Here is a 72,089-nt window from a genome sequence, read left to right on the forward strand (position 1 = left end):
GTCCCAGAATCCTTTTCAAAGCTATTTTCATAATCCCTAGGCACTCCTCTGCACTGCCTGTTCCATGTCAGGAATCTATCATCTGTTGGCAAAGGGACATATTTGGACCAGGGACAGTGGATATGAACTCTGTCTGACCAGAGGAGGTCTATATGTCCTTCCCGCTTATCAGATATTTTATTGATTAAGCAATATATAAATCTTGCAGAATACAATAAATAATTAAAGCTTCCTTTTAGTCCTGGTTGTGAACCTGTTCTTTTTCCATCAACAGTCACACACAGAGAGACACACCAGCTTCAACCCCACCCCCTCCAAAAATAACCCTTCTCACACGGTTGGTGCTCTTGGGGTGGGAAGTGGGCAACCAGCTTCCTCCACTAGAGGGCATCTTCCCCAAGGGTCCCCAAAACCTCAAGCTGGTAAGAACAAAAGGACATCAGAAGAGCTCTGATGAAGTTTTCACCCCATTATTCAGCCCCCTTCAAGGCTCCCAGAGCAGCTGCAAGTGGTTAATAATAAGACAGTACCTGCTCTCAAGCTAACAGTCTGAAATACACAACACAAAAGGAAACAGGATTGAGAGGGAAGAGGAAGAGGCCTATCTTATCCAGCATCTCGTTCTCACAGTGGCCAACCAGATGTCCATTATGGGAAGCCCGCAAGCAGGACCCGAGGCAAGAGCACTCTTCCCTCCTGCGGTTTCCGGCAACTGATATTCAGAAGCATACCGCCTTCAACTATGGAGACAGAGCATGGCTATCACAGCTAGTAGCCATTGATAGCCCAAAGAGGCCTTATGCTGGACACAGAGGAAGAGAGAAGCCAAAAGAGTTGTGTGGGACATCCTCAGATTGGGGCTCTCAGCATGCATTTCTGGCATTTGAGAAGTTCATCGATTCCTTCTCCCTGACACACGTTTTGACCTCCCCAGTCAATTGTTTTTAGGGCTTGAAGGTTGATGTCCCAGGACAGTCTCCAGCTTACATCAACAGCAGGTTTAGTGCTTATTTTTAGCTTCTTCAAAGAACAACTCTGCCTTGGAGAATCCCAGCACTCAGCAGCCTCCTCTGAAGAGTCCTTTGTTCTGTAGAGAGAGGCATGACTTGATTGCCCAGGACAGTTGTGGTTTCCTGAACTTTAGTACCAGCAGGGCACAGGCTCCTGTTCCTATCAGTCAACAGTTCAAAGCACCTGCACAACTTGGCAACTGGGGGGGGCAGCTTACATTATGGGTTTTGTTCCTGCCCAAGAGCTTTGAGTATCATTGCAGCTCTCTTTTGGGCAGCTGGACAGGTGCTGCGTCATAAAACACACCAAGATTGACAGACACAAAAGGCAGAATGGGGTGGTGGTAGGGATATGCCTCACTCAAAAAACAAAGGAACTCTAAATAGCTCAAAATGTCAGGTGAAGAAGCTGATAGGGCCCTGTCCTGATCTCCAGAGACAGCTTACGGGCATAAATTTATGTCTTCTCAGGTTACTAGGCCATAAAGAGCTGGAAATGCAAACAAGACTTAATTCTGGATGCAAATTTTTTTTTTAATTCAGATAGCTCTGAACTGGGAAAACATAAGAGCTTACTACAGTTGCGAAGAATGGGCAATTATTTGAATGCCTCCTACCCACCAATTTGAATCTGCATGCAAACATTCCAAAGGTTAACGTGTGGTTGGATGAAAAGTAGTTTGGATGGAAAAGTGTAAAAGAAAAATTGGTCCCAATCCAATAGTTGAGCTCCGTAGATTAGATTTTTGATGGAGAAGAAGTGGGGGGAGCAGCTGAGTGGTGGGATCCAAGCTTTTTTTAAAAAAAGGTCTACAGACGGACAACCCCGGCTTCTGGATCACACCATGGAATTGCCCTAGTGCCTCCCATTTGTGTCCATGATTTCTCATCTGGCTACAGGGACACACGTCTCATACCCAGAAAGAACAATGGAAAGAGAAACACTCCTTGACCGAAATGTAGCTTTTGGTTAGGGCCAGCCCTACTGTTAGGCAGAATGAAGGAGCCACCTCAATTTCTCTACCTGGAATGCAGTAGAGGCTGTTCTGTTAGAGCACATGGGGCACTGCCCCACCAACCTCAGCCAGCCAGCCCCCACCTGCCTGCCTTCTTCCAACCAGTCTGTCGGGAGTGCTTTGATTTGGATTCCTGCATTGAGCGGGGGGGGGGACTTGATGGCCTTATAGGCCCCTTCCAACTCTACTATTCTATACAGTCCTGGGGGTGGCCCCGACTATCAGCTTCTCCTCCATAGTCTCAGTGTCGGCCTTGTAGAAATCAGTAGGGAGGAGGATGGGATCAAACTCTGCCTGTTGTTGGCTCTGGCTTCACCTACAGTTTGGGCCCCCTGCTTTCCACCCCACCAGTCCTAATTGGCACCAGCCTCCTCTGATGGAGTGTGTGCTCTTGCTACTATCATATTTGCTTCGGGCACCAAAATGTCATTTTCAGGTCAGAACCATATCTAAGAGACTTGTTCATGTTGAACACACACACCCATTCAAAAGAAGGCCAAAGGCTTCTGCAGATAAGAAGGGGGGAAAGTCTGGTTTAATTATTCATTTTATTTGTTTATTATTTGATTTATATCCCACCCTTCCTCCCAGCAGGAGCCCAGGGTGGCAAACAAAAGCACTAATGAGAAATTCTACAATAAATATGGAGTTCTCCTATGGGGAAACATTTCGTCTGGGCAGAAATTACAATGCCCGTTCAGCCTGATTCACTGGTTCATTTAGGATAACTTTCTAGTTCACTCTAAACCAAGAGGTGGCCAACTCCCAGCCCAGGGCAACTGATCTGACTCCTTTTTCTGTCCTTTCAAGGGCCCCACCAATTTTGACAGGGGGATCCAAAAAAAAGAAAGAAAGAGACACAGATATGCAAAGCACACCGTTCCTGATAATCAGTTTGATCATTTGATGAGTGGGGAGGGGAGATGATCCCTCTTGAACTGATCTGCAGGAATCAGGTGGAGGGGCTGTATGCCTGTTTGTGTGTGTGTGTGTGTGTGTGTGTGTACAAGTGTGTGGAGTGGCCACACTAGTAGTGTAGTGGCAAACTCAGAAGTGCAGGGTCCCTTCATGACAGTCATACCACACCCCCTCACAACCCGTTCCACTTCCCCTCGTGTCCCTTGCTCGCCCTGTTGTCTCACGAGCCCACACTGCAAAAGACGGCCCTAGGGGTCAATCAACATGAAAAGGGAGGCTGAGAAGAGTCTTGTCAATGGCTGACCCACCTCCTTTCACTCTGATGGGCTCTAATCAGCATGAAAGGACACAGGACTCTTCTCAACGTCTAACACGCTCTCTTTTCATGCTGATTGGCTCATACATAAGGATCTGGCTGGGAGGCTGCTCCCAAAAATGTAACGGGTCTATGAACCCCCTCAACCCTGGAAGACTACACCCCTGGGCCATGCCCACCCCTGGAGGGTTGGCTAATGGTGGTCCAAAAAAGCTCAACCAATCTTGCTCTAAATATTTTCTCAGACACCAAAGAATACATGGGAAAAGTCGTATGAAGCATTGCGGTGGAACAACAGAGCAAAATATGCGGGTGCAGGCAGAAACTAGCTAAAACTAAGCAGCCGCCCTCCATCTCCTCCTCTTTCCACCAGCATCGAAGCTTAGCCATGAAGAATGTGGCACTGCAAGCCCTTCCCCCTCATCCCCCACTAGTGGATGACCAATGAAATGGAGCAGGGGTAGGAAACGTAATGATGGCATAGCATGTGTTTTGCAATAGTAAATGCAATTGGTGGAAAATGAGGAGGCGGGGAAAGCAGGGCTCCGCTTTAGGCGCTGTTCCAGTCACAGAAACGCTGCAATCCAATGCAATGGTGCAAATATTTATTATCCGGGTGCCGGCCAGAAAAAAGTGGAAAACGTTAGTTATCAGCGACCAGGTAGCTAGACAGATGCAACTTCTCTCCTTCGGTCCCCGGGTTCCTAGGCCGACAAGGAAGTACTGTGGAGGTGTTCCTTTTCCCTCTCTTCTTCTGGGGAAGGGCTGTGGTTCAGTGGTACAGCATCTGCTTGGCATGCAGAAGGTCCTACGTTCAATCCCTGATGGCCTCTCCAGGGATGGACCCCTCTCTGAAACCCGGGAGAGCCCCTGCCAGTTAGTGTCAACCATACAAAGGAAGCTGCCTTATCCAGAGTCAGACCATTGGTCCATCTAGCTCAGTACTGTCTGCACTGACCGGCAGCAACTATCCAGGGTTGCAGGCAGGATTCTCTCCCAGCCCTACCGTTGGGGATTGGACCTGGGGCCTTCTGCATGCAAATCAGAGGCTCTACTGCTGAGCTATTGCCCTTCCCCCATACTGATCTAGATGGACCAATGGTCTGACTTGTACGGTATGTGTGGCTGACACTTGCATTGGCTCTTTCCATGCACTTAGGATCATGCTTTGCATTTTTGTTCACAACCATGGGAGTGTGTAGTCCAGGACTCTGACCCAAAATCTCTGATTTCCCTCCTTAACATTTGAGGGCGTGGCTGGCTCAAGAGGGTGGTACCCCCACAGGCCCACTGACCCAACAAGTCTGAGAGCATCTTTGGATGACTGTGCACCCCACCGCAAGGAGGGCATTGAGGGATGCCTTGCCCGTGAGCCATTCCTCCAAAAAACGGACACTGTTTAAGAAATGAGATTGTGCACCCCAGTTGAGCCTTTGTGAAACAGCTAGGTTCCCTGTGACAAGAGGTAGCTTCGCTTCATATAGCCATTTAGCGTAGCTACATATGAGCGCCAAATGTTTATATGCGAGGCCAAGATTGTTATTACTACTATTAATGATTACCTATCATCAGTTTTACTAACAGTAGTAAACGACTGTTGTGCTTCTACTAGTGGTAGAAGATGACTAATCTTCCAGTAACAGAAGAATACTGCTTGTAGGACAAAATACGATTAGTAGTTAGCTACTATTACTACTAGTAGTAAATGACTACTGTGTTGCTACCAATAGTAGTAGAAGATTACTATTATATTCTACTAATAGAATGCTACTTATAGAACAATACTACTATTAGTGGTTAGCTACTATAGCTATTACTAATAGCAGTAAACTACTACTGTGTTGCTACTATTATTACTAATAGATTACTATTTTTATTTATTTGATTTATTATTTGATTTATATCCTGCCCTTCCTCCCAGGAGGAGCTCAGGGTGGCAGTATATTCCAGTAGTAAAAGAATGCTAGTTATAGAACAATACTACTATTGCTGGTTAGCTACAATAACTATTACTAATAGTAGTAACCTACTATTCTGCTGTTACTAGTAGTAGAAGATAATGATTAAAATTTCAAGCTAATGTAGGGCAAGCAATGTTCTGCAAATAATGCTGAAGTCACAGCATCCCAACATCAGAGGTTTGATGTCATTACAGGATAAAAGCAGGGAGAAGGCAAAGATTCTCAAAGGAATGAGATGGGATAGAGAGCAGTCAGTGGAAAATGGACGTACAGTGGAGGCTAGGATGATTCAGGAGAACCAACCTAGGAGGGCAGTTCCAAGCAGAGGACGCAACATGGTGGCAGGCACAAGGATTAGGGTGGCTGGGAGACAAAAAAAGTTAAAAATACTCATCCCAAAAAGACAGAAACAAAGGGTGGTATTCAATTAAGTCCTACTCAGAGTAGGCCAATTAAAATTCATAAACTTAAGTCAGGCTGCAATTTGGTATATGTCTACTCAGAAATAAGCTCCATTGTGTTCAATGGGATTTACTCCCAGGTAAGTGTGCATTGGATTGCAGCCTCAGTCGTGTCTATTAACTTCAACAGACCTACTCTGAGTAGGGCTAACTTTGAATACCACCCGAACATAATGCAGTTGATGAAATCTAAGCATCAATTCTGACTGGAAATAGTTGGATATGTTCCACTGATTCTGTTGAAATCCAATGTTAGCAACCAGCTCCTGTCGACATAACCTAAAAAGATGGAAGTTTTTTAAAGTTAGAAACAAGTTAGAAACAAACATTTATTCTTCAAAAAAACCCTCTGAGGGTGGTTTACAATAAGAATGAATGAAAATAAGATAGACAGAGTTCAATATTAATGCAGACTTGACTAATTTGCATTTCCTGAACCAATAAACAAACAAAACACAGCTCTCATTTTTTTAAAAAATGCACCATTTTGTGATTCAGTTCTCCATCCAAAAAGTGTGCATAAAATGCATATTTTCATGAAAACAAATTCAAAACAGCATTATATCAGAGAGAAATGCTTGCAAAAAATATGTGTACATTGGACAAATTGTGTACAAAAAATCCTGTTTAAGGGGTACGTCCATGAAAATTCACATGCATTTTCCTGCAATCTTTTTTTCCTTAAGAAAATTACTTGGAAATGCAGCCCACCGAAGGCTGGAAAAGAACCAGAGAAAAATGTCAGTTTCATCCATCCCTCCATATAGATAAGCAAACAAGTGGTTAGAGCATCTGCTTTGCATGCAGAAGGTCCCAGGTTCAATCCCGGCATCAGGAAGGGCTAGGAGAGATTCCCTGTCTGATAACCTGGAGAGCTGCTGCCAGTCCGTGTAGACAATACTGAGCTAAAAAGGAGACCCAGTCTGGGAAACCTGCCTATATGGAAGCTGTAAGTTATCTGATGAGGACAGGGCCATGAGCCAGGCAAGTACTTGATCCCTGGGGAGTCAAAACAATAAGCTGCGGACGGATGTAACCAGTTGCTCCATATTTTCAAGACTTTGCAGCCTCTGCAAGAAAGAGAGCCAGCAAACGAGCCTAGTCTGTGTGTGGGCTGAGAATAAAACATCAGCAACCCCCTCTTGGGAAAGGTATCGGAAGAGATGGAAAGGGACTGCTGTGGTCCTGAGATTCAGGATGCGGAAGGAGCAAAGTTCTGCACATGATGGAATTTGCTGCTGCCTGTTGTGAGGAGGGCTTAGATGGCTTTAAGGGGGGGGTACTTAGAGATATCCATAGAAGATAGGTCTATCAGCACCTCTTAACAGGGGTGTAGTCATCTGGGATCTCAGTGGGTCTCAGACCCCTTACTGTTTTGGGAGCAAAGTCCCTATGTCTCCAGCATCCTTCAAGCCAATCAGCATGAAAGGGGAGTGTGTTAGCCACTGAGAAGAGTCTTCTAACATGCCTCCTTGTCGTTTCCTGCTGATTGGAGCCAATCAGAGTGAAAGGAGGTGAGCTAGCCAGTGAGAAGACTCTTTTAAGTACTTACACTCCCCCCTTCATACTGAATGGCTCCTAGGGATGTCTGTTGTTGTGCGAGAAAGAATTAACAGGATCCCATTCATAATTCAGCAGCAAAAAAGAGGGGGAGGGGAAGGGGTGTGGCTATGACTATCACAAAGGGGCCCTGCACTTCTGAATTTGCCACTACACTACTGCCTGTTAATCTACAGAGCCTCCCTATTCAGGGGCAGTGCACCTCTCAGTTCCAGCTGCTGGGACTGGGAGGGCTATTTCCTTTTATGCCCTGCTTGTGAACTTCCCATAGGCATTTGGTTGGCCACTGTGGGATACAGGATGGTGGGATACTAGATAGTCTTTGGGCCTGATTCAGCAAGGCTTTTCTTGGGCTGTGCATGCAGAAGATCCCAGGTTCCAACCTTATGATAAGGGCCGGCTCTACCATTAGACAAAGTGATGCAACCACCTCGGGAAGCAAATGCTTGGGGCAGGGGAACTGGCGGCAGGCTCCAACTGTTCCTCCTGAGCTCCTCTCTCCAGCTACCCCTCCTCTTCTGTAGGCCAGAACTGTGTGTCTCCTGTCAACCACTGCTGCCCTATGGTGCTAGCAAGGGAGGATGCTGTTCCATCACCAGTGTTGAAAAGTCCAAGTACCAATCCAGTTGGCTTCCGTGCACGGTAAAAACCTGGCTAAGCTGAAATGATAAACACTCCTGAGCACCTGACTGGCAATGCCTGCATAGCCCTATGCCAGGGGTTCCCAAACTGTGGCCTGTAGGCCTCCGGTGGCCCATGATCTCCATTCAGTTGCTCCGTGGCATGTCTGTGGATTTACAGTTGAAGGTGGGAGATGGCGCACCCGTCGCATTCAACGTCCATGTTGTGGTTTTATTGCTTCTTTGCTTTCTTATAAGAAATTTTCTTGTTTTGCGATCGGAACACCATGCAATTCAGCCACCCAGTTATTTTATGATATGGTAGTAGAGAAACCCTTTTCTAAATAATATAAGAAAGGAGAGAAGCAATAAATATACAATTAAAAAACGTGCAGAATCTAGCAGAGTACATTACAATTGCTACAACAGGCAGAAAACTCATTAAGTGGTCTGCCAAGGCACTCAACCATTTTCAAGTAGTCCGTGGGTTAAAAAAAAAGTTGGGGCAATTATTCAAACCCTAGACAAAGCACTGGGCGAGACCGCACTTTGAAAGGGGTTTCTGAAGAACCCTGCAAGCAAAAAAAAAAGGTCATCTGATGTCATTGTCACTAGCCAGGCCTAGTTCCGCACCATGATCTAAGGGCCAAGAAACGGCTCTCAGTCTAAGACCCTGGAGAATCACTGCTAGTCATTGTAGTCAATACGAGGCTAGAGAGCTCAATGATTGGACTCAGTACAAGGCAGCCTCTAAGACGGGGAGAAGAAATTGTGGGCCCTCCAGATGTTACTGGACTACAACTCCCATGATCCTTCACAGGCATCCTCGCTTTAGACATTGCAAGTGTCTCTTGAAGACAACATACTTCCAGAAAAAAGGTCAGGAAAACCTAGACATTTGCCATGACAGAGGGGAAAGGGGAAAGGGTGGACAACTCTGTCCATTTTTGGTTTCTCTCTGTTGCTCATTTTTCCGGTCTTAAGTTCAGTTCTCCATCTTTCCACATCAGCTTGCAATTTATTTATTTATTTTTAAAAAGACATGAAAATTAACCAGCATTTTACTGGCAATTTCTCCTAATATGTACTTTTTTGTATGCAATTTTGCTTAATGTGTATGTTTTTGCCAGGAATTTTGCCTAACATAATGCATTTTCGTACACTATTTTCATGAATATGTGCATTTTCATGCACACCTTACAATATGCATTTTTTGTACATATTACTTGGCTGGAGAATTGCATTGCAAAATTCAGAGAAGTGCGAATTTTGAAGGATGGCGGCATTTTGGTTTGTCAGTTGTTTCACAACGCGTGAATTTGACAGGGATGGAAAGAACTGTCAATTTCTGTTTGTTCAGTTTCTCACTTTTCTAAAGTTGAATTCAGTTCTCTACATTTCTGCAGCAATCTACAATCTTTTTTTTAAAAAAAGAAATCCTCATGAAAATTCTCCATTTAAGTGCGAATTTCTCCAAATAAACACATTTTTGTAGGCAGTTTTGACAAAGGTACACATTTTTGCCTTTTTGCATGTTATTTTCACTCATGTATTCATGCATTCATTTTTATGCACTTTCCCCTAATATATGCATTTTTATAAATATTGTTTAGTTGGCAAACTGCATCCCAAAATTCTAGGATGGCTGTGTTTCCGTTCTCATATTGCTTTGGAAAGTGCGAATTTGATACATTCTGCTTGAAATGTGAACTGAATCAAAATTCTCACCCATCCCTAGAATTTGACCTTTAAAATGCAAACTGAACCAAATTTCTCCCTCATCCCTCAGAAAGAGAGGCAGACATGGAAGCTCTGTGTGTGTGTGTGAGAGAGAGAGAGAGAGAGGCAGAGAGAGAGAGAGACAGAGAGAGAGAGAGACTACATTTTGGCAATGGATTAGATATCGTGGGGCAAAAGTTTCAGCAGCCTGACTTTGTCTTTTACTCTTGTTTACTCACTCCCTGGGGTTTTGGTGAAACAGACAAAAAGTGGATGGAAGCCAGTGTCCTAGATGGCTGTAGCCACACAAGCTGTGATAATCTTGGATCTCCCTAAACAAACAAGACCAGGAGGTAGGGGCAGATAAATAAACCAGAGCAATGAAAAACAGGAACTCATACAGCCGGGTTTGGATTGTTATACTAATTTATCTAAGGCACACACACATACTTTTTCTCTCACACAAAATTGATTGAGTGGTTGCTTCCTAGGTCAAACATTTTCCAAGAACCTAAAAGATAGCAACACAGATTCCGAGTAGTTGTGTGTTGTTGTTGTTGGGGTTGGGGGTTGTGTGTGTTTTCTTTTTCCAGGAAAGAATATGAAAACTGTCCTCAGTGTCTGTGGAAAACCCTGTCAAAGCTGGTTTGCAATGGCACCAAGCTCTGTAAGTCAATCTGGAGGGTGTATAGATGGCAGTGGAAGGGGAACAGGTACTGTTCACTGCACTGGAAGTAATGTCATCACCAAAATTCATGTTTACCCGGCTGAGAGTTTGAACCTCCCTAGCTTTAATGCTTGGATGGATGAAGAATCGAAGTCAAGAAGCTGTCAAAAAACCGGACTTCTGAGCATGCACAGTTCAGCAAGGAGCACTGGGATGCATGGTGTGTGCCTGATGAACTTACCAAGTACCCAAGTGTCAGTGCCATGGGAAAACTACATTTCCCATGTGCCTGGAAATCTGCTCTTTCACAAAATAGGGGTGGCGAGAGAATACTTTGTATTAGCTGGACTGAATTCCTCACAGAGAGTGGTGGGAAGTGTAGTTTGCCCATCACTAGGAGGAAGTCATTATAAGACATATTCCAGGACCTACTGATGTGTTGCAAAGAATGATGAAGAAATATACCCAGAGCAAGAGATTTTAGCCTTTTATGGTGGTAAGATCAGCTGAGCCTGGAACTGGGAGTTTCCTGGCATGAAACTAGGATGGCCACTTGTTCATCACCATAAAAGGAGGAAATGCATCATCCAAATAAAGGACCCCTTTGTGAGAGAGCCCTTCGTTTTAGATAATCAGCAATAGACCTTTGCTGAACTTCTCAAAATTATTTAAATAGGCTGGCATCCAACTAATTTTTATTCAGAGCAGACCCACTGAAAGGAATGGACCTGTTAAGTCACATCTATTGATTTCATTGGGTTTACTCTGAGTAGGAATAGAACTAGATACAACCCCTTTAGGATTATAGGAAGCTGCCTTATACCCAGTAGGATCATTGGTCCATCTAGCTCAATATTGTCCACACTGACTGGCAGCAGCTCTCCAGGGTTTTCAGGCAGGAGGTCTCCCTGCGCCAACTGGGGATCCCAGGGACTGAACCTGGGACTTCTTTTGCATGCAAAGCAGATGCACAGCCCCAGAGCTACGGCCCTTCTCCAGGTAGCCAATCAGTGAGTGAACAGCTGTGACTCTCCAGGTGCAGCTGTGGGACTCTCACTAGCCCCAGCCAGTGTTAACCAATGTGAATTTCTGAGCCCAAGCCAAGTATAGGAGGGGATGCTTTTCACCTCTGCAGTTAGAATCTCTGGATACCCAAGGGACCTCATCTCTTCCTCTTTTTGTCTTCTGTTGCCGGCTTTCCTTTGCTGCTGTGCTAAAGAGATTTCTAGATCCCCACCATCAGCTCCAATGGGCTGCACCCTTGCAGAGTAAGGAAAGGCACTGAACTCTCTCTCTCTCTCTCACCCATTACCTGGCCAAATTCACTCCCTCTTTTCTCCTTCCCTTATTTTCCATTTCCAAGCCCCCTCAAGTGTAATCTGGTCTCTTTATTCCTCTTGCCATACCCTTCCCATTCTTCTTCTAGTTCTTGCCTTAAAAACCTTTTCTGAAACTCCACTTCCCAAACTTCCCTTATCCCTCTGACGACGCCTCCTTCTCTTTTGGACACAAACAGCTCCAGTCGGCAGCTAGGGATGAACAGGCCTGTCAGTTTCGGTTCTCTCCATTTCTATTTTTTTTACCCCAACCTTAAATTTCTTTTTATATATAAAAAATATCCTCATGGAAATTATCCAGCGTTTTAGCAAAAATGTCTCTTAATAAACACACTTTTGCAGGCAGTTGTGACATTTTTGCAAGCAATTTCTCACCATACAATGCATTTTTGTATGTTATTTTCACTCATATATTCACCTATATGCACATTTCCCCCTAACATATGCATTTTTGTAAACACTGGTTGGTTGGCGAACTGCATCATGCAATTTGGATAAGTGCAAAGTTTGAAGGATGCCTGTTCTCATATTGTTTCAGAAAGTACAAATTTGATAAACTGAGCTTGAAATGCAAATGCAAATGGAATTGAATTTCTTGCCCATTGCTAATCAGCTCCTCTTTCAGGCAACCTTTCTTTCCCTGACTGCATCCTAATTTTCCTATGTGTACCCAGCAACACTTTTAAGAAAAATGCTTGTATTGGTTTTAAACTCTCCTAAACTTAGCTTAGTTTCAGTGTAATGTTTATTGCTTTGGTTTAATACATTTACAGCACAGTCCAAGTCGCATTTAGCTGGATACGGTGGATCTCCAGCTCAGCCAGCTGGGTCTCAGCTCAGCTAGGCTCAGCAGAGCCAACCTGGCTCAGCTGGGTCCCAGCCAGCTCAGCCAAGATTGGTGCAAGGGAGCTAGTGTAAGCCGGTGTAAGACCAGAAAAAGGGGTGTGTCAGGGGCATGTCAGGGGAGGACAGAAGTGAGGGGATTTAGGCCACATCCAACTTGTGTTTGGAGCACTCCTTCGGGTCCCAGTCCAGGCAAAAGTTACACCGGGAAAAAGGTCAGTCTAAGAAAATAATTGCAATAGAAGTCAATGGACAGGGCTTATTCCCTGATAGGGGTATTTGGGAGAGCAGGCTTTTACTTGCTGGTCACTCCATGCAGCTCCCAGCTGAGCCAGTGTATAGCCAGCCCAGAGACTCCTGAATGGCAATTGGATGGACAGAACTTTACGCCGGCTTCTCTTGCTCCAGCACAACTTACGCCGTCTTCCCCTAAGTTGGATTGCTCTGCCTGTAAATGTGCTAATTTCCTTTTAAGACAATAAGCTAATTCCCTCTTGATATAATAAATTTACTTCTGCCCTATCTTTCTGTCTGTGTTAATTCTTAGGGTGCCAAACTCTAGAGTGCGTCCAGGTCTAAACATCAAAAGTTCCCTAGGACTGAGTGGCAGACCGCATGTGAGAATTGCAGGCTTGCATGCCCACTGCAGACTTCGCAACAAATTGGGACTTAATATGGGTCACTGGTAAGACAGGGGTCCAGCAAAATTTAGAGAGCCATAGTTTCCCTATTTCTTCTGTAAATGGACCAATCTATTGAAGATCTGGGCATGGGTGGGTAACTGGATGCCCTTTGGTTAGCTTACCTGGCATTCAGCTTGCCATGATATGTTTCACAAATGCTGAAATAAATTAAGATAAAAGAGTCATTGGTCTCTCATATCCAGGCTCCCAAAGTGAAGGTGCAACTGCTTGGAATGAGCCAAATTATCTCTATACGTAAAGGGTGGGGAACCTCAGGCCCGGAGACCAAATGTGGGCCCCAGGCTTCTTTATCTGGCCCTTGGGAATTTTCCTGCACCACCACCCCTTCCCATCCATGCCCTCTCTCCCCAGACCACACCCCTCACTGCTATATGTAAACCCCAGGATTTCTGGAGGTTTTTAAGTGGAAGGCCATCTACTGGAGAGGCTGTAATAATGAGTTTCCTGCATTGGCAGGAGGCAGGATTAGATGAAGGATGGGCGGACATTTTTCAGCCCACTGGCCACATCACCTTCTGGACAGTTGTCTGGGGGCCGCATGGCAGTGGTTGGAGGGGCCAGAGGCAAAAGGAAGCAATGTAAAGATTGCCCTTGTACAGTATGGCCACATCCATGCCAAACATTTATTCCACTTTAAACAGTCATAGCTTCCCCCAAAGAATTCTGGGAAGTATAGTTTGTGAAAGGTGTTGAGAGTTGTTAGGAGACCATTACTCCCCCCACAGATCTCCAGTTCCCAGAATTCTCTGGGAAGAGGGCCTGACTGTTAAACCACCCTGACCATTGGAGGTAGCGAATGAGAGAAAAATAAACTCATTTGGAATGTGGTGTTGGAGGAGAGCTTGGCGCATACCACGGACCGTGAAAAAGACAAATAATAGGGTGTTAGAACAAATTAAACCAGAACTATCACTAGAAGCTAAAATGATGACACTGAGGTTATCATACTTGGGACACATAATGAGAAGACATGATTCACTAGAAAACACAATCATGCTGGGGAAAACAGCATGGAGTAGAAAAAGAGGAATGCCAAACAAGAAATGGGTTGATTCCATAAAGGAAGCCACAGACCTGACCTGATCTGATCTGAACAGGGTAGTTCACAACAGATGCTATTGGAGGTTGCTGATTCATAGGGTCACCATAAGTCGTGATCGCCTTGAAGGCACATAACAACAACAACAACAAGAAATGACTGTTTAAAGTGGAATAAATGTCTGGTGTCATCGCAGCCTCAGCTCCAGAAAGGACCCCACAACTTGCAATCTTGAACCTTTTCGAGGGAGCCAATAGAGATCTTAAAAATAAACCTCTTACAGGTTACTTACTGATGGCAGCTAGGATCACAACTGCAACTTATTGGTAAGATTTAATTGGAGCTACGATGGAGTATTGCTATCAAAAGGGTTTGGTACTTAGTCTTTATGGAAAAATTAACATCTAAGCTCTTGCTGGCTCAAGGGTTTAACAAAACAGATATTTTTTTTAATACATGGGTATCCATTTGTAGTATACATTAATCAGAATGAACATGGAAGTAAACCACCCACGTATTACGCTCACATTTGGAACGCCTGAGAGTCATAATGGCCTGAGCCTTTTGGGACGTTATTGCACCATCATTACCATGTGGCTTCTGTTTTCCTTTTTTCTTGTTTTGTGAAGGACCCTCCCGGTCAGACATACTTTAATAACTGTAAATAATTGTTATTGATATAGGATGTCTGTAAAACTCATTTTTTAGATATTGCCATGATGGGCTGGGGCGGGTTGGGGTAGATGACAGTAGTTTTATTTTTTGACTTGATTGTATTCTGTTTCAGTTGTGGTAGTTTTCCTTAGTTAAAAGATAATGAGTTGGAGCTATTTCATCTATCACTTCACATCTATCAGCTCCATTTAATTTATTTACCTCAATATAGGAAATATGTTGTGTTATACTATGACGCTTAAATATGAAGGGGTAAGAAGTTAACCTTAATAATGACCTATTATTACTTTTGTCAATTTCATATTTTGTTTTTGCTCTTGTTGTTGCTTTATTTTGTAATGCTTCTGTGTAATCAAATTGGAACATTTTGTACTTTTACTTTATCTTGAATAAAAAATTTAAAAAAAGATAATGAGTTGGATTTCTTTCTTATTTTGAGATATATGCTATTTATGCTTTTCCAAATCTCGACAGATGTATTAATATTGGAATATGTTCAGTTTGTAAAATCAATAATATTAAATTGCAAAAAAAAAATGTCCGGATGTGGATGTGGCCTGTGTTACTTTCTCCACACACCCATCTCTATGCCTCACCCAGGAAAGCAAGAGGCGTGGTCAGAGTCCAAAGCAACATCCAAGCCAGGCAAAAACATTCTAGGTGGGTGTAAAGCAGAGTCAGTAAGGAGTGTGTCCTGGGGAGGGGGTCTAGCTTGGGGAGAGACCTGAGGGCCAGGTATAGAGGCTTGGAGGGCCACTTTCAGTCCTTAGGGCTGAGGATCTCCCAGTCCTAGACTAGATGAAATTGGAGGCCCCTCCAGTGCTATGGTTCTCTAGTTATATGGTCCCAGTTTATCAGAACCAAAACCCAAAGGCAGTCAAGGGTCCTCTGCTCCTGGATCCTTCGTACCTTCATAGTTGATGCAACCGTTGGAGTCTTCTTGGCCAGCCATTAACTTGTCAACCTCTTCCTCAGTCAGCCTTTCACCTGGAGCGGAAGAAAAAGAACGTAAGATGACTCAAACTCTTATGATTAAGAGCACAGAAGCAAATTAGGGCTGTCCAAAGCCTGAATCCCAAACCAAAGTGGGCCAACTCAGGAAAACCAGGGGGATCCAGGGGGATCCGGGCTGATTTGGGGGGATCGGGCCAATTCAAGGGGATTTTGGCTTCAGCCAAGTCAGCTAGCCACAGACCTGGATCATCCCGAGTTGGGTTGGGCCACCCAGGGAGATCTGGTGCTGTCAGGGGTGGGACGTCAGGCAGGAAGGTTGCAAACCCCAGCAGGATGGAATCCTCCACTCACCTGGATGCACAGCCCAAATTGCTACTGCCAAAGTGACAAAATGTGGCATCTTAGAGTCCTGTTTACGCCGTCACAACTCAGAGACTTTTTATCTGAGTGTCTGCCATGGCATGACCGTGTCTATCGACACAAGGCATTTCAGGGTGTTTAGAGCAACATTTCCTTGTTCACAGTCTTTGGTCTCTCAGGGTAACTGTGAACTCCACCTGGCAGCAACCCTGAAAAATTCAGGGAAGCTACACTCATATCTATGTGTGTTCCATCTTTCCATGATCGTATCATACAGCTGGAGAATTCCTTATCCCAAGAACTTCAGTTTTCATTTTAAAAAGGAAAGGGATATGACAAACAACCTTGTAGCCCTCAAGATTTCATAGAAACATATGCATTAATTTTATTCTACAATATGCAAACCCGAAAAAATAGACATCCTTCAAACTCTGCACATCTCCGAATCTTGCAGTGCAGTTCTCCAGCCAAGTCACGTACACGAAAATGCTGAAAATGACATGCAGAAATGCATCACATGAGGGGAAATGGCTTTGCAAAAATGTATATATTAGGCGAAATTGCATACAAACCCGTGTATTTCACCTGTGAAACCTGTGAAATTCACACTAAAACGGTGAAGAATTTTCATGAGGACTTTAAAAACATCGCAAACTGAGGGGGAAATGTGAAGGAGTGAACTGAAGACTGAGAGAACATGAGATTGAGAGGAACTGAAATCGATAGATTCGCCAATCCCTTCTTGTGATCCTACCCACATTCCTTCAATGTGTATTGGGGGTGATCCAAGCCTCCCTTTTATTGGAACTGAGAGGGGGAAGTGTTGGACCAACCCCCCCACCCCCTGCAGCAAAATTAGTTTCAATGGTACTATCACTGCAGTGTAGGTCTCCTCACCGAGAGTGGCCAAAACATGGCGAAGTTCAGCGCCCATGACGGTGCCATTTCCTTCCTTGTCAAAAACCCGCAGGCCTTCCACAAAATCCTCGTAGGTCCCAGTGTCTTTGGTCTTGCAGATGTGCTGGAGCATCGGCAGGAAGGTGTCAAAGTCTAACATCTTGGAGTTCATTTCTGACAATGCACAAATGGAAAAAGAGGAGTAGAGCAGGCCATCCATTTTGCATGCATGTTAAGAAGAAAAAGCTCTGCTAGATCAGGCCCAAGGCCCATCAACATCAGCATCCTGTTCTCACAGTGGCCAGCCTGAAGCCTACAGGAATCCTACAAGCAGGAACTGAGTGCAACACCACATCCCCTAATTGTGATTCCCAGCAACTGAGATTCAGAGACACCAGGGCCGGCCCCAGACATGCTGGAGCCCTTGGGCACAAGCCTGCCCCAGGCCCCGGCGCTCCCTTTCCATGATTCGTGGCAAGATCGCTGCTGTAGATCGCACGCCTCGCCATTCCCTCGCTTAACCTACCTTGTTCTGTGGTTGCACACGCAGCGCTGCCCTTAACAAAGATGGCAGCCAAGGTTTCCCTAAGGGACTGAAGCCTCTGCTGCCATCTTGGTTCATGGCAGGGATGCACATCAGCCAAGATGGCGGCAGAGGCCTCAGCCCCATAGGGAACCTCAGCCGCCATCTTTGTTAAGGGCAGTGCTGCGTGTGCAACCACAGAACAAGGTAGGTTAAGCAAGGGAATGGCGGACGCTCCGAAGCTCTCACCGTGTGATCTGCAGCAGGGGAGCAGAGGGGCCCCTAGGAGCCCCTGTAGCCCCAGGGGCCCTTGGGCCAGTGCCCCACCTGGCCGCCCTTTAGAACCGGCCCTGAGAGACACATTGCCTCTGATAGTGGTAGCAAATGCCATAGTTTAAGTGTGCATCATATGAAGAAATATTTTCTTTGGTCAGCTAGGTTATTGTGCTGCTAGGAAGCAAGAGGCTCAGCACCTCTGTCAGAGCTGTCCTCTAACTGCCATCTTGACACTTGACTGCTGACCTCTTCAAAGCACCTGACAGAGAGCTAAAACAGGCCAAGCACTAACCCAACATGATCTGCTTCGTATTGGGCAGTAGCACTTCAGACTCAAGGTGGGAGACTGGGCATGCAGAAGTGTACATCCCTCTCTCCCTTCTCTCTGGCTGTGAGAGAACCAGAGAACAAAAGAGGGAAGGAGGACACACAAAATAGAATGTGAAGGTCTAAGATGATGGTTCTAAGGGATACATAGATGGTGTGTAATGGTGCAGTGAAATAAAATGTGAGTGGGACCCCCTGAAACCCACAACTCATTGGCTCTAAATTTCCCAAGGAAGAAGCAAAACCTGTTTTGTGAAGTTGCCACCATGAAAACAGAATGGGAAGGCTCTAACCATCAGGTTTGGGCCTGCCGAGGACCTTAAGAACTTCTGCCTGGGTAGGATTTGTCCCACAAGACCTCAAGACGTCTCCGCACTGTGCGTACGTGATTTTCCCTTCGCAGTTTGGAGTTCTGTCGAAGATCTGGAAGACTTCCTTAAATTCTGTAGAGGAGGGGAGAGGGGCAGGAGAGAAAGCATACCATCAGAGCAATTATAAGTTAGACTGCAGTGCTTTACCGAGTAATGTGAAACGATCAGGAGTGGAGAAACGAGACTGGAGAGGAGACTGGTTCCTCCCCCAAGGAGTTTACAGTCTAAAACAGCCTTTGCCATCCTGGTGCCCTCCAGTTATTTTGGACCATAACTTCCATCATCCCCAACCAGCTGGCTGGGGCTGATGGGAGTTGTGCTTCAAAACATCCGGAGGTTGGCAAAAGCTGTTCTACGATTTGGTGGGGCAGTAGGGGAAATGACTCAAGATGGGAGGGGAAAGGAGGAAAGGAAGGAAGGCAAAGGTAAAGAGGATTGAATGCAACCCCAGAATAAGTTGCACTTATTTATGGAAATAGATCCTGATCTTTATGTTTTGCTTGGGTTTTTACAAGGGAAAAGTTTGAACTGTGCTGTTGATCTTGTTATCAGAAATGTTTTCATTTTATCTCCCCTCAACTTCCTAGAAGAATTACAGAGGAGAAAGGACCAGGTCAAGTGGTTGTCGATGTCGTTTTTAACAACCTAGGAAACACTGGGAATTGCTTGGAAATTCATGTCAGAGATTGACCTCGGAGGCATTCCAGGGCAGGGCAACAGTCCTCAGTGCAAACAATGAAAACTAATGAAATACATTTCACATCCCCTCCAAGAAGAGCCCTAATTAAATTGCTTTGCGGACATTGTGAGGGTCATTGGCATTTAGGATGCATTCAGTCATGCTGAGAAGTCAGTGAAGTGATCAATCTGTGTCTGAGCTTTATCATTTCATACGGCAAATGTCATAACTGAATGTTCCTCATTATCAGCAAATAGTACGGAGCTGGAATTGAAAAAATGAGAAATGAAAATGGACAAATCCTTCCGTGTCCCCTGCTGTGTCCATTAAGGACAGCATTATACTGTTTTTAGAATATTTTTAATTGTTTTTAGAATGCTTTTTGCTGTTGTTAAAATATGTTTGCTGCCTTGAGCTCCTTCAGGAGGAAGGGCGAGATATAAATTCAATTCTATTATTATTATTATTATTATTATTATTATTATTATTATTATTATTATTATTATTTTGAGCAACCTTCAGCAAGCAGTCTTAAGCTGTCATGATGAGTGCTGATGATCTCATCTTTCACATGTTTTTTGTGTGTGGAACTCTGTTCATCAAACATCTGTCTGACATCTGTTGGATGCTTTATGCCTCTATTTTTAACACATAAAATGTGTATCAGAGCTTGGAAAAGTTACTTTTCTGAACTACAACGCCCATCAGCCCAATCCAGTGGCCATGCTGCCTGGGGCTGATGGGAGTTGTAGTTCAGAAAAGTAACTTTTCCAAGCTCTGAAATAGATATGTACTTAGAATTTGGCTAGGATGAAATATACGAAATAATTTTGCTGTTAGCAGTCAGGGCTTAAACCATGGAGGGGTGTTGTGTGTTCAACAGAGACAATATGCAACAGACTCTTCCGCAGGGCCCTGAGTTACCCTCACTCTGAATGGACTTCACCTGCCACCTGTGAGGCCATCATGGAGCAGAATCTGCTTGGTAGCACTATAGCACTGTGATACGATCCTATTTCATATGTGTTGCTTTGTTGGCTGGGATTCCCTATTGAACTGATCCAGGAAGGTGAAACAAATACCAACCAGACGGAGAAAGGAGTGATGCTCAAGCAGCAACAGCCTCAGACTCTAAAAGAAACAGTGGCACTCCACTGAACACAATCCACCGCACTGAAAAGAAGGGCTGTTCATTCACACGATCAAAGTGTGGGGAATGGGAAGAAGTCATTAGAGCGGCTGCTTAATCAGGAGCTGCCCATCCAAGCCATCAACTCAAGCAGGCTCCAGGTGGGGCAGATGAGATACTCTAAAGCTGCAATGTAATGCAAGTCTACTCAGAAGTCCAATGGGACTTACTCCCAGGTAAGTGTGAATTGGATTGCAGCCTAAGCTTCCATCTGGTTTTGAATCCAGGTCCTGGAGGGCCCTTCTTCAGTGAGTCTACCTTCTTCCTGCAGCCGGTCCGTGGAGCTCTTGTCAATGTGACCTCTCTTAGGGAGTGAGCCTTTTGTCAGGCGCCCACCCATGCCCAACCTCTGGCAACAAACGTGCTCCCAGATGCCTTCTGATGGGTTACATAGCACAGAGGGAGTCATGGATGAGGGTGGCAATGGCGGACCAAAGAAGAAGCTTGGAAAAGGCAAGGGGATGCCTCTCAGGGGAGGAGCAGGCAGGTGGAGAAGGAAACAGTGAACCTAGGGGAGACAAAATGGCGAAGGAGGGGGTAAGCTCCTCCCCCTCTCTTTTTTAGTTACTTCTGCCTGGCAGTAAGACAGCAGAATTGCCTACTGCAGCCTTTGCAAAACTGGTCCTTTCTAGATGTTACAGCATGGCTGCACTGGCTGTGGCTAAGGGGAACTGTAGTACAAAATGGCTGTGCTCCATGGGGCTGATGGGAATTGTGGCCCAAAACATCTGGAGGCTGCCAGGTTGGTGGAGGCAGACCTTCTCCTTAAGCATGAGGGGAAGGGCTGCAGCTCAGTGGTAGAATGTCTGTTTTGGATGCAGAATAGGGTTGCCATGCTCAGGGCCTGAGACTGATCCTGTATCTTTAGGAGAAGAGAAAATTCAGGCAAGTGCAGGTGTTCTTGCAACCCTGTAATGGGAAAAACCACAAGGTGGAATTGTCCCTCCCCCCTGCACAACTTTTAAAGATACAGAAGACCTCTTGGAGGCTGGGCCTGGCAACCAAGAGGTCTTCTGTATCTTTAAAAGTTGTGCAGGGGGAAGGAGAAATCCGCCTTGTGGTTTTTCCTATTACAGTGTTGCAAGAAAACCTGCACTTGGCTGACTTTCTCTTCTCTTAAAGATACAGAATCATTCTCAGGCCCTGAGCCTGGCAACCCTAATGCAGAAGGTTCCAGGTTCAATCCCCCGCGTCTACAGATAGGCCTGGGAGAGTCCCCTGCCCTGAAATCATGGAGAGCCGTTGCCAGCCACTGTAGAGAATACTGAGCTGTATGGCCCAATGGTCAGACTCAGTATAAGGCATCTCTGAAGTTCCTCCCTTGGAGTTGACGATTCCTGTTTTGAGGGGGTTGATACTCCTGAAATTGTGACACAAAATAACCTGGGGGGGGTAAATTTCTATCCTACCACAATTGCAATTTCAACCCTGAAATTGCACTTATAGACTCTTCGATGCTCATTTATTTTCAGAGTTTGCACAGCCTCAGTTTGTATTTTCACTCTGTTGTCTGCAAAGCATCCTGGATGCAAGGCCTGTTATTTTATCTTTTTTTTTTTTTTGCAAGGGAACATGATGGCGGCAGCATCTCCCACTTGGCAGCAGCTGAACAAACATGGACCCTTTTTAAAAAAAGAAAAGTTGGCCTGTTCTTCTGCTTTCCTTTGGGCCTATCATTATCAAAACTCCTTGTCAGCAGGATTGGCGTGGCCCCTGGGTCAATGCAGCAGCTGTCAAGAGAAAGCTGTGGCTTCGCTGACCGCAGACAGTGGGCTGAGGTTGTGGCAAACGGCTTGCAAGGAGAAAGAGAAAGGGCCGTCAGAAGGCAATTTGGAATCAAGTTGCACAGAAGGCCACAGCAATGATCAGATCTGGGAACTTTGTCTCAAACAGAAGTCCTTTCTTTCTCAAGATTTCGGAATGGTAGGTTGTATGCAAGGCTGGGCATCTGGAGTTTGGCTCATGTAGCTGGACTATTTCCTCTGCTCTCCTTACATGCTCCCCAAACCTCCAGAGGGTCTCCCAACAGTGGAGACCAGTGGCTCTGATTATTATTATTATTATATTATATTTATTAGTCGCCCATCTGGCTGGTTGACCAGCCACTCTGGGCGACGTACAAGATAAAATACATTGAACATTAAAAAATTAAAATTTAAGAACCCAACAGTAAAACTTAACCCATTCCAAAGGCCTGCCGGAAAAGCCAGGTCTTCAAAGACTATGCTGGCTGTGGCTGCTAGGAGTCTTAGTCCACCACCAACATCTGGTGGATACTATGTGGACTACCCCCTGATGTAACGGCACTGTCCCTTAAGCAGCCTGCAATAATTAACATGGTGAACTTCAATTGCAATTTAAAAAAGATAACCATTAAAACATGTTTAAGCCCTGGCAGGGAGAAATTGAGAAACACACGCTCCAAATGCGCCAGCCTGGTGCCTTTGAGATGTTTTAGACTACAGCTGGGAGTTGTGGTCCAAAACATTTGGAGGGCACCTGGTTGGGGAAGACTGATATAACCTAATAGTGCTTCTCTCTCTCTCTCTCGTGTGAATTGGGCTTCTGGTCTGGCTCTTGGGTCAGAATGGCCAGCATATTCTCTTAGCACTCAAAAGACCTAAATCTATGTGGACTCATGCCAGATGTAGACTCCAAAATGGATCATTACTAGAACTGAAAAGAGCAATCATTTAACACAAAATGCCAGTGGAGCAATGAATCTGCTTCAGGTTTTAGTCCAAACTTTCAAGGAGCTGTCCAAGGTGCAAAAGCCCCACCGACATCGGAGCTACCAGCCTCCACTGTCGCCCAACCACCAGGAGCAGATTTTGAGGGTGCATGGGGGGCTGCAGGAGAAGGGAGAGGAGGGGGAAGTTCTGCTGCGGAGGCAGAATGGCAGCATTAGTTACAACCCTGTCTTCCTTTCTTTTAGAAGTTTCTAAGCTGCACTTTCCTCCCTTCACAAATGGATTTCAGGACAGCCTACACAGGAGTTTAAAATCTACAATATCAAACCAACATAAAGAATTAAGCGATACTATAACATCACTGGGAAGAATGAAACTATTCAACTTTTCCCACCACTCAGAAACCAGGGTGGGGAATAACACTAAATCAAGACTGACTCATGTCTTCTCGTGCTGCTCATGCAGGGGTGCAGAACCTTTTTTTAGCTCAAGGACCGTAATTCCTCCTGAGCAATCTTTTCAGGGCCATTTGCCAGTGATGGGTGGAGTCAGAAACAAAAGTGGGTGGAGCCACATTTGGGCAGCAGGCTACTTTCTGCACACCCCTCTCTATCCTCCATCCAGATAAGCATTATCGGACTGCCTATCCCAGCCAACCAAAAATGCTCTGTATGCAAAGCCTGGGGTGAGGGGTCACGGTCTGGGGGGGCTTCCAAGGGACAGACAGAAAGGACTAGCAGCCTGCATTGGTCCCCCAGGTCTGAGATTTCTCACCCCTGGACTAATGCATAGAGGGGATGGTGCACAGTGCTTCCTGGTCCAGTCCCTGACGTTGGCCCCACTGCCTGATTCACAGGTGTCTGCAATGAGCACCTTAGTCTTTTGGCGATGCCTGTGCTCCAGATGCGGAGGTCAGGACAAAATGGGGTCTGCTCAGCATGCATCATCAGTGGGGATGGAAAGGTTGGTCAATTTCTGTTCACCAACTTTCTCACTTTTCCCAGTCTGAGATTCAGTTCAGCAACTTGCCATTTTAAAAAAAAATCCTTGTGAAAATTCGTCAGCATTTTAGTGTGGCTTTCTCCTCATAAACAGGCTTTGGCATGCAATTTTGACTAATGTACACATTTCCCCAAATGCATTTTTGTATGTTATTTTTACTGGTATATTCATTTTATGCACATCTCTCCCTAATGTACACATTTTTGTAAACATTGTTTAGTTGGAGAAGTGGATTTGCAAAATGTGGATATCTGTGAATTTTAATATAAAGAAAGAACATGTGGGAACAGATGGTTTGTTGTTAAAGGTTGGGGAGAAAAGCTGTGCAGAGCAAGGGTGGGCTGGCCATGCTGGAAGTGTGGCAAATGTGTTCAGCATATGCACAGCATGCGGCCGGAAAAAAGCATTGGGCTTCTCTGATTGGCAGATCTAATGTGCATAACTCTTTTCTTGCAGCACATCTTTTAGCAGAAGCCCAGTCAACCAAATGTGTTGTAGTGGTTAGAGGGCTGGACTAGGGCCTGGGAGACTAGAGTTCAAATACCCATACAGTTGTCATTATATTATTATTTATTTATTGCAGTAGGAGTTGCTTTCCATGAAGCATCTCAAAGAGATTTAAAACACAAAAAACCTATACAAGACCATTGCATAGATTACAGTTTTAGTTTTATATATATGTCTTGTCTTTCTTTAGAATGAAAGCCTTCCAGCAGGGGATTCTTCGCGTATAATACTCGCTGCGACATTAAGTCCATGAAATCAGTTAGCAATCATAACTGTTACCATTGCGTCAAACAGAAATTATTATTATTATTATTTATTGCATTTATACCCTGCCTTTCTTTTCATGATTGAAACCCAAGGCGGCTTACCTATGGTTCCCAGGCGGTCTCCCATCCAGGCACTGACCAGACCTGACCCTGCTTAGCTTCAGCAGGGAACTGGACTTATGTGCCTTCAGACCATAACTTGGAAAATAAAAAGAAAGTCCCAAATGTTACTCACCTTCAATCTGGTCATGGTTGAATTCAACCTGAAAGAGAATAAAAAGAGATTATTCACTGTTCTCTGGGAGAAGCAATGCAAGGTGCTTGTGACGGGAGTCTCATGAAGCTGATGCGGCTTACACATTTCAGTGTGCTAATTTTTCTTCCGTTAGTTGAAGTGGATGTTACATTAGTCACCAGTGATGGACAAGCCGCTAGGTGAAATGGGTGTTACGTTAGTCACCAGTGTAGCTGGCTGTTGGCCTTGAAAATTTAATTTTTTATTTTATTTTTTACCCTGCTTTTCACCACATCTGCTGAAAAAGAGCTGACAAAAAATAAAAGCATAAAACAGACAAAATTTAAAACATGAATTAAAACATCAGAGAATAAAACATTAGAACAACATTCATGGTGTGAAGATCTCCTGAAATATAACTAAGACTTTGCCTGCCTGATTTCTAATGAGTGAGAATTCCACAGACATGGGCCAACTACACTGAAAGCATGACACCCTGTTGACATGAGTCGTGCTTCTGGTCCATGGGGGACAACTAAAAATGTTTCCCCGGATGTTCTCAGTGATCGACTTAGGACATATGGGGTAAGGAGATCCTTAAGGCGTCCTGGGCCTGCACTAGTACCAAGAACTTTGAACCTGGCCCCGGTTGTAGATGGGAAGCCAGTGCAGGTCTTTTAATACTTGTGTCAGTGTTGGAGGTGTTCTGTGGCAGTCTAACCACAGCGTTCTGCACCTGCTGAAGCTTCCAGACAGTCCCAAGGGCAGTCCTGCATACGCAAGTTACAGTAATCCAGTCTTGATATTACCAAAGCTTGGACGACAGCCGCTGCTAGGATGGTGGTAAGGACCAGTTGCTCTGATAATTTCATACTGATTCTGTGCAACTTTCATTGGCTGCTCATTCATTTCCAGGCTCACTGTGATGTGTTTTTTTTAAAAAAAACTAAAGCTTTGTGGGCCCTGAACGGTTTGGGACCAAATTATTTGAAACACTTCCTGCACCTATAGGAATCTGTCTGGGCCCTGAGATCTACAACAGCAGCCTTGATCTCTGTCCCACGTTCAAGAGCCTTCAGATTGGGGGAACCAGAGACAAGGCCTTTTCAGTGGTGGCCTCACATGTGTAGAATTCTCTATCCCCAGGAGTAGGTGTGGTTCCTTCACTGGCATATTTGCAGCAGACTTTCACAGCTTTCAAGCTTTGCTCCGCTATTCATTGGATCATGTTGAATTAGGCTTTTGGCTGCTGCTGTTCTTACTCATTTTTTAAAAAAAGTCATTGGCTTGTGTTTAACTGTATTTTAACTTTACAGAGCACTATTATTAATATTAATTAATTGCCTTCCACATGTATGTCTCAAGGAGATATGCAAAATTTAATAAAAACAGCTTAAAAAGTAAAAAAAAGAAAGAAAATAACATAAAATGAATTTGAAAAACAAGACCAAGTAGACACCCATGGCAGAGACTTATTAATCCAGCTAGGGAGGCTTGTTGGAACAAAACTGTCTTCCATTGTTTCTGGAAAGTGCAGAGAGTAGGCACAACATATCTCAAGAGGGATGATGTTCCACAAAAGCCCTGCTCCGAGTGATTGTGGATCAGGCTTCTGATCTCTTTGGAACTCGGAGAAGATGCTCTCCTGCAGACTGCAGTGACCTATTGGGTATATAAAGGATCAGGCGGTCTCTCAAGTAACCTCGTCTTACTTATTTACTTACTTACTGATTTGATTTATATCCTGCCCTTTCTCCCAGTAGGAGCCCAGGGTGGCAAACAAAAGCACTAAAAACACTTTAAAACATCATAAATACATAAATTATATTAAAACACAACAACCATTAAAAACACATTAAAACAAAACATCTTTAAAAACTTTTTTTAAAAGCCTTAAAAACATTTATAAAAAGAAGGTTTAAAAATATATTAAAAAGCAATTCCAACACAGATGGAGACTGGGATAAGGTCTTTGCTTAAAAGGCTTGTTGAAAGAGGAAGGGCTTTGTATATTAATACCAACACCTTGAACACGGATCAGTAGCAGACTGGCAGCCAGTGCAAATCCTGCAGGTAAGCAGTGACATGCTGGCAATAGTTTGCCCCCCAAAAGCAACCTCGCCACCGCATTTTTTATAACCTGCAGCTTCCCGACCAACCTCAAGGGTAGCCCCACATACAGCACATAACAGTAATCCAGCCTGGAGGTCACCATTGCATGGACAATTGTTGTCAAGCAATTTATTATTTATTTTTCTCAGCTATTTGGGGAGGGCTTTCCCTGAAAGGTGGAGTTGTAGTTTAAATTAATTTTATTTAACAAACAAACACATAAACAGCAGCAGGTTTTATGTTTCAAAAATACACATGAAAAACAAAGTTCTCTTTGCCAGGACAATTGCCTGGACTCACACCAAGCCAAAGAAAAAGGGGCCTTGGTGTTCCCGGAAGCTCCTAGTCTTGTAACACACTTTCTGGAGTCTAATGAGGACTGGCTCCTTCAGTGTGTGGTTGTCTGCCCTGTTCTTTTGACTTTTGAACCAAGTTGATGTGAAGCCTCCGTCCTGTGATTGAGAACATGCCTCCATCCTGTTCCACAGCCTGGGAGAATTAGTCTGAAAGGAGAGTTACAGCCTTTTTGGAGAAATGTTTTTGGCAAGCTCCACAACCAGAAATGTAAAACATTTTACAGACTGGCTGTCCCCCGTGTTAAGGGACTTCGGAAACATGAACTCGGATTCTCCGGCTGTAGTCTTAACAAGCTGTTGCCCCACCCATCTTGAACTTTCCCTGGGATTACCAAAAATATGCCTGGATGGTTGTCTTTTGCTTCCAGGCCAGTTGCCAAAACACAAAAGGCAAGGCTGGTTACTCCCTTTCTCAGCCATTTTCTAAAAGCTGCACAACTTAGATCTGGGATGAAGGAAACTATTTCAGCCCAAGGACCAGATTCCTTCACAGACCACCTTACAGGGGCCACATGCCAGAGAGGAAAGTGGGTGGATCAATGGATGCGACCAGGGCCGGTTCTAAAGGGCAGCCAGGTTGGGCACTGGCCCGATGGCCCCTGGAGCTACAGGGGGCCCCTCAGCTGCCCCTCTGCTCCCCTTCCATGATCCACGCCCCCCCCACATCCCCCCACGTCTCCTCACTTACCTGTCTGCTGTCTTTTACCGTTGCCCTTAACGAAGATGGCGGCTGTGGTTTCCCTAAGGTACTGAAGCCCCTGCCACCATCTTCGTTGATGGCAGAGATGCACGCGCATAGCACGCATGTGTGCCATCAACAAAGATGGTGGCAGAGGCTTCATCCCTGTAGGGAAACCGCGGCCGCCATCTTCATTAAGGGCAACGGTAAGAGACAGCAGACAGGTAGGCAGGGGGGCTGTGTGCACGCGAATGCCAATGAAAACACACACACATGCTGGGGCCCAGGGCAAGCTGATGCCCATGGGCCCCGGCATTCCTGGAGCCAGCCCTGGATGCGACTCTCACATGGAATCATACAATAGTAGAGTTGGGAGGGGCCTATAAGGCCATCGAGTCCAACCCCCTGCTCAATGCAGACATCCAACTTAAAGCATTCCCGACAGGTGGTTGCCCAGCTGTCTCTTGAATGCCTCCAGTGTTGGAGAGCCCACCATCTCCCGAGGTCATTGGTTTCATTGGTGTACTGCTCTAACAATTAGGAAGTTTTTTCGAATGTTCCATTGAAATCTGGCTTCCTGCAACTTGAGCCCATTATTCCGTGCCCTGCATTCTGGGACAATCAAGAAGAGATCCTGGCCCTCCTCTGTGTGACAACCTTTCAAGGACTTGAACAGTGCGATCCTATCTCCCCTCAGTCTTCTCTTCTCAAGGCTAAACAGGCTTTCAATCTCTCATCACTAGGCATTCTTTCCAGTCCCCTGATCATCCCTGTTGCCCTCCTCTGACTCCACTGGGGGAGGAGAGAGAGCCAGTGTGGTGTAGTGGTTATAGTGTTGGGCTATGACTGGGAGACCAGGGTTCAAATCCTGATTCAGCCATGAAGCACACTGGGTGACCTAAGGCCATTCTCTCTCTCTCAACAAACCTACCTCACAGAATTGGTGTGAGGATAAAATAAGAAGAACTGTGTATGCCACCTTGAGCTCCTTGGAGGAAAAATGAGCTCTAACTGTAATAAATAAATAAGAAGTATGATTCATATGAGTTCTTGACCAATTAAAAAAAAACACATATAATTTAATTTCAAATGTCAAACCTGTGCGTATGTGTGTGAGAGTTACAGTGAATGTCCAAAATCTAATGACTGTCCACCTTCATACGTGAAAATCCCTGCTCAGCCATGAAGCTCACTGGGTGACCTTGGGCCAGTTACTGTCTCTCAGCATAACCTACCTCACAGGATTGTTTTGAGGATAAAATTGGGAGGGAAAGAACCATGTTTGTATGCCACCTTGTGCTCCTTGGAGGAAAAGTGGGATATAAATGTAATTAACAACAGCAACAGCAACAACAACAAATGGGACCTGAAGTAACATTTTGCCCTATGGCAAAATGCCACGGCCTCTGAGCACACTCAACTCACATCATGGCTTCCCCCAAAGAATCCTGGGAAGTGTAGTTTGAGATGGGTGCTGAGAGTTGTTGGAAGACACCTATTTGCTCTCACATAGCTACAATTCTCATAGTTGTTTAAAAATGAATCCCTTTTCCCAGAGAACTCTAGGAATTGTAGCTCTGCTATGTGTGTCAAAGTGGCATATCATGGCTTTAAATGTACGGTGCACATGGGGCCCTGGTGAAGGCACCACCTCTCATCCCACTGACGCTTTGTGCTGATTGGAGGAGGCAGGAACCAAGAGTGTGGGATCCCAGGTAAGGAAGGACAAACTCTTCATAATCTAACCCCCAAATGATTCATAATGCTGGATTCATTTCCTGGATGTCCTCCAGACTCCAGCATCGCTCAGGGGGCCAATCCAGATTCATTCCAAAATGGACACATATTCTGGAGATCTGGAATCTGATCCAGAAAGGATTTGGGGGTAGCAGGTTCTGCAAACCCAGATCCCCCACCTCTCACTGCAAGCAAAAAAAAGAGAAGAAAGTAAGTAAGAAAAGAGTTATTCTGGAGTTATTCACAGATTAACAAGAAGATGGCCAGGTACCTGCCCCATAGAGTTTGCAATGAAAAAAAAAGACAAAAGGGGAGGTAATAGAGAGAGGAGGAGATGAAATAGGTGAATGTAAGAAAGAAGAATGTTCAGATATAGAAAATAAGTCTGCTGATAAGTTGGCCCGACTTTCCGTCAGTTGGTTGGCCCGATGCTCTGCCATAACTTGCAACCAGCTTTGTCTCCTGCCATATGTATGGCTCGGCTATATCAACACTCACACGACAGTGTAAAGATGCAGGGACAACATCTTGCTGGTAGAGCACATGTGTTGGGTGCCTAAGGTCCCAGGTTCAAACTCTACCATCGCTGGCTTTTTGTTTTTTTTTAAATCATCAGCATCAGGTAGCAGGCGATGAGAAAGGCTTCTGCTGGATAGCCACTGTCAGAGCAGTCAATATTAGGCACAATGGGAAATAGTTTGATCTGGGGCCAAGCAACCAGCAGGAGTCATTGCCTCCGTGCCCTGCTTCTGGGCTTCCCAGAGGCATCCGGCTGGCAGCTTTGGGACTAGATCCAGTAGGCCTCTTCTTATGAGAAGCACATCTGCTTGAAGGATGAACACAGGTAGGGATGGAAAGATCTGCCAATTGTGGTTCTCTCCGTTTCTCATTTTCCCAGTTTTCAATTCAGTTCCCCACATTTCTGCAGCAATTTGAAAATTCGACATTTTAGTGCCATTTCTCTTAATAAACACTTTTCTGTATGCAGCTTACAGCACTGGACACATTTTTGCAAGTCGTCTCTTGCCATATAATGAATTTCTGCATATTATTTTCACTTGTATCTCCATTTTCACGCACACACGTTCCCCTCGCATTATGCATTTTTGTAAACCTGCTTTGGGCCGAGAACTGCATTGCAAAATTTGAATAAGTGCAAATGTCAAAGGATGGCTGGGTTTCGGTTCTCAGATTGTTTCAGAAAGAGCAGATTTGATAGATTTGGCTTGAAATGTGAACCGAATCGAAATTCTCGCCCATCCCTACCACACACAGAGACACACTTTTTCTCTGCTCACAAATAGGCTGGCGGATTTCAAGAGGGCTTTCGGGCACAGCTCTGTGATATATATGTGGAGCTATCCTTGAGATTAGTTTGGAGGTAGCAGAATGCAGCAGCTGAGTGGGGGGTGATGGGGGGGGGGAAACTTACCAGCAGCAAATCACACCTTGTCTGGGAGATCTGCACTGGCTGCCAATCTGCTACCCAGCCAAGTTGAAGGTTTTGATACTAACATATAAGGCATTAAACAGCTTGGGACCAGGTGACTCGAGAGTAGGGATGCAAAGATCCGTCCGTTTCGGTTCTCTCAGTTTCTCATTTTTCCAATGTTAAATTCAGTTCTCTGCATTTCTACAGCGATCTGCGATTTTTTTTAAAAAAAAAATCCTCATGAATATTCTCCACCATTTAAGTGCGAATTTCTCCAAATAAACACATTTTTGTAGGCAGTTTTGACAAAGGGACACATTTTTGCAAGCCATTTCTCATCACATCTTGCCTTTTTGCATGTTATTTTCACTCATGTGTTCATTTTTATGGATGGATGGATGGATGGATGGATGGATGGATGGATGGATGGATTATACTTGTATACCACCCCATAGCCGAAGCTCTCTGGGTGGTTTACAGTAACTAAAAACAAATACAATTTAAGATACAACTTTAAAAAAAAAATTAAAACACAATTTAAAAATTTAAAATAATATAATATTTTTATGCACACTTTCCCCTAATATATGCATTTTTAAAAATGTTTTTTAATGAACTGATCCGGTTTGACCATGGATATACCAATTAATGTTTATGCAAATTTGTACAAATTTGTATATTTGCATAATTTTCTTAATAATGTTATTTGTTATTTAGTTTAATTTTTGTAAAGTGTATTCCTTCCATTGATGTATTTTTATATTTGTGTCTATTTGTTGTTGTTGTAAGCCCCCTTGAGGGCCTTTGGCCGAAAGGCGGGGTATAAATACATTTAATAAATAAATAAATAGCTGACGAACCGCATCCCAAAATTCTAATCAGTGTGATATCGAAGGATGGCTGGGTTTCGGTTCTCATGTTGAACATGTGAACTTGATAAATCCTGCTTGAAATGAAAACTGAATCAACATTCTCACCCATCCCTACTTGAGAGACCACCTTACCCCTTCAGTACCCAATAGGTCACTGAGTTCTGCAGGAGGCTTTCTCCATGAGGTCCCTAAAATATCACACACACACACACACAAATCCCAGCAACTTGGAAGGGGCTTTCCATGTGGCTGCCCCTGTTCTGTAGGACAGCATCCCTCCTGGGATGTGACAGGTGTCCTCTTTCTGTACTTTGCAAAAACAATTGAAGGCATTTTTATTTCCAAAAGCTTTTCCAGCTTGGGGGGGGGGGAGGTCTCTGCCTTAGGTATTTATTCTGCATTGTTTAGCTGTGTGTTTTTTCTTGTAAAGCTATTTTAGTGGTTTTTTATGTAGATCAACTTGATGCTAATGTGGAAGGCTAATCATAAAATAATAATAACAAAAATGGGAAATGGGCTGCCTTCAAGTCGATCCCAATTTATGGTGACCCTACGAATAAGGTTTTCATGGTAAGCGGTATTCAGAGGGGGTTGACCATTGCCTTCCTCTGAGGCTGAGAGGTAGTGACTGGCCCAAGGTCACCCAGTGAGCTCCATGGCTGTGTGGGGATTCGAACCCTGGTCTCCCAGGTCATAGTCCAGCACTCTAACCACTATGCCACACTGCCTCTCAATAACAATAGTAACAGCAATAACAATAGTAAAACATTTCACCTTGGGGGAAGCCCTCTCTCCAGCCCTGTTAATGCTCAGCGCAATCCCTTCTTCAAGGATGGCAAAAGAGACTTACTTTGATGCTAGCCGGATTAAACTCAACTTCCTTGGGGGCTTCTGGCTGGGGTGGGGGGGCCGGCTTGGGCTCTTCTTTCTTGGGCTCGGCTTTCTTGGGCTCAGGTTTCTTGGGTTCTGGCTTCTTGGGTGCCATCACGGTGGTTTCGTGCAGAGGCGAAGGAGAGAGGCTGACCGCTCGAGGGGGGAGAGCAAACAGAGCAGAGGATGTCCCTTCTTGCAGATGCCTTTATTCCCCTCCTGGTCCTTGAATGTCACACATTGTGTCATTTGGCTCCAAACCGACTCCCACCCCAGCCCTCCCCAGCCACACATACCATGTCTCACAATAGGGCCATTGCTATAAAAGGACAAGACATTTGGCCTGGCTATTTTGGAGTGGTCGCTTAGGGCATTGTTCTGAATTAGCCCTGAAATAGAATGAGGGTCGGGGGAGTGTATCAGGTACAGAGCCTGGAGAGAGCTCAGAATGGCCTGTCTTGGGTCGAGGGGGGAGCAGGCAGCCAGCGGGAAGCTGACACTTGCCTATTTCATCCTCCGAGAGGTTGAGCGGCTGGCGTTGTCTTGGTGGTGCTTCAGGTTGAGCCTCTGCGTCCGACAGAAAGGGAGGGAGGCTGAAGGTGTTTCATTGCAAGGCTGTTTGAAACAAATCATAGAATAGTAGAGTTGGTAGGGGCCTAAAAGGCCATCTAGTCCAACCCCCTGCGCAAAGCAGGAATCCAAATCAAAGCATTCTTGACAGAGATCGGTTTGGACAAAGGGTGAAGAGCGATCAAAGAAAGAGCAAGAGGGTTGCATTTTGGGATACTGGCTGCGTGGGGCACACTATAAATTTAAAGCATGTTTACAGCACGTTTTCTCCCCAAAGAATATTGGGTAATGTAATTTGTTAAGGGTGCTGGGATCTGTAGTTCTGTGAAGGGTAAATTATGGTTCCCAGGAGTCTCTGTGTGTGTACGTGTGCTTTATACATATGGTGTGTACACAGCCGAAATCATTGAAATCTTTGCTTGAAGCCCCCCTAAAACATGCGACTCACATTAGCAATACTGGACAAGTCTCTCAGGCCAACACACATTGCAGGGCTGTTGTATGAGACACATTGGGGAGGGAGAGCCAGGTGATCTGCTCTTTGCTCTTCGAGAAAGGAGGGGATAACTCAGTAAGAAATAATCACTAATCAAGTAGAATCATAGAGGAAAGGAGAAGAAAATATCCAAATGAATGAACAATTGGATCTCCCCCCACCCTGAGGGAAATTCCTCCATCATGCAGTTCATCTGCACTTTAGCCAGGACACAGAATCATAGAATAGTAGAGTTGGAAGGGGCTTATAAGGCCATTGAGTCCAATCCCCTGTTCAATCCAACTTAAAGCACCTCTGGCGGATGGCTGTCCAGCTGCCTCTTCAAGGTCTCCAGCATTGGGGAGCCCACCACCTCCCTAGGTCATTGGTTCCATTGTTGTACCACTCTAACAGTTAGGAGGTTTGTCCTGCTGTTCAGCCGAAATCTAGCTCTCTAATTTGAGCCTGTTATTCCATATCCTGCACTTTGGGATGATCGAGAAGAGATCCCGGCCCTCCTCTGTGTGGCAACCTTTCAGGTACTTGAAGAGTGTTGTCCAATCTCCCCTCGATCTTCACTTCTCAGGGCCGAACATGCCCAGGTCTTTCAGTAAAGAATAAGGAAAGGACTACGTAAAGAACTACTAGTAAAGGTCTACGGGGGAAAGGGTCGTAGCTCAGTGGTAGAGCATCTGTTTTCCATGCAGAAGGTCCTGGCTTCAATCCTCCACATGTCCAGGTAGGGGTGGGAAAGACTCCTGGTCTGAAATCTTGGAGGGCCTCTGCCAGTCAGTGTAGACAATAGTGAGCTAGGCAGAATGGTCTGATGCAATGTAAGTCAGCTTCATCTTGGCCTTGCACCTTGGACAGCTCCATGAAAGTTCAGACTAAACCTGGAGCACATTCACTGCCCCACTGACATTAGAGCCATCAGCCGCCACTGGGACTGAGCAGCTGAAAACTGTTCAGCCCATGATGGACCAGTGTGATCCTGGATGATAATATTTCTTATCTGAAGGAAGGATCCTTTGAAGGGTTGGCACGTGTTGCCTTTTTGAAGACAAAGAGTCTTGTATTTGCATTGTAAAAATTTGGGAAGCGAATTTGTAACAACAGCACATTTTAAATGTGATTGCCCCCCCCGAACACAAAACTTGGATGCAACCATTAAAGTAAATGTAAAGGTGTCCCCGCACTTGTAGTGCTAGTCGTTTCCGACTCTTAGGGTGACGTCTTGCAACGTTTACTAGGCAGGCCGTATATATGGGGTGGGATTGCCAGTTCCTTCCCCGGCCTTTCTTTACCCCCACCATATGCCGGGTACTCATTTTACCGACCACGGAGGGATGGAAGGCTGAGTGGACCTCGACCCCTTTTACCGGAGATTCGACTTCCTCCTTCCGTTGGAATCGAACTCCGGCCGTAACCAGAGTTTCGACTGCGTTACCGCCGCTTACCACTCTGTGCCACTGCATTACGTTACATTGCCAAAATTTTGAAGGCCCAGAGATGCTTGTATAACCTAGCAACATACAAAACAGAGCCATATGGTTCAGATGACAAGGAAATAAATATCCAGGATCATACTGTCCAGAAGGTTTTCAGTGCTGAAGAGTCCCGTCTGTTATTCTGTTCACACAAACAGTTTAGTTTTCTGCTGTTTTAACCATTTTTGTTTTAAAAAGTTTTAATTACTTGTTTGCAATTGTGTTTGTTGATAATTTGAATGTTTCTTGTAAACCACGTAGAGGGGTTTTTTTTACAATCAGAGTCTGACACTGATTTTATGCCTTCTACGTTAAATTTTACCTTTGTATTCCCTTTAGTACCGATCCCTATATATATATGTGTGTGTGTGTGTGTGTATTGTATTTTATGTATTTTAATTTATTTTAATGTTTTTTGTGATTTTACTTTTTAAAATTTTCTTATGTACGTGTTTGATTTTATTTTTGTAAGCCGCCCTGAGTGCCCTGTTATAGGGTAGAAGGGTGGGATAGAAAGATTTTTAAATAAATAAATAAAATATACCTTTTCTTCTCTGTCTATATGATATTTTTCCAACAGTCACGCAGCCCGGGAATGCTTCTGCACAGCCAGGAACCTGCGCAGAAGCATTCACAAGTCGTGTGACGCTACGAGGCAAGATGAGGTGAGGCGGGGTGGTGGTGGTAGGGATGGCAACGGTGCATGAGGCAGCCGGTGGTGGTAGCGGAGTGCAAGGTGCCTGGTGGCAGTGGTGGCAGCATGCGAGGCAGTGAGTAGCGGCAGCAGTGGTGCGCAGGTGAGCAAGCAAGGGGGCACAGGCAGCTTGGTGGGAGGTTGACTTATGGGGGAGGGAGAAGGGAGGGTGGGCTGGTGACCCATCAAGGGAAGGGGAAGGGCTGATGACCCATGGGGAGAGGGGGAGGAAGAGATAGCAATTATGCCGCCCAACTAGATCAGCCACACTAGGCCTTCTCTCAGTCCCGCCAACCAAAACAGCTAGGTTGGTGGGTACTAGGGAGAGGGCCTTTTCTGTGGTGGCCCCCACTCTCTGGAACTCCCTCCCATGTGATCTTCGACATGCCCCTTCCCTAGATGTATTCCGCAAGGCCCTGAAGACGTGGCTATTCCAGCAAGCCTTTGAGGTCATTGGGTAAATCACCATGATTCTGTCATTTATCGTATGTTGTTAATATAATTGCTTTTATATGTATTGATGACTGTCCAGTATTTTACCTATTGTTATTAATGTGATTACATCTGTTATTATTGTATTTTATCTCTTTTAATGTACGTCGCCTAGAGTGGCTAATTGCCAGATAGGCGACAAACAAATTAAATATTATTATTATTATAGCTGGTGACCCATGGGGGAGGGAAGGGTGTGCTGGTGACCCATGGGGGGAGGGAGGGAGGGAGGAGAGTGCTAGTGCCCTAGGGGAAGGGGAGGGGGAGCACTGGCAACCTGTGTGCAGGGGGAGGGAGGGGGAGTGCTAGTGACCCATGGGAGGGTACTCTGGTGACAGTAGGTTGGGTTAGCAAGCTAAGCGAGCAGGTGCAGAGCCCCTAGTGTTAAATAAAAATAAAACATTAGCATTCCCTTGCTGGCAGACAACAGCTCCCTCTGAGATCCTCCAACAGGGGATGGCGTGGGTTTACCCAGGACTTTCTGCATGCAAGGCAGGAATCTAATCACTGTGCTACAGCCCTCCCCCTTCAAATATAGAAGTCCCCCAAGGGCATCAGTGACAGAGCCTTGGCTTCAATGCTCTGCTGGTGTTGCCCAGAGGTTCTTCATTTCGTGCACCCATCATGCTGCACTTTGGTTCCTACTAAGACCCATTGCATTTATCGTCAAAATTGGCAGAAGACAATTCAGATTTCCCACAGTTAAAATAGGCCACCCTTTCCCAACCTTGATTCCCCAGATGTTGCGGAACTACAACTCCCACCAGCCCCGGCCAGCGTGGCCAATGGTTACGAATGATGGGAACTGTAGTCCAGCAACATCTGGGGACCCAAAGGTTGAGCAAGGCTGTAACAGGCTACATCCCATGCTAGTCCTACTCAGACTAAACCAATTGAAACTAATGACCAAGATGAGGTCCGTTAATTTCAATGGGTCTACTGGTTAGAAAAAGACAGGCTTATTTGTTTCAGAGTTTCACACACACACCCCTTTCAAAATCAACATGCAATTGACAAAATTCAAGAGAGCTGCAGTTATATCACCTACCTAATATAAAAAGTACCCTGCTAGATTTCAGACTCAACTCTGCAATCTGTGTCCAAGAGTGGCTTGTTGGATGCCCTTGAGATGCTTACAGGTGTGGCACGATGGAGGGAACTACCTCCTATTGCATGTATCTGGTACTCAGAAGTACACTGCCTTTGGCTGTGGAGGTTCTGTTTTGAGGTTTTGTGGCTCATAGTGTGTCTATATCAATGAGTGTTTCTGACAGTAGTTTTTTATTATTATTATTATCGGTGAACAGATTCTTTGGCAGGCCTTTTCTTAGGACACGTTCTATGCCTTTTTAAAGAATGACTTTCCACCAGCACTTGGCATGCTGAGGCAGAATCTTGTCCCATGCTGTCATGCATGTACAGTCATGCCACTTCCCAAAATACAATCTCCCTTTTGGCATTCTGGGGCTGGCGAGGAAACCCAATCTGGCTTTCAAGCACCGTAATGCAATACCCCAGCGAGAGCTTAGAACAATACTTGCAAGGTGAAGTTTTGTCCGCACAGACAGTCTGCTCCGTCCACCAGTTCAGGACGAGAACGTGGATCTAAGCCAATGCTGTCTTTCTCTAGGGAACAGCACAAAACCTTCTTATGTCTTAGGATCTGGGGGGCTAACAGTGTGATTGCCCGCTGCCTTAAAGGCAGAGCTTGGAAAAGTTACTTCTTTTGAACTACAACTCCCATCAGCCCAATCCAGTGGCCATGCTGGCTGGGGCTGATGGGAGTTGTAGTTCAAAAGAGTAACTTTTCCAAGCCCTGCTTAAAGGCTAACCTTGAAATGGAGAGACACCCTCCCCAAATTTTGCCATCAGACTTACAGCTTCGAAAATCCACTGTGAAATCCCTATGCCCATCCACACTGTTTTTTCCTCGAAATATGGCGTCTTCTGCATCAGACTCCATCTGCACCGTACATTTAAAGCACGATTATAACACTTTAAGAGCCATAGCTTCCCCCAAAGAACCCTGGGAACTGTAGTTTGTTAAGGGTGCTGAGAGTTGTTAGGAGACCCCTATTCCCTTCACAGAGCTACAATTCCCAGAGTGCCCTGGGATGATGGTTTGATTGTTAGACTACCCTATCATACGCTGTGACGATGGCTACTAGCACAGATGGCTTTAAAAAAGCATCCAGAGAGATGAGGGATATCAGTGGCTGTTAACTACCATAGCTAAATAGAACCGCCATGTAAAAGGCAATGTGTCTCAGAACGACCAAATGCTGAGGTGGGAGATGGCCAGTTGGCCATCGTCTTTATGTCCTGCCCATGTAAACTAGGGATGACTAATCTGTGGCCCTCCCGATATTTCTAGATAACCATTCCGATCATCCTTGACCATTGGCCATGCCTGGGGGGGGGCTGATGGGAATTAGGAGCCCAGCAACATCTTGAAGGACACCCCTGCTGTCGACATCTCAGAGGGATCTGGCCAGCCCCTTTTCAAAACAGAATTTCCAAATCAGTAGACCTTTGGCCGCGTTGCAAGAGTGATTCTTCTGTCCTCATGTTCTCAGCTGACTCCTCCCTTGGACAAAGCAGAACTCTCACACCGTGAGAGGATGTTCCCCCCTTTTTCTTACTCACCTGCAGAGAAAGTCTTTTACTTCTTTCTTTAGACGTCCCCCTCCAGTCCATTTATTTTTATTTTCTACAGAATGCCCCAAAACACAATGAGTGCTACATATAAATTACAGCAGCTGCTCTCAGTTAAAACATCTGAAGACCGCACGTGCCTCGAGCGATCACACTTGCGTTGTGTCAAGGGTGTTATGATTTTTCTCATTCTTTCCCTCTTCCCCTCCCTCTCTGCCTTTCTTTTCCCTAAATTAATTCATTCACTGATGTGGCATGATCTAAATGCATTCCAGACATTTTTTTTTTTTTTGCTGACAGCCAGTGTTTTGGAGAGAGCAGGATTCGAGAGAGCCATACGATACCCTGGGTGGATGTTTGGGAAGAAACACAGCTCAGATTGAATTATCCAGCGGGATTGGGAATTCAAACCCTAATGCAAAACAGCATGTGGATGTGAAAAATTACCACCAAGGAGGCTCTTTTTCTCTTTCTCTGCTGAAGTAGTACTGGAGAGTTAGCAAACTGCAGAGGGTGCGGGTCTCTACGGAGATCTGGAAGGCTGTTGTGAGGATTTCTCCTGGTTTCACTGTGTGGAAACTACAGCCTCTTCATTCTAGGTGACAAAAATTACTTCAGACAAAATGCTAAGGACCTCAAGGCGGCGTATCAACATGGCTCCTCCCTCCTGATTTTATCCTCACAACAACCCTGTGAGGTAGGTTAGGCCGAGAGACAGTGGCTGGCCTAGGATTACCTGGTGAGCTTCATGCCTAAGCGGGGATTTGAACCCTGGTCTCCCAGTTCGAAGTCTGACATTCTAACCACTACACCACAGTGGCTGTCTTATGGTTGGTTTCTATGTTCCTTGTTGATGGGGACCATTGCTTGTTTTACCCACTAGATATCAGAATAGGGAGGAAGGAAGCATTGTTGTCCTTCCTCTGAGTTGGCTTCATGTTGAGGCCACACAGCCACTGAGATCTGGCTAGTCACTGATGACTGAAGCCAAATCCAAGTGAGGGCAGGAAGCATTTCTGACTTGTGAGCGGAGCGAAAGGGGGGAGGTTCGCGAGCGAAGACAGCAGGGGGCAGAGCACCTCTAGTATACAATTTCTTTTGATATTATGATGTTTTAATGTTTTTGGTGCTTTTGTTTGCCGCCCTGGGCTCCTGCTGGGAGGAAGGGTGGAATATAAATGAAATAATAATAATAATAATAATAATAATAATAATAATAATTTTAAAACAGTGGTTGGTTGGAGAACTGCATTGCAAAATTTGGAAGTGTGTGCCTTTTGGCTTTGTTTCAGTTCTTGTACTGTTTCAGAAAGTGTAAAATCTGATAGATGCACCGTTAAGTGGCAACTGAATCAGATTCCTCACCCATCCCTGACCAAAGTCAAATCTGAGCGAGGCAAAGAAGCAAAGAAGCATTTCTGGCATTGTGGGAACAGAAAAGAAAAGAGTTCCTTGCCAACAGTAACATATGACATCAGGTGGGGGACAGGAGGGTGTTCTTTGAGGACTCATGTTGGGCCTGATTAGACCCACAGGCTGGAGGGTTGCCCACCCCGGTTCTCAGGGGTGCTGCCAAGCAATTCGCTCCCATGTTTTGCCTACTCTTTCCCTCAAGCCAACATGGAGGCTAGTCCATCTGGGCAACCAGGGCACTGCCTTGCCAACTTCAGTCTCCCCTCAGCCAGCACCCACCTGCCTGCCTTCTTACATTCAGTATAGGGAGTGACCCTGCCTTTCAGCTTCACCTCCCTTAGTCTCAGGGTTGCCTCCTTGTAGATCTCAGCAGGGCGTAGGATAGGGACAAAGCCAGAATGAGTTGGCTCTGCCTGGCCTTGGCTCTGCCTCAACCTACTGTTGGCCTCCCTGTCTTCCACCCTACCAGTCCCAACGGGCACCGGGCACCACTCCATGCAGAGGCTCAATATTAACAGCCTGTTGAGCTTTGGGGAAAGAACAACAGTTCCCTTGAGCAGTCTCTGTGTCACTGAGCAGCAGGAAGGCATTATAAAGGCTCTATTGCTGCTGATTTGGGCGGGTGGGCATGAGGCCACTTTGCACCAAACAAGGGATGTTGCTGATCCCAAACTAGTGAGCACTTGATCGCTCTCAGGACCATCATAAGCAGCTAGAGCAGGGCAGATTATTGGAAAATCAGAAGTGAAACAGACTGCGGGAGGCTCTCAAAGCTTCAAGCCGAAAAGGGTGCTGAGGAAACAAATGCCAGGGATCAAACCTGGGACCTTGTGGATGCAAAGCATGCGCTCTACCACTGAGCGATGGCCCTTCATAGTCCACACTGGCATGTCCCAGTCCTCAGTGAGCCAAGTATGATCCTTTATCCCCAAGACGGTAAGGCCAATGCTCAATGCTTTGTCCCATCTCATGCTTGATGAACCACACTTGGGTCTGGAGTAGGGATGGGTGAGAATTCTGCTGAATTTGGATGCAGCACCAAATTTTTCAGTGGTCCTCATATTCCCCATCTTTGCAGAGCAATCCTGTTTGCTCTGAACTTCAACAGCTTTCCCCCAACACTGCATTTCCTCCCCTCACTCTCTCTGACACCCCCTCCACTTGAATAATCCAGGCTTCAAGTCTGTAATAGCCTATAATAGCAGAGGAGGAGGAGGAGGTCATGAAGGCACTTTCCTTTCAAAATAGCAATAATTCCTTTCAAAATATTGATATTTTCTTTACAATATTGATATTTTCTTTAAAATATTGATATTTTCTTTCAAAATATTGATGTGTTCTATAAAATATTGATAATTCCTTTCAAAATATTGATAATTCCTTTCAAAATATTGATATAGTGATATCTTCTTTCAAAATATTGATAATTCCTTTCAAAATATTGATATTTTCTTTCAAAATATTGATAATTCCTTTCAAAATATTGATAATTCCTTAAAAATATTGATATTTTCTTTCAAAATATCAATATTAATATTGATATTGTGGGGGACTGAAGAATCAGACCAGTCAAAACAATGGATAGCAGACAAAGAACAAACTCAAACTGATACTGACTTTTAGGTCAAGGGAATGCTTTTGAAGCAGCACTGTCCAACGGATCACATCCCTAGGCTGGAGCATGGAATCCAGGCTGCCATATTTTATTTACTTTCAAAATTTACGCCCTCTCTTTTCACTGCAGAAGCCCCAAGGCAGCTCCCAAAAGCAACATCATGCACCTCAGGCAATAGGCTGGGCTTGTGCATGCACTGTTGGGCTCATGAATCAGACATGATCTCAGTTGTGGCTTCCAGATGCTGTTGGACTCCAACCATTGACCCTGTTGGCTGAGTCTTATGGGAAGTCCACCTGGAATGGATGGAGGATTACAGGTTCCCCACCACTGTCCTGCACCCATGTTCTGGTACATATGGGATCCTGTGAACAAATCTCCACATCAGTTTTTGCCAGCCTCGCTCCCCTTAGATGTTTTACACTGTAGCTTCCATCAGCCCCAGCTGTGCTGGATGGGCTGATGGGAGCTGTGGCCAAAATATCTGGAGAGCACCAGTTGGTGAAGGCTGCTTTGCATGAACAAAAGCCTCAAATGACTGTAGCAGCTATAGGTTCTAACAGCTGCTACAGTCAACCACAGGAAGCTTCCTTACAGGCCTTTCTCAGGGACACCAGCTACTCATGCTCTGGCAGCACTTAATGGAAAGCAATGTTGGAGACACAAAGCAAGCTGTAAAAAAATGGTTTAGTTCCAGCCAACACAGGCAATGGAGGTTTATCAGGCCTATGATTATAACATATTGCGGAGTGAACTTTGGCTCAAAATAAGACATGGGTCCTGGAATCGTAATCTAAGACTCATGTACATTCCTCCCAAAGCTTCAAGATTCACTACATCAAAGGGCTGAAATCCAACTTATCCAGGCAATATCTTTTTTTTAAAAAATCTAACCCCCCAATCCCTACTTGGCAGACTCTTTGAAATAAACCAGACACTGTGAGACACCATTTGGTAGCCACATTAAAAAAGAAAACACACCACAGGAACCATAAACAGATGAACCTCAATGATAGCTGTAGTTGTTAAACACAAAAACTTAGAAAACATTTTGGTGACCTACTCCCCTTTCACAGAGGTAGCACATGGCCAGAATCTTTAATTTTTATTGATTGATTGATTGATTGATTGATACATTTTGGTAAAGCACCACCAGGAGACTCAGCCTGGAGACCAACAGCCAGACATCACTCTCTGTGCCAGGGTTGAAGCTTCCTACAAGAGGAAGCTGCTGGGTTGGTATTCACTGCACTTGAGCGCCACCAGTGCAGGTGGCCAGAAGAAGTACTGCACCTCATTGGCTTGACAGTTGTTAGGTGACACAAAAGCGGTGAGGCAACTGAGGTTCCTGATATGGCCTCTGACTCTGGCATGACTCCACAGTTGGTGTAATCAGACCCTTGAAACAAGACCAAACGAACATTGCTTCCTGCCCCATCTTGCAGGTTGCTGGCTCGCCTACTTACCACTGATTGCCAACAGGCTGTTTTTTTACCAGGTCTCAGTTTTTGTCCATCTAACCCAGCACTGTCTACTCAGATTGGCAGCAGTTCTCTGGGTATTCAGGCAGAGGGTCTTTCCCATCACCTGTTATCCAAAAACTCTTCTTAACTGAAGCTGCAAGGGACTGAACCTAGGGCCTTCTGCACACCAAACATGTGCTCTGCCACAGAGGACTGGATCCTCCCCAAAGGTGTGGTTCCTTTCTCCCCAGAGGCATGGACATGCCTGGGAACGTGGTAACACAGGTCCTCTCAAGCCAAAGTGAGAGTCATCCTCTTAGACCAGCCTTCCCTAACCTGGTGCTCTTGCCTGATTGTTGGACTCCAACTCCCATGAGTCCTGGCTAGCATGGCTAACAGTCAGGGATGATCTGAAGAGCCACAAGTTGCAGAGACATGTGAGCAAGCCCCACACATTGCCGCCATGCCCCACTTCCATGATCCCCTGATGCCCATGCATTTCACCTATGCTGATGCAGCTCCTCCATGTGAGGAGGTAATCTGGAGTGATCTGGGTCCCTCCTTGCACAGGGCACACACCACAGAATCATAGAATAGTAGAGTTGGAAGGGGCCTATAAGGCCATCAAGTCCAACCCCCTGTGCAATGCAGGAATCCAAATCAAAGCATTCCCGACCAGTATGCAAACAGGACTCCTTCTGATACAGTTTGAACATGTGGATGTCCAAGGAGTGGAGCAGTGATGCTTTAGGCTGGGGCTTGCCCATGCAGTCCCATGGCCCCCTCCACATTTTTGTTAAATGCATGGAGAGGATTATCTGAATCCCGCCCTCCCCATTCAGGCATCCAAGCCGTGGTGTAAGAAATGCAAGGCATCTCAGCTGGGTTGAAAAGGATGGGAAATTACCTCCATTGAAACAAAGAATGCTCCATACCCTGCAAGTCAAGGTATATCAGACCACCTAGATGGACATCTGTGCAACGTCAAGTGCAAACGCTATGATAAAGAATAACCACTGAGAGCAATTTGTGGAACACCGTCCGAGAAAGAGTTTTGCTGTTGTAAAAAACAGCAAAGCTTCTCTGCCTGCTTCAGCTGTTCCAGCACCCCCAGTCCAAACTTAGTCATAGTTTCTTTTACTTAATTCCATCCTCCCCCCAGCCAATTGTGGTCATAAAGGGGGATCATTCTAAACCAACTAATTATCTTTGAGGAATTTGAGGTTAAGACACAAGAGTCTCTTGTATCTGGAACTTAGTTTAGAATCTGAGCAGAATATGAGAAGAGTCTGGTTGGATCTTATTAAGGATTTCTCTGACCCAATACTGGAGTTTCACAGAGGCTGGCCAAATGCTTTGAGGAGGCCCACAAACAGGGCACAGAGGAGGACAGCTGACCCCTAAGCTTGGTTCCCATCATCTTGGGAATCCAATGTACTGCCCAACTATTGAGATCAGCTGTGAGGACCATTAAAATCAGCTATTTCCTCCACAACAAGGCCCCAACTCCAGATTGGGTGGCCATTTGTCCTATGTTCCAGAGGACAGACCTCTACAGCAAGGCCTGTCAGAGAACAATCCCAGGGCCATGCAATGAAGGTGAGCATTGGAAGATTCAGAACAGAACAAAGGAAGTACTTCTTCACACAGTGCATAATTAAACGATGGAATTGGCTACCACAAGAAGGACTGCTGGCCACCAACTTGGATGGCTTTAAAAGAGGATTAGACCAATTCATGGCTATCAGTGGCTGCTAGCCATGATAGCTATGGTCAACACCCATTGAATACTGGACACTGTGACTGGGGAGAGTGCTGTTGCGCTCAGGTCCTGCTTGTAGGCTTCTCAGAGGCATCTGTTGGCCACTGTGAGAACAGGATGCTGGACTAGGTAGGCTTTTGGTCTGATCCAGCAGCCAGGCTCTTATGACATTTGTATGAAGCCGTTCCAAATTGAGATGGGGGAAGTCCACCCAACTCTATCCTTGAGGAATATTGCTACAGGTATCAAAAACCTTTCTAGCGTCTATTGAAATCCCTCAGAAGCATTGTCGCAAGAAGAAAAACAGAGCTTGGAAAAGTTACTTTTTGAACTACAACTCCCATCGTGCTGGCTGGGGCTGATGGGAGTTGTAGTTCAAAAAAGTAACTTTTCCAAGCTCTGAAGAAAAACATCCCCATTAAAAAGGAGGAGCTAGTTTCAGTTTTATGCTTTAGGTCACTGTTTAGTGCTTTGGTCCTACATGTCCTGTGTGGGGCAATCATCCCTGAACTGAGCTGTAATGATTCAAGTTTCATACCTTCAAGAGCGAGCCAAGTTTCTGAAGGGAAATACCTGCTTCCCAGCACCATCTTAATGAGACAGCACCATGCATTTACCACTTCAGCAGAACCATGGGCACAGACTGGAAATATATATATATAAGCTGTTGACTTTCCTGCCAGAAATATTGGCACAGTTCCTGTCTACACAAATCCGCTCTGATCTTTTCAGCTCACTGATACCCTGCCTTGTAGGACTTTTGGCAATCTGCAAATACAGAATATGATATTGGTCGTAAGATGGATGCCAAAGACATCCCGAGCCAATATTCTCCTCCTCTGAGTCTTCTTGGGTTGCCAAATCAGGCTGCAAACATGTCACTCAAGTACTAACCAAGATGACAAAAGAGCTTTCCTCACAACAAAATGATAGGCTTTGGAACTTGAAACTCAGCAGCAAAGTCCGTCACTAGAAGGGATCAAGGGGCAAACTCCATGTTACATTAAATGTGTAGTTTGCAGGCTACATCTTTGGATTTTCTGTAATTAATTGCAGGGTGGTTCCTGACAGCAACACCAGGAGGGGAGCTTTAACTCTTCCCTGCTCAGCTGTAGCTGGTGCAACAGTTGAAAGGAGGGCAAGAAAGGAAATGGCCCCGTAATGGGAGCTGAATTTGACCACAGTTTGGCCACTCCTGGTGAGTGGGGGAAGAGTGCCATTGCTCTCGGGTCCTGCTTCTGGGCTTTTCCATTAGGTCATCTGGTTGGCCACTGTGAGAACAGGATTCTGGACTAGATGGGCCTTTGGCCTGATCCAGAAGGCTCTTCTTATGTTCTTATGGTAGTAGCCATTGATGCTTGATCCTACCAATACTTGATACATTCATCCCATTGATACTAATACTCGATACGATCACCCCATTGGATCCTTTCCATCATGTGACAACATAAGAATGTAAGAAGAGCCCATCTAGGCCAAAATCCTGTTCTCACAGTGGCCAACAACCAGACACCTGGGGGAAGTCTGAAAGCAGGACCCGAGAGCAACAGTGCTCTCCCCCCACTCACCAAGAGTGGTCAAAACGTGGCGGAGTTCAGTGCCCATGACGGTGCCATTTCCTTCCTTTTCAAAAACCTGTGGGCCTTCCACAAAATCCTCATAGGTCCCAGTGTCTTTGAGGTGCTGGAGCATCTGCAGGAAGATGTCAAAGTCTAACATCTTGGAGTCCATTTGTGCATTGTCAGAAATGGACTCCAAGATGTTAGTCTTTGACATCTTCCTGCCTATGCTCCAGCACCCCAAAGACACAGGAGTAGAGCAGGCCATCCATTCTGCATGCATGTTAAGAACAGAAGAAGAGCCCTGGGCCCATCAAGACCAGCACTCTGCTTTCACAGTGGCCAACCTGAAGCCTACGGGAAGCCCGCAAGGGGGACCTGAGTGCAACAGCAGTCTCCCTACTTGTGATTCCCAGCAACTGGGATTCAGAGACATGCTACCTCTGACCATGGAGGTAGAACATAACCACCGTAGCTAGTAGGCACTGATAGCCACTGATAGCCCTCATGGAGAATTGGTCTAATCCAAGATGGTGGCCATCGCTACATCTTGTAGGGGCAAGTTCCATATTTTAACTAGGTGCTGTTTGAAGAAGTACTTTCTTTTGTCTGTTCTGAATTTTCCAACATTGGAAAATTTCATTGGACGCCCCCTATTCTAGTACTATGAGTGAGCTGCAGTACCACCTCCTAGCCAGTGGTGGTGCTCAAGTGCAGTGAACAGCAGGAAGCCGCTGGTCCGTCTGATGAGCTACCATGGTGGTGCTGAGAGTGATGGGTTTAGGAGCCAGAGACTCCAGTTCAAGACCTTATTTAATTGTCTTTTTTAATCTCACTGTGTTGTTTTTTTTAAAAAAGGAGCACCACCAATAAGACTTAGCCCAGTAGAGTCTGCTTCACTTCTGAAGCCTTGTTGGTGCATGTTAACCAGCATTCATAGCAGTATAAATAATGGACAGAGCCACGTTTGTACATTTTTGCGATAACTACAGACTACATTGATTCTCTCTCCAAGAAAATCTGCCAGTCTCTGCAACATTTTCCCTCCAGACTCCAGAATTCCAAGGGAAATCCAGAATCGAAATCTGACCTCTTTCCAGAAGACAAGTTCTTGCTGTTTCTCCACTCTCCTCCCACTTAGGCAGCAAGCGCCGTCTTTTTTAATTTCCTGCAATCCAATTAAGACAAGGATGTGCGTTGGTTAACAGCTTTATCTGCTCTGTAGCCCTTTATGCAGCCCAGTCCATGAGAGTGAAAGAAGGGTCTGTGGTTGCTCCACAGGATTCCAAAGTAGCCTCTCTTTAAGGCAGCATCACTGCATTTTGCTAAATAAACGGACGAGGCTACCCCCAGCCTGCCATGGATTCTTCAGTGCCTGCCCTGCGTATGAAATATGGGTTTATATTGAGGTCAAACAATATTAGTTGTTGGTGCTATGGACTGTATGTGCTCTTTCGTGGATAGTTCCCGATTATGCATTGATTATATTTTTTATAAAATGGCACAAGAAGCATTCAAAGCTTCTATTTATGTCCAGAACACACGATGAGGTCAACATTCTTCTCTGCCACTAACTACTACTTAGCTGGCATTTCAGACCACACCATCAAAATAGCCCCAGAAAGCAAAGACGTTATTTTCTCAGTTGAAATGTGTCATAGGGAACATAGGAAACTGCCTTCTACTGAGTCAGGACCACTGGTCAATCGAGCTCAGTATTGTCCAGGCTGGCTGGAAGTGGTTCTCCAGGGTTCCAGAGAGGGGTCTCTCCAAGCCCTAGTTGGAGATGCCAAGGATTAAGCTTTCTGCATGCAAAGCAGGTGCTCTGTCACTGAGCTATAGCCTTTCTCCCATAGGAACGGAGGAAGCTGCTCTATACTGAAAATGTAAATGGACTGCCTTCAAGTCGATCCCGACTTATGGCTACCCTATGTATAGGGTTTTCATGGTAAGCGGTATCCAGAGGGGTTTTTCCATTGCCTCCCTCTGAGACTAGTCCTCCCCAGCTGGCCAGGGCCTGCTCAGCTTGCCACAGCTGCACAAGCCAGCCCCTTCCTTGTCCACAACTGCCAGCTGGGGGGCAACTGGGCTCCTTGGGACTATGCAGCTTGCCCACAGTTGCACAGGTGGCAGGGCATGTAACCCCTGAGCCACTCCGTGGGGTGATCTTTAGCTGGCCCTTGACACCCAGCAGACTCAAGCAGGGATTTGAACTCACAGACTCTGGATTCCCAGCCAGGCTCTCCTCCCCACTGTGCTATACCAGTTTTCCCATGCTCTGTACTGAGCCAGACCATTAATCCATCTAGCTTGGCACTGTCTACACCAGGGAGGGGGAATCTCTGGCTTTCCAGATGTTGCTGGACTGCAGGTCCCATCATCCCTCACCATTGGCCACGTTGGCTGGCACCGAGGGCAGTTGGAATCCAACAACCGGAATACCACAGGTTGCCCATCCCTGCTCTATGCTGACTGGGCACAGCTCTCCAAGACTTCAGACAGGGGACATCTCCTACGTGGAGATGGCAGGCATTGAACCTGGGACCTTTTGCACATAAAGCGGGTGCTCTGCCACTGAGGTATGGCCCTTCTCAACCACACCATCATGCCCCACTCCACCCCATGCTCCCCCAAATCACAGATAATGCCCTTCTTTTCGGTTGTGTCCTCTTGTCCTATTTCATTGCCAAGGAGTCAAAAAGGGGCTGTGTGTGAGTTCCACTCACTTCTCTGATCTGTCCTTGCCAGAAGCCACACAGGCTGAGCCACAGAACATCGGGTGAATCCAATATTTAGGCTTCATTTAACCACGGCCCAACCCAGAATATTTGCGAGATGTTCCACAAATAGGGAAGGCGCCCAAATGGCCCTCCTGGGCTTCTAACTCTGTGTTCTCCCGGGCTGGCCAAAGTGCTTATCCTGTAGCTGTCAGAGAAAGAGAGAGAGTGAGCGAGAGAACATTGTCTCCTCTACAGGAAGGTTAGAGGAAGGAACTTAAACCCCCAAGTTGTGGTCAGGTGGGGTTTATGCTGCCCCTCTTCAGGAGGGGAACTTGCCGAGAATATGGAATCGGGCTTCCTCCTGTTGGAGCATCTGCCTTGCATGCAGAAGGTCCCAGGCTCAATCCCCGATGGCATCTCCAGGTGGGGCTAGGAGAGACCTCTCCTTGAAAGCCTGGAGAGCTGCTGCCAGTCAGTGTAGCCAATACTGAGCTAGATGGACCAATGATCTGATTCAGTATAAAGCACCTTTCTATGTTTCTAAGAGGATCCCTGCCGCAGCAGACCAAAAGCCCATCTAGGCCAGCTCCCTCTTTTCCTAGTCGCCAACCATCTGTATGGATGCCCATTCCTTCAGAGGTTTGGTTGAGATGTTTCCTCCTAGCTCTGCGAAGGCTAGAGACAGGGATTGTGTGAACCGGCCTCTATATTGACATGGTGCATCCCACACTGTATTGAAGAAGGGAGTAGGGAAGGTCTGTCTCCCATCATGCAAAGTCCCAGTTGGCCACAGTGGGTTTAGGAGCCAAGGTCTTGTGTTCTTGAGCATGTGGGGCCATATGTGAAGCTAGGCAAGATGCCAGGAGTGATCATCACTTTTTAAAAAACCGAAATGCAGCAAACATCAGCCCAGCAACAGTTGAGGGAGAAAGGGTGCCTAGGCTTTAGTCAAGGCTGCTTCACAGGCAGCAGTCAGAGGTGACTCAGAAGTCAGGAACCGGAAGCCATAAGAAAAGCCCACATTTATTTATTATTTATTTATTATTTGATTTATATATTATTTGATTCAGAACCTCACAGAAATACCGGCGGAATATAAAGAACTAAAACAGAGTTACAAAAATTTAATAAAAAGGAAAAAGCTAGAAGCCCAGAAATTGTATTGGCAACAACTGATTATGGCCTCTAGGATCAAGAACTCTGCACTATTCTGGAAATTAGTTGCCAGAGGATGGCCTAAGACTATACCAAATCTGGATTCCCATATTTCAGTATCTCTTTGGGAAAGCTATTTTCATAAGGTCTATGCAAGTGAACAGAATAAGTTAAGTCAGGTTGAAATATCAGCAAAAGATCTTTCTAATTGGCCTCCAGTGACTGAGGGTGAAGTAATTTCATTAATCACCACCTTGAAGTTAGGGAAAGCCCCCGGTGCCGATAATATTACGGCTGAAATGATCAAAACTGATCCCAACTGGTGGGCACCTATATTAGCAGCACTCTTTACAAGTATTGATCAGACGACCATCATCCCTGACGATTGGGGACTAGCTATTATTGTCCCAATATTTAAGAGAGGAAACAAGGCAGATCCAGCGAATTACAGACCTATAAGCCTGTTGAGTGTGATCAGCAAGTTATATGCAAAACATCTGCTAGCAAAACTCCAATCCTGGCTTGAGCAGGAAAACATACTTGATGACGAACAAGCGGGGTTTAGGGCAAATTGCTCCACGGCTGACCATCTATTTGTCTTAAAACATCTAATAGATAAATACTCAAAGCACTCTGGGGGGGGCACTATATGCAGCTTTCATAGATTTTAAATCTGCTTTTGACCTTATCCCCAGAGACAAATTGTGGGCAAAATTAGAATCTGCAAATATTGATAGGAGATTACTATTACTTATACGCAGCCTTTACTCAAACACTTGTGTTCGTATTAGATGTAATAAAGCTGGCAATTTAACGGGGCGTATTCCAACAGTAAACGGGGTAAAACAAGGCTGTATATTAGCTCCGCTATTTAATTTCTATGTGAATTCTTTAATTAAAAGCCTTGCAAATATTTCCTCCCATCACCCGCCACTCTCAAATAGGCCAATCTCAACATTGTTATATGCTGATGATGCTGTGATGGTTTCTATTTCCTCTATTGGTCTTCGGCGTCTTCTTTTAGCTCTTGCCAATCACTGTAAGAACGACTCATTGGTAATTAATTATGAAAAGACCAAGGTGATGGTCTTTACTAAGAAGCGTGTAAAACACCGATGGAGGTTAGAGGATAATGCTATAGACCAAGTAACTACTTATAAATATCTAGGCATAGTGTTTCACTCTTCGGGCAATTGGCAATTCCAGGCGAAAAGTGCACGGACAAATGCCCAAAGAAGTGTAAATGCTTTACTTTCCTTTTATTATACTAAGGGTGGCCAACATGTTCCATCAGTATTAAAGGTATTTACCTCCAAAATTGTTTCACAATTACTGTATGGTGCTCAGGCAAGTGTATATACTAATTTTTCCTTATTTGAATCAATTCAAACTAAATTTCTTAGGTCCATTTTGGGAGTCCCTTCCTGTGTTTCAAACAACGTTTTACATCTGGAAGTTGGACTCCCGACCCTTGAATCATGCATCTGGGTTCTCAAAATGAAATTTTGGTTAAAATTAGTGTTCTTTCCAGTGGGACTGGCTCCTCTAGTACTCACGGACTCCTTCCAGTCGGATTGGAGGAATTCCTTAGCACTAAAACTTACATCTTTAGGTCTATCTCAGCCCCACATTTTGTCTATAGGTTTCCAACAAGCTAATCTAATAATTGTTCAAAGAATTTTGGATGTGGAAATACAAAAACAGAGTACCCTTCAATATACAAATATAAATGGGGAATCATATAGTTCTCCTTATCTGCTTGCGAATCACCTGAAGATTCTGGAAGATCACAGAATAAGAAAAGCTTTCTCAAAGGCCAAACACAATGTTTTACCTTCTGCTATATTATATGGCAGATTCCACGCAATACCACTGTCAGAACGAGTTTGCCCGTGTGGCAGTGGTTCTTTAGAAAACATTGATCATGTTTTATTAAACTGTGAGTTTTATAATGAGCTAAGACAGCGATATATTACCCCCCTTCTCCAAAAACTTCCAGGCCGAGATTCAGTATTATATACAAAATACCTCTTAGCAGATGTGGACTCTACTGTTACATTCTCGGTCGCAAGTTATTGCGCTGCAGCTATAAAGCAGCATGCAGTAGTGATCCCACATTGTGTTTTATAATTTTATAAACTGATGTTTTTAAAATATTTTAACTTAAACAAATCCCAGGTTTACATTAATTAAATGTATGAATATGTATCACTGGATATTGTTTATTGCTGGTCTTTTGACCGTATTAATAAAGATTGATTGATTGATTGATTGATATCCTGCCCTTCCTCCCAGCAGGAGCCCAGGGCGGCAAACAGAAATGCTAAAAACACTTTAAAACACCATTAAAAAACCTTAAAATACATTAAAACAGAACAACGTTAAAAACATTTTAAAAAATTAAAGAAAACATATTAAAAGCGATTCTAACACAGACACAGACTGGGATAGGTCTCAACTTAAAAAGCTTGTTGAAAGAGGAACGTCTTCAAAAGGCGCCGAAAAGATATCAGAGATGGCACCTGCCTAATATTCAAGGGGAAGGAATTCACATCAGGAAGACTCATGCATAAATCACGATGAAAGGAGAGACCAGGAGGCAATATTAAGACCAGCCAAAAACATACAAACAGGCCAGATGTCCTTGTGGTTTGCGCAACAGGAAGTCATCTTATCCTCCTTCCTGTCCAGGAGGATCCAATGGCAAGCTGAGGTGGGAGGAGTCAGTCTGGGGCCTGAAGGTGCTTCACAGAGAAGTCTGCTACCTGCAGTTCAGTGGTTCACCACGGAGGCAGCAGCTCACAGATGCCCCTGCTTCTACCCCCTCCGACCATTTTTCCAGTCAAAAAGTGCTCCCCTCCCAGGTGTTTTCCCAAACCTTTTCTCAAGGGGGGGGGCATTTTTGACTGGAAAACTTTCTGAGAAAAGGGTTAACCATTCCCACAACCACAGCTTGGAACAGTTACTTTTTTTGAACTACAACTCCCATCAGCCCAATCCAGTGGCCATGCTGGCTGGGGCTGATGGGAGTTGCAGTTCAAAAAAGTAACTTTTCCAAGCTCTGTCCACAACCTCCCCTCCCCCAGCTGCTGCAGCTCTGTAGCCCCCTCCATCACTTCACTTCTGTTTCGTTTAAAAAAAAAAAAAACAATCTGGAGGGATGGCATGCATTTCCCAGTGTCCATAAGCGAGAACGAAAAGTCCTTGCCCTGAGGTGCTTTCAGCCGAAATTTCCTTCCAAACACGGGAGTGAAGGTCGCAGTTGCTCAGTGGCTACTGTGCTGTCCCAGTCACGTCCACGGCGGACCCTAGAGAGTGAAACAGAAGTAACTGAACATTATATTTGGTAAGAAACCATCTGTATAAGTTAAAAAAACCAGGACACGCACACCGGTACCCAGAGTAAACAAGTGATGTAGGCCCAGATGAAGGATGTGACCAGCCAACCTCTTTTCCACAGCCTCACCTGTGCAAATAGCAAACCCAGCGCTGTGGGCACATGGGAGGGTGAGTTAAAAACCGAGGGTGCAATTTGGACGTTTCTCCCCATCTGGCCTTTCAGCTAGCAGGTAAATGGGGTGTCGTGGGTTTCAGAAATAACACCCAAGCCTAGTCTAAACAGACCTTTTGGGTCTTGATGTACTGCTGTCCAGTTTGGCTTGTCAGAACTCCAAATCCTAATAAAGACCTTGGAAATTAAAAGAAACAACATGAGTAGAGAAAGCAGGTTATTGATGGCATTTTTAAATAGACGGCTGTGGAAGTTGGTATCTAGGCCATCGTTTGGAGAGGAGACCATCCCAATTCAGAACACACAAACATTGCTTTTAAAAGATTCATTAGTGTCTCTGATCCCCATACATACACACACACAAATGGAACAGAGGTCTGTTTAAAAATACGGAATGAAGGGCTATATTCGACGTGCCAGTATTCTGGGTGGAGAAGAAATTCAATTTTGTTTGTATTTCAATAAGAAACTATCTAAAGTGCATTTCTCAGACCAATATGCAAACTGAAATGCAATTCTCCTTCAAAATTTGCACTTCCTTGTATTTTGTTACGCAGTTCTCCAACCAAACAACATGTACAGAAATGCATGTATTAGGGGAAAGTTAGTGAAAATAACTTACAAAAATGCATTGTATGAAGGAAAACTGTGTGCAGAAATGTGTACATCACTCAAAACTACACACAAAAATGTGTCTTTCAGGCGAAAACCTCACAAAAACGATGATAAATTTTCATGAGGATTTTTAAAAAAAATTAATTGCTGCAGAAATGTGACTTTAAGATTGCAATACAATGGGAAAATGCAAGGAAATGAAATTGACAGATTCATCCATCTGTGACCAGGAGTTTCCTCATTTGTTCACCTGTCTGCCCTGTTCACATTTAAAATGGAGGTATTGGAGTGACCTCATTTTTTATGGCAAATGGAGCATGTGGATTTGGGTCCCTCAACCCTTCCTTCCTCTACCTTATAGCTCACTGCACACCATCACTGCAGGCACTTCTCTCTCTGTCTGTCCTATGGGGCATCCTGTTTGCCATCCTTTGGACCTCCTAGGAAACTCACGAAACCAAATCATCTGTAGATTGGATGCATGGAAAGCCGCTGAATGAAACCCAGCAGTGGGCAACCTGGATGGATGCCCCATCCACCTTGGTGCCTGTGCATAAAAGGAAGCCCAGAGGGAGAGACCAGGGTGATTGCAGCAGGTTCCAGGAACCCTCTTCGTTGTAAGATTTTGGGGGTGATCTGTCAGTTTGTTTGGGCCCTGGATGAGAGCCAGGGTGGATAGGTGGTGGTCCTGGCTAAGAGCCAGGAGTCTGAGAGGTATTGAATGGGTAAGTGTGCCAGAACGAAATGCTATCTGTATATATTTGTGATTTGTATTAATGGTTTCATTGTATATTTTTGTAACATTTGTTGTTTTATAGCTTTTTGCACACCGCTTAGAGATATTTTTACATATTAAGTGGTATAGAAACAGTCTAAATAAATAAATCTCACATGAAATTAGAGACGAGCAATTTAACCAAAACTCACATTGGATTAACTACTAGGATCATCTGCAAAAGATAAACATAAAAACTGAAGGATCTTAGATAAAGGTTTTCTCACACTGAGCCAATCTGAGGACTCAGGGGAAATAAACCCCCACCCACATCTACCCTACTCCCGCAAACTCAAAAGCTGGGCAGGAAACAGTGCTCTGCATGTCATTAAAAGCTAAGGAACAGGGATAGACTGGGCAATCTAATTCCATCCTGTTTCAGCCTTGCTGGCACTCAATCATAGATCCGTTCCATCCCATTTAGTGTGTATTTTATTTATTTATTGTATTTAACCAGATTTTTGTACCGCTTCATCATCAAAACCTCTAAGTGGTTTTTCAAAGAATGCATGGCACACTTGCTTCCTGTGACCCACCCCTGACACCCTCTCCAATTTCCCATTTTAAGCCATCTTGATAAACCTGAGGGTTAAATGCAAGACATGTATTTTATTCTTTAGGAGGTTTCCCAGAAATTATCATTTACAAACCAGATGAATCTCTTTAGCTTTTTGATAAAGGGGCTTAAACAAAGCAACTGCAGCTCTTCTGTTGTGTATATGGTAGAAAATTGCCAGAAAAACTCAGCATAATATAATCAATTCTCCATTTGCTCATTCATGGCGGTATTAACAGGGATCACTTTTAGCTTGCAAAGCAGAATAAGGAAAAAAGGAAATGTGCTTTGGAATAATCACTGCTAATAACTCCCAGGAAATTGGCCCTTATCGCAAAGCCTGAGGATCATAAACACATTGTTAAATCATTAATTAATATTCAGATTAGAAGGGACATGTAAAGAGTTGCAAAAAAAAATTCATATGTGTTTGAAAGCTTCATGTAATTTCTAGTAACAATTGGGGGAGATTGGATTTTGAGGTGCTGGCTGGTTGAGGAAGGTTGAAGAATGTGATTCCTTGATATGGATTACCTATCTAGCATCAAATGATCCTATGAGCAGCAGTGCAGTGGCAAATTCAGAAGTGTAAGGTCCCTTCATGAAAGTCACACCTCACCGCCTTCTAAGATTACACAACCATCTTAGATTATACAATAAAACGAGCTTCCAGTCTCTTACTTTAATTGGAGTACTTTCCCTTTGTGATGCATTGCAATGATCAATGCATATCTCCATGTGTTGCCTTTCAGCTAGATCTACTATTTTCTGTGCATGCGCATGGGCAAATTTACTAAGATGCTGTAAAGTAACTTCCTTTGCTGAATTTCCCTGTTTGGTTGCCATACTAAAACTTAAGGGGAGTGTGTTAGCTACTGAGAAGAGTCTTCTCAGTGGCTGACTTGCCTCCTTTCACTCTAATTGGCTCCAGTAAGCAAGAAAGGGCAGTGAAGACATTGAGACCCTGCTCCCAAAACAGTAAGAGGTTTAAGACCCCCTGAGCCCCTGGACTACTACACCCCTGCTCTTGACAATTAAAGAAATATGCACCCCATGCTCTTCACTACAGTTTAGAGCTGTTCACTCAACATCACAGCATCTTAAATGAAGCTGCCATCTATTGGACTCCCAAGAGTAGTGTGTCTGGACTGTGACTGGAACCAGGGCATTAGTCTCAGGTGCTTCCTTTCCATGCATCCTCTCACAATGGGAAGTTTCTGCATTCAGATAAGAATGTGGGGTTCCCTTAAGCAGAGTCCCTTAAATAATGCTGATGGATTCCAGAGAGCAAAAAATCCTGAAAACACTTTACTGGGCAAACTGAACAAAAACAGTGTATAATTTGAGAAGAAATAAACAGAGAGATTTTGTCTTTCTTAGTTCAGGCCTTGTATATAGCAGGGAGACATTCAATCAAACATACAGAGGAAAAACTCCCTCAGAATTACACAGCCAATCAGAGCATGTGCTACCTCAGTAAAGATCAAGCCACTCTGCCTGGTTGTTAAGCACGCTTCCACCCATCTCCCTCTTTGCTAGTTGACTTTAACATTAGCTGAATTAACCCTTAAATTACACACTGAATTATCTCTGCTGTTGCACTTCCCACAAAATGAATCCTACTAGAGAACGTAGGCAAACTGTTTTTGCAGCCTCAAAACTGGAAGGCTGTGCTTTGTTCCAAAAAAAAGCCACATTCTGTGAACAGAATGAACTGTGAAAATTAGACATGTATATTGCTGAGCTTTTGCTGAACATTGAATAAGGCAAAGAATGACAAGGAACTTTCAAGGTCCACCATGTGACCAATGGAAATCCAGTGGAAGACCAATGTAGATATCATCAGGTGTTGCTTCTGAGCTGCTCTGTATAAAATGAAGCTCAATGTTTGTCCTTCACTACAAAGGGGAACCTCAAAATGAATAACTTTTTCCTCTTGTGGCCAAAGTGGATGAAATTAACAGGCACAGCTGTCCCTCTAGCACAGATAAAATATGGCAAATTGCAGACAAATAGGTCAAAGCGTTATATATTATCTTTCTATAGGATCCTTCTATTTAAATCTGATCCATCCAAACTGATTTATGGGACAAAGGAGGCCCTTGTGACAATAAAGATCTTCATTTACCTCGTTTTGGGAAGTGTCTGGTCTAGCAAGACATCTGCTCAATTTTAACTGAAAAGCTAGTTTCTCATGGAGGCAATTACCCAGACACCTTGGCACCAAGAATTTATGACAAATGGGCCCTCAGATGCATTCATTGTTGAGCGCTTTTCAGGTAGATAACAGTACGTTATACAGGCCCAAGTCATACATAACATTAAACCATGCTTCATTATACTATGGTTTATTAAACCATAGGTTGGCATTATGTGCGAACCTTGCCAAGTAGCTTAGTTATGGTATGTTTGCAGAAACCTGCCATGGTTTCTTCTTGGCTTACAAACCTTGATTTTTTAAAAAAGAAAAATGATGGTTTGCCATTATGGGAGAGACCAACACCCTTCCTTAACTATGATTTTTTTGTCTACCCCACCCCAGATTATCAGCAAGCTACAAAGGCAAGAGCGACTGGAAAACAAATCAAGCTTTGCAAGGACAAGCCATGGTTTGTTTGATCTCCATAGGAAAACTCAAAGTTAGCTTGTGGGTTGTTAATCAAACTATTATTATTATTATTGTTATTATTATTATTATTACTACTACTACTACTACTACTACTACTACTACTACCTACCTGCGCCCCTACTTCCCAACCATCTGCTCCCACTGGTAGTACATGCCCTGGTCACCTCTCGCCTAGATTACTGTAATGCGCTCTACGTGGGGTTACCCTTGAAAACGGTCCAGAAGCTGCAACTGGTACAGAATGCGGCGGCTCGTCTGATTAAAGGCAGCCGCCGGCAAGATCACATCACTCCAGTGCTGAAGGAGTTGCACTGGCTACCGGTTGTTTACCGGGCCCAATTCAGGGTGTTGGTTTTGACCTTTAAAACCCTATACGGTTTTAGCCCAGTCTATCTGAAGGAGCGCCTCCAGCATCGTCAGGGATGCCGCTCAACAAGATCAGCCTCAGAAGACCTTCTCTTGATCCCACCGGTTAAAACAGCTAGACTGGTGAGGACTAGAGAGAGGGCTTTTTCAATAGTGGCCCCCACCCTGTGGAACTCTCTCCCAAATGATCTCCGCCATGCCCCTTCTATGATCAGCTTCCGCCAGGCCTTGAAGACCTGGCTCTTCAGGCAGGCTTTTGGGGTGGGTTAGGTTTTTATTGTTATGGTTTTAAATGTTAATGTTTTAATGTATTGTTTTTATCTTGTACGTCGCCCAGAGTGGCTGGATATCCAGCCAGATGGGCGACTAATAAATTTAATATTATTATTATTACTACTACTACTATTATTACTATTATTATTATTATTAAATTTTATTTATACCCCGCGTTTCGGCCAAAGGCCCTCAAAGCAGCTTACAAAGAAAATAAACACAGGTATAAAAATACAGTATAAAAATACAATAAAATGCAATAAAAGTAATACAATTTACAAAGATGCACCTTATGACATTCAAATGAATAAAACTAATCCCGTCTGCATTGCAATAAATTTGGCCAAGGATGCTGTCACCAATCTTGTAGTCCAAACCCCGAAAACCCACCAGATTGCTAGGAAGTGAGCCCAGAGTGGAATAATGATTGCAAAATTGCCAAGTTTGGCAGTCAAACAGCAACATAATAACTTCAAAACAACACGAACAAATGCTTTTGTTTCATTGTTTTATATTTAGGGAATTTGCCAGCTAATGCCAGCTCTTGGGCAGCTTAGTGGGAAATAAACTATGGCTTAACATTATGTGTGAACCAGATCGTTATGGCATCGTTAGGTAGAATTTAGTCCTTTAGGAAAGAAACTTTGTAAAGACTAGGGCTGTGCACATTTTTTTAAAAAAAAAAATCCTAAGAACATGCCTCATTCGCTCAGATGGAGGGTTGCCCTAGAGCGAGAGGATTGTGCAAACGAGGTGCTCTGCTATTGAGCTGTGGCCATTCCCCTATAGGAACATAGGAGTTCCCTTACAGCGAGTCATACCACTGGCCTACCTAGTTCTGTACTGACGACACTGACTGGCAGCAGCTCTCCAGGATTTCAGGCAGAGTCTTTCCTAGCGCTACCTGAAGATGCCAGGGATTGCATCTGGGACCTTCTGCATGCAAAGCAGGTGTTCTACCAGTGAGCTATGCCCCTTCAATGAACTTCTTACAATCAATTAACCCAGCAGTCAGGTTGTTTCAAGGAAGATGCCGGACCAAAATGGACACCCAAAACAGAACAAATGAAACAAAAGAGAAAATGACTTCCTCAGGAATGCCAAGCTCAGTCAGAAAGAAGTGAAGAATATTTCTTGTTATCAGACAGGAACCATTTATTGAAGCGACCCTTTCCCAAGGGCAGTCTTGAACAAAACTTGTAATTCAGAATCGCTTTGCAGTCTCAAGGCAAAGCAACCAGACGCTTCTGGCTTCATAAAACGGACACTGAACAGAACAACAGCTTGACTGTCACACCGAGTCAAGAAGAGTGGCTCTTACATAACTGACTGCCTGGTAGGAAGCCACAGCTCCACCTATAGCTGGAATAGCCACACACAACAGTAAAAGTTCCCCCATTACATCAACATGCCCTTATTCCATTTGTTCAGGAACAATTCACAAACGATTTGTTCCTTAATCTCTCATGCAGACAATAAACACTTCCCCGTCTCTACCTTTTCTCAAAATTTATTAAACGTCTTGCCACTTTTGGTGATCTGGCCATAATAATTTTTGCTCCTTGAAAAAAAAAATATTAAAAGGAAATGCTTTTTGCAATGGCACCTTTCGTTAAATACCACTTCTTGGAAAGTGGACGGGGGGAAATGCTTTGGCTTGGAGATTGAGTCTCCTCCCATCTGAATGGGGCCACAGCCTTGCCTACATGTGGGTGTCCTCAAATGACACAGCTGTTAACAAGTTGTTCAGCCAGAAACCACTGTAACTTAACACATCAGCTGTAAGCATTCCATGTTGAGACATTTATTAACTTGTCTCGAGTCACTCAGCGATGGCGTTTCATTTTCTTTTGCTTGAGCCAACCAGCTTCTGTCAATAAGGGTGGTTGCCTTACTTCCATCAAGGAATTGTTTAGGGCAGGGATGGGAAGCATATGTGGCCCTCAAGATGTTGAGCTGCAAGCCCCATCATCCATGGCCATTGGCTGGGGCTGAAGGAATCTGATGACATCTAGAAGGACATTTGTTCCTAAGAGAAGAGGCATAGCTCATTGGTGGAGCAACTGCTTTAGATGTACAAGGTCCAGCAGGGCTGGGTGAGAACTCTGTCTGAAATCCCAGAGAAATCTCATTGAATTTCTGGTTCCTCTGAAATCCCTAAGCATCCCTGATCCCTCTTGGATCAGACCAAAGGTCCATTGTCCAGCATTCTGCTTCACACAGTGGCCAGCCAGAGGCTTCTTAGAAGCCCACAAGCAAAGCTTGAAAGCAATAAACTTCCCACATTGTAGCTTCCCAGAGACAGTATTTAGTCAGAAGTTCCACGTTGATGGGCCTCTTCTCTCCGAGTCTGTCAGATCCTCTTTTAAGCCATCCAAGATCTCAACCGTCACTACATCTTGAGGCAGCAAATTCAATAAATGTATAATGACTTTGTGGGAGCACTTTTTGCCTGCTCAGAATCTGCCGCTGATCAATTTCACGGGATGTTTTCCCCAAAGTGGAAACTCCGGTTCATCATTTGGTGAAAGCCAGGGTGAGATCAACACAAGCATGGACTGAGAAAATACAGTACTTGTATAAGGACTCTTGTTGTCTCTTCAATTTCCTTAAATGTTTTGTCTGGGGAAGAACATCCACGTTCGCTTTGAATTTCAGGTGACAGAGAAGTCAAAGAGAACTTCAGCTTGAATAGCCCACCCCCGAGAAATGTTGCTAATGTTCTCAAAACTCTCTTTGGCTCCCTTCAAAACAGGGAGATGAGAGGGGGGAAACCACATATTTCACATTTTGCTTTGGGCTGCATTTTGGTGGCAATTGTCATGCTGTGTCCAGCCCTCTGTGATGGTGACAATTTCTGGGTTTACAACATCTCAGACAGGCTTGCTAATGTTTGGTTTGTGTATTACCTAAATGGTAGGGAGTTCCCATGAATGCAGGGGGCTCCCCATTTAACATAAGCCTTAAATGTTAGACAGTCGCCATCTCTGTTATCTTTTCGGCGTCTATTGAAGACCTTCCTCTTTCAACAAGCCTTTTAAGTTGAGACCTTATCCCAGTCTGCGTCTGTGTTGGAATTACCTTTTAATATGCTCTTAAACCTTCTTTTTAAAATGCTATTAATCTTAGATGTTTCGAAAGCTTTTTTTAAGTAACGATTTTGAAGATGTTTTGTTTTAATGTGTTTTAAAGTTTGTTTTTATGATGTTTTAATGTTTTTGGTGCTTTTGTTTGCTGCTCTGGGCTCCTGCTGGGAGGAAGGGCGGGATATAAATCTAATAATAATAATAATAATAATAATAAAGTTGGGGGGAAACCCTGATGAGGGCTTTACATGAGCTTGTGCTCAAGAGGAGGGGAATGCACAGCAAACCAAAGGAACAGTTAGGGGAAAATGCCTAGGCTCAGCCGCATAACGGAGGTATTACATGCAGGTAACGATGTGGGAGAAATACAATTCGGTTTATATTTAAAGCAGAATTTTATTATTATTATTATTATTATTATTATTAATTATCTTGGGTGGGCCATTGATGCCTTAATTCAACACCATTAGTACCATATTATCTCAGGCTGCTGCCCTTGTTTCCTCCTCTGTATGATACTGATGTGTTTTGTTGTTTGCTGTTTTTGCATTTTATAGTGCTGGTCATTGACCATAATAAATGATTGATTGATTGATTGATTGATTGATTGATTGATTGATTGATTGATTGATTGATTGATTGAAGCCAAATTTACCAAAGCACTTTCTGGAGCAGCATGAGAACCAAAACACAGCCATCCTTCGAAATGCACACTTATCCAAATTTTGTGATGCAGGTCTCCAACCAAACAAGGTTTACAAAAATGCAGGTGTTAGGGGAAAGTGTGCATAAAAATGAACGAAATTAACATACAAAAGTGCATTATATGATGAGAAATTGCTTGCAAAAATGTGCACATATGTCAAAACTGCCTACAAAAAAAATGTATTTGTCAGGAGAAATTCACACTAAAATGCTGAAGAATTTTTGTGAGGTTTTTTTTTTAAAAAAATCACAAATTGCTGCAGAAATGTGGAGAACTGAATTTATGATTGGGGGGGAAATGAGAAATGGAGAGGACGGAAATGGGCACATCTTTCCATCCCTACATGCAGAAAAGGATGGACAAATCTGTTGGTTTTGGTTTCTGTTTCTCATACTTCCAGTCTTTAGTTCAGTTCTCCACCTGTCCACATCAGTTTGCAAATTCGTTATTTAAAAAGCCCTCTTGAAAATTCATCAGCATTTTAGTGCAAATTTTTCCAAATATCCACATGCCTGTATGCAATTTTGCCTAATGTGTGTGCACAGTGAGGTGCTCTTTAGGGCCTTTCTGGTGCCACCTGTTGAACAGCGTGGGTGGCTGAGGCTGGTCAGGTCACACACCTTCAGGGCTTTCCTTTCTGAGGGGAGATTGAAATGTTGCCTCTCATCACCCCAGTTTGGATGACAGAGTCAATCTGCCCTCCTCTGCAGGCAGGAATTAAATCCTCATTGCCTGCATAGGTTACACCTGCCTGCGCTTGTTTTGTCCAATTGTGCAAGTTCCCTTATAGTCAGAGGTGTAGTCATCCAGGACTTGGGGGGAGGAGTCTCAGATCCCTTACTTTTGGGGGAGCAGGGTCCCTGTGTCTTCAGCATCCTATGAGCCAATCATCATGAAAGGGAAGTGTGTTAGCCACTGACAAGAGTCTTCTAGCATGCTTCCTTGTCCTTTCCTGCTGACTGGATCCAATCAGAATGAAAGGAGGGGAATCAGCCACTGAGAAGACTCTTCTCAGTAGCTAACACTCTTTCCTTTCATGATGATTGGCTGCTAGGGATGTCTGTTGTTGTGGGAGAAGAATTAACAAGGATCTTATTCTCAATCCAGCAGCGGGGGGTGGGGAGAATGGAAGGGTGTGTGTGGCTGTAACTATCATGAAGAGACCCTGTGCTTCTGAATTTGCCACTCCGCTACTGCTTATCATTATGTTTTAATAAATATAACCTCGTTCCAACTCTTGTCTCACTGAGTCTTCATTTGAGGTGTGGGACAAACTAGCTTTTCACAGACAGGGCATTTTCATTTTTTTAATATGAGGGGAGAACATTCAAATATGCATTCCCCACAGTCTTCATTGTGAAGAATTCCTATTCTGACAAAGTTGTTTTATCTGAACGTATAGCTCAGCCGTCAATGTGAACTTCACAAAAGTTAAAGGCTGTTTGGTAAGAGTCTGGGTAAGCGCAGTAAAGGGAAGAAAGTGCTTCTGTGGAAAAAAAGACAGAGTTGTGTGAGATTCTGTGACAGTGTAGAAAAAGTGGTACTGGGCCACAACATTAAGCTTCCTGATAGCCTCCTCTGGTTTCATTTATAAGAAGAAACTAAGTTTCTAGCCCTTATGGCACTAAATATATTAATAATAATTTCATTCATTCATTTGTGAGTTGCCTTTTATATATGGCTCAAGGTGATTTACAAACATACCATAAAAACAGCTAAAATAATTTTTAAAACAGTAACCCTCCCCTCAAAAGCAAATGAAAAATAGAAAATGAACACCTGAAGCAGAGACTTTTCTATCCAGCTGAAAAAGCTTGTCAAAACCAAAATATCTTCAGTTGTTTCTGTAAAGTATAGATAGTGGTAACCTCTCATATCTTAACAGGGATACTGCTCAAGAGAACAGGGATAGCCATTCTGAAAGCCTTGCTCTGAGTTGCTTGAAATTGTGTATAGACAATGCCTACTAAAATATCAGACAGCAAAGAGGTGACTGACAGAGATGAGATTGTCACTGAGATTCCTCCAGTCCCCTGGACACCTCTCCTTGTCCCTTTCTGTGACTCAAAGGATGATGAATTCTGCAAAAAATAAACAAATAAATGCATTTTAAAAAAAAAATTAGCATCATGCAACATAAGAGTAATGATGCATATCAGTACTATTTACATAATGTATACAAGTTTCAACATTCTTGCATGCCTCAGTACCTCCTGCAACGTTTGTGTTTCCTCAGCAAAGTATTTGCATAACTGAGGGGCAAAATTTGGACCAGTTTATGGGCCAAAGACATTGAGCAACAGCAGCAACAGCAAACGCCAGCACTGGAAAGTTTTCCCTTTGCTTTGGCAACTGACATGTCTAAATATTTGCTGCCAATCAGTAATGACTGAATAGGTCACTGTTGGAATCATAAGAAATACTGGAACAGTGGTAAAGGCAGAGGCGAAGAGGCAAACTAAGGTTGGAAGAGACATGAAGCTGGTTCACTTTTCTATGTGAATCTACCAAATCTGCACATCGTGAATCAATACACAAAACAAAATGCAGCTCTCCAAAATTCACACTTCTCCAAATTGTGTGACGTGGCTCTTCAGTCAAAGAATGCATAGTTAATACGTACACTACTAAAAAGCGCATGTAGAGATGTGTGTTTTAGTGAAAATATCACCAAAAATGCATTTTATTAAGGGAAAATGGTTTACAAAAATGCAAATGCCAGGCAAAATTGAATATAAATGTGTATATTGGGGGAAATGTGGGTGAAAATGAGTACAAATTATGCAGATTTGTATCAAGAATTCACACGTATGTGGAAACGGCAGACTGAATTTAAGATTGGAAAAATGAAAAAAAGAAACTGAAACTAACACATAATAGGCTTGAAAAATGCATGAAAAATTTATTTAGATATGTGTTTGAATATATATTTTAAATGTATTGATACATTTAAACTGCCCCCCCCAAAAAAACCTGTACTGCAACATTTGAAGTCCAGCGGGTAGTTCTGATTTGATTTGACCATTAGCCCAAGAGGTGCAGGTCAGGTCAGGTTAGATCATACTGGAATTTGCAAAGCTCAAATTCCTCAGACATCCCTATTGCTTCCTGGACTAGCATTGCCCTCACTCTGAGTGGGTGAACACTTTCACCCTCTTTCAGAGCAACCCCTGAGAAATTGCCAACGTTTCCCTTTGCTGAAAGTGTGGGAGAAAAGCATCCTCAGAATGGCTCAGCTGCTATTCTATGTCTCTTGCACCCTCTTTCTTGTGAGATCTAGGAAAACACAAGGTGTACTGCAACTTCAGTGCACTGAATATTGCTCGCATCTGTCAGAGCTGGGCCATGGGGACCAGACAGTGTGAACCGGGAACCAGAGCCTATTAGACCAGCCAGAAGTCAGGACCAAAGAGCAGGTCAGAACTACAGGGCAATCCGCAAGGGTGGGTCAAGAAACAAGGCCAGAAGTCAGTACCAAAGGCTCACCAAGAATACAGGAGAGACCTTATTGATTAAAGCTCAAACTAGAATAGGAAGTTCTCATATACTCCTTCCTGTCCAAGAATATCGCCTGCAATTCAAAGATTCACCAGACGAGGGAGCTGCACACAGATCCAGCAGCTCCTGACAGCATCCTGTATCTCTGGTTGTGGGGATGAAGCAATACCGCACAATGATGTCAAAAATGTTACACAGAAGAGAAGACAAAGAGTGTCAGCAGCTCTGTCTCTTTGCTAAGCCCCAAGCAAATGTGTATAGGATTAGGTAACAAGATTAGGTTATTGTACACAACAAGCTAGCTACTTTTATGCAACAAATATTTGCACGCTGAAGTCAACATTTGCATCTGCCAGTTCCAAGACCATGATTGTGTAACTAACTGATTGCGAATGCACAGCAAAGGAGCAAAAGCAAAACAGTTTGCCCTTCCCTCACAAAACTCTCTCGGTTTGAAACTGATCAGCATGACATCTATTCCAAAAGCTTGTGAAAGGCAAAACTGTGGGGTAGCGTATCAAAACTGGATAATCAGATGGTAAAGCTTTTTGTTGAACTGCTTCTGGCAGATGGGAGGTATGTGTTGATATCTAAGTGTGAATTTTGAAAAACCCTGCATCTGGAAAGGTAGCATGTCAAGAAAGAAGGAGATAAGCTCAGCTGGCCTTCATTTCTGACATATTATTTTTCTGTGGGTAGGGGAATGTTTTTTATAGGGGAAAGAGTCAAACACATACACACTCTGACAACCAGAAGTGATGTAATTGTCCAAAAGCTTCCTGCATTGGCCTAAAAACTAATTGGCAGGAATGAGCTATGGGCAGTAATCTGAGGTGAGGCCATACCCAGATATCATGGGCCACGCCAGTAGTTGTCATCAAAGAGCAAGTGAAGACTGAAGGACAAAGCTGGAGAAGGCAGAGTAAAGGAGCAAGCCAGATGCCAGGACCAAAGGATAATCAAGGATACAGGAATGCACCATAGCTCAGGAAGGCCCTTTTGCTCAAGCAAGGGCTCAACAGGAAGTCCAGTTATGCTACTTCCTTTTCAGGGAAATCCAATGGACAGCTTGAGTGGGCGGAGTCAATCCAGGGCCTGAAAGTACTTCTCTAAGAAGTATGCCACCTGCAGTTCAGTGGTTCACCACATGGGGCAGCCATACACAAATTCTAGCAGCTCCTGACGTCAACCAATTCATTATGGCATAAGCTTTAATGGACCACTGAATGGATAATAAATGGGCCCTGAGGGTAGGAATGGGCAAAAATTCAATTCAGTTCACCTTGACAGGCAAACCTACCCCATTCGCACTTTCCTAAACGTTATGAGAACCAAAACACACCCTTCTTCTGAAATTTGCATTTCTCTGAATTTTCCCAACATCTATATACTAAAGTACACATAAAATACATATTTTACCAAAAATAAAAGGCAAAATGTGTCACATTAGGAAAATTTGCTGTGCAAAAATGTGTGTATCAGGCAAAGTGCATACAAATGTATATATTAGTAAAAATTCACATGCAAATGCTGATGAATTTTCATGAGGGCTTTTTTTTTTAAAAAAATTGCACACTGATGTGGAAATATGGAGAACTGAACTTCAGATAATGAGAAACTGACATTCACAGATTTGCCCATCCCTACCTGAGGGAGCCTTCAAAAAACATAGCAGACCCTCACGATGCAGATAATTGATTTTATAACTGCCTTGGGCCAGGGCAGAAAACAAAATTACACTTATTTTCTGCCCTTCTTCCAAGGACCCCAGGGTGGCATAGATGCTTCACTGCTCCCATTTTATCCTCACAACCCTATGTTTAAGCAGAACCACAGGGATACCCAACACGGTGCCCTCCAGATGTCAACAAACTACAACTCCCGTCATCCCTGATCATTGGCCATGCTGGGTGGGGATGATGGGAGTTGTAGTCCAATAACAACTGGAGGGCACCACATTGGCTATCCCTGCTCTACATATTGCTGCAGGGAATGCAAGACCAGCAATCCTGCAAGTGAGTCCAGAGTCCTTGTCACATAATCTGAGGGAAGTACAAACTGGCAAGAGATTTATTTATTTATTTATTTTAAAAGCCTCAAATTAATTCATTCTAATTTGTGCAGATAAAGGAGAACTGAACATACGTTCAGGAAATTTTTTCTGTTGTGGGACAATCTCTTTGTGGGAGACAGAAGTACAGTTCATAGGCTTTACAAGGCTTGTTTTATTGTTTTATTGTTTTATATTATTATTTGTATTATTTTAAATTGTTTTTAGATTTTTAAGTGCCTTTTACGGTTTTAAGGTTGTGCATAGTTTAATTGTATTTTAATTGTATGTTTTTCTATGTTTTTAACTACATGTAGTTGTATTTGTAAGCCGCCCTGAGTTCCAGTTTGGAAAAAGGGTGGGCTAAAAATAAAGTTTCAATTCAATTCAATTCAATAGGTAATCTCTTGGGATATGGCTATTTTTAATCTCTGGTCATTGGCCTGAACCCTTTTTTGACAATCTGTACTGCCACCTTGTGTGGCTTAATTTTTAAAAAAAGTATAGCCAATCTCCTCATCACACTTTGATCAATTATTATTTCAGCCCAGATTTTTAAAAGAGGGGGCCTGGCTCACTGGCAGATTACATGCAGAAGGTCAGAGGTTCAAACCTGCACATCTCTACCTAAAAGGACTAAGCAGTAAGTGATGGTAAATACCCTGGCTAGAGATTCTGGGGAGTCCCAGCCACCTAGAGTAGATAGTCATCACTGGTGATCACTCGTGGCCAAGTAAGATTGTCTTCCAAGATAATTTTGTTGGAAGACACCTGTCCGTGAATTTGTTTTATGTGGGGAGATCGGTGCACCACGATCAACACACAATCTTGACAGAAAAAGGCTTTGATCCCACGGCATGGATACCACGACAATTGGAAGTCTTTTATCTGCTGCAGCCTTCATCCGCCTTCACAGCCGTTGTGATAACACATTGTTATCCTCCGCCTGTTCTGCCATTGAGAACATTCTTGGATCGTTCTTTGTCTGGTTCCTCTCCCTCAACCTTACCGCCATGGGTGACCCTGCTGGGAATACATGACTCCCAACAGCATCTCTCATAGGGTTCATTGGAACACACAAGCCCACTCACCACTACAAGGTGATGATCCATCGTGTAGATAATAGTGGGCAAGTTGGATCACTAATCAGAATAGGTATATAATTACAGCTTCATATGCACACACTAAACCTGTGATTAATTCTTCCTGGGATAATCATCCTAGTCAATCAGGGATCCCATAGTGTTGCATTTCTGCACCACTGATTGGGCAGAAAGCAAAGAACATGAGTTCTTATCAGTCAATTTAGCCCACCATTCTAGCTTGGATCCTAATTAGCCCACAGAACAAAAGGGCTCCTCCTATTTGCATAAGGGCAACTGCGATCTGGAGGAGGCTCCCCCTAATATCTGAGGTGGGGCAATCTGCTAGTCTTTTTGCCAATCTGCACACCCCCCTGCACCACCTCTTATGCTGCTTTGGAGAGTCCCCCAACCCATTAGAGTCCATTTTTGAGGGGCAAAAGGCTGCAAGTTCCAATGTAGCTTATCTAACCCACTTTGAAAGCCAGCTAAGCCACTGACTATCTCTACATCTTGTGGCAGTGAGTCCCATGTTTGTTTATTTATTACATTCTTTGTCCCGCTTTTCAAACAAAATTGTATCCCAAATCAGTGGGAGGTAGAACATAGCCATTGTGGCTAATAACCACTGATAGCCTGAGCCTCCATGAATTTGTTTATCTCCCTTTTACAACCATCCACGTTGGTGGCCAGAACATTTGAGAAGTATGAAAGCCACTTCATTCCAACCCACTCATTAGCAGAGCTTGGAAGATTACTTTTAAAAAGGAATAAATTACAATTACTATTACATGGCCCTGAAAAGGAATAAATTACCACTACATTTACAACTGTTCTGAAAGGAATTGACTACATTACCATTACACAAAAGTAATCACTACAATTACACTTAAGTTACTTTAAAAAAAACCCTAAAGTGCCTCCAAAGTGCTGACTGCACACCTAAGTCACGTAAAACAACATTAAAAATAAACACACACACACAGAGGTAGTAGAAGAATTCTTTTTATCCATAAGATAGCAGTGGTGTTCTCTCCGCTGGTAAGGGAGGTGGGGAGGGAGGCAGAGGCCACTACTCAGATCTTTGCACATCAAGCCAAGTGCAACTCAGCCAGCAATCATAATCTCTCTCACTTAACCACCTCCCAGACCCTGCCCTGCTACCAACTAAGGGACACTCACCCAAGCAAACATGTTCCCCTGAGAGGCAAAAAAGTTAAAATACTGCAAATGCAGCACAGTAGCCAGAGAGGGCGGTGGAGGCCACTTTGTGTGCCAAGTGCAAACACAGTATTCTCACACACACATTGTCACCTTTCACCTCCACAGTTCTTTATCTCCATTCTGCTACTGCCTCCTTCTCCTCCTTTATCCATGTTCTTGCCCTCTGGCTCCTTTCTCCCTCCATTCTTCTCCACCACCATCCATTTTTTTAAACAATTGTTTTCTCCACTCCACCCCCATCTCGCTCTCCACCTCCTCCCTCTTCACCTCCTACCCACCCACAGAGTCTGAGGGAAGAGCGATGCTGCACAGAAGCCCAGTTTGAGGCACTTGATTTTCATCCACAAATCAGAGGAGCAGAAGACTTCCCCTGCTCCGCCTCCCAAGTAATGCCCAAAAGTAACACTGGAAACATTACAATTACTCCTCCAAAGGAATAAAATTACTCCTTGTTCTATTACAATCAAAATGTAAAGGA

At 44.3% G+C, this 72,089-nt stretch overlaps 1 protein-coding gene across 1 annotated transcript; it reads right to left on the reverse strand.

The window, feature by feature from the left end:
• Positions 1-3,848: 3,848 nt before the first annotated feature.
• Positions 3,849-33,385, reverse strand: MYL3 (myosin light chain 3). Its single transcript, XM_061586756.1, has 7 exons — positions 33,161-33,385; positions 25,123-25,150; positions 18,477-18,626; positions 17,058-17,231; positions 15,756-15,833; positions 13,234-13,269; positions 3,849-5,961 (listed from the first exon to the last, which is right to left on the reverse strand). The coding sequence occupies exons 1-6, from the start codon at positions 33,293-33,295 to the stop codon at positions 13,241-13,243; spliced, it is 594 nt and encodes a 197-aa protein (XP_061442740.1). The 5' UTR covers positions 33,296-33,385; the 3' UTR covers positions 3,849-5,961; positions 13,234-13,240.
• Positions 33,386-72,089: the final 38,704 nt, after the last annotated feature.

The sequence above is a fragment of the Rhineura floridana genome, chromosome 10, assembly GCF_030035675.1.
Source record: "Rhineura floridana isolate rRhiFlo1 chromosome 10, rRhiFlo1.hap2, whole genome shotgun sequence".
Taxonomy (NCBI): domain Eukaryota; kingdom Metazoa; phylum Chordata; class Lepidosauria; order Squamata; family Rhineuridae; genus Rhineura; species Rhineura floridana.

Bases quoted from the DNA above. Each gene is read 5' to 3' on its own strand.
- MYL3 (XM_061586756.1), bottom strand. From the start codon at position 33,295: ATGGCACCCAAGAAGCCAGAACCCAAGAAACCTGAGCCCAAGAAAGCC. The intron at 18,627-25,122 runs GTGAGTAACATT...CCTCCTCTACAG, and splicing joins CAACCATGACCAGATTGAAG to AATTTAAGGAAGTCTTCCAG. The intron at 13,270-15,755 runs GTACGAAGGATC...AATTTATTTCAG, and splicing joins CGGTTGCATCAACTATGAAG to CATTTGTGAAACATATCATG.